This window comes from Vanellus vanellus (genome assembly GCF_965231255.1).
Source record: "Vanellus vanellus genome assembly, chromosome: 16".
Lineage (NCBI taxonomy): Eukaryota > Metazoa > Chordata > Aves > Charadriiformes > Charadriidae > Vanellus > Vanellus vanellus.
In genome coordinates, this window is record NC_138921.1 from 2592977 (window position 1) to 2665065 (window position 72089).

The window sequence follows — 72089 nt, forward strand, 5'->3', positions numbered from 1 at the left end:
AGAAACTTATATCCAGGGATCCTTCCCATAAAGAGAATGGACTCCTCTTTTTTGCTAAGCATCACTGTCATCAACAATAGAAACCAGAAGTCATTCTTGAGGCTCTTCACCCCAAACTACTTCCTCTTTTGATGCCTTCTGATTCTTTAGCTGTTCCCATCCACCCAGCCCCTCTGATGGTCACCAGCCTGGCACATTGTACCATGCTCTCCCAGTGTGAGACTTCACCTTCGGTCTAACCTCTGCCTGGTCAATCCAGAACACTGGTCCAACATGTCCTGACTGCAGCTCCTCAACTCGAACCCCTGCCATCAGCCCTGGGCACCACCCAACACAGAAGAGATGCCCCCTTCTTGAGTGCTAACCTTCAGGCGTCTGCTGAGACCCCTTGTCACCAGACTCATCTGGTGAAACAAGAGTCCACCTTCACCCCTACCACAAATTGGTAGCACTACCAAGTCCTAGGGAGCGCCCAGATGGGAAATCCGAAGGTAGCATCTGTCTGGAGATAGATCGGACGGTGACTCTATTCTTGCTCTTGAAGTTATTAGGGAAGAGGCTCCATTTAAATGGCACCGAACCCCAGCGAAGATGTAAACAGTCACGATCACGTTTGCTACACTCCAGCACCCACTTCAGCACAGCATTAATGACTACCCAGTGAAGTAGGACAACATCCCTTTTCAGAAACAAAAATTAAACTCCCAACATGGATACTCTCCAACAGCCTGAGTGCCCTCATTTGCATTATGAATTAGTTAAATATGTACACAGTCTTCTGCTGTGGTACAACCTTCCTAAACAAATTCCAGGGATAGGAAAAACAGCCCAAAAGGACCATCCTCCAATCCACCCGGAGGAGCTGCATCCAGACCGTGAACCAACAGAACGGTGGCTGTGAGGATGGAGATTTTTTCTCCCCTGGAGGTGATGCAAGTCTTCTCATATCTGGACGGGTTGATGTTCCGTCCCCAATGACCTGATGACTTGTAGGTCTTCTCTGCGTAATGCAGGTGCTGCAAAGCATGTTTTCTAGCAGCTCAGTGACTACCATGGTCAAAGAGCAGTACGGAGGCAGTGCAGAAGGAAGTGTGGAGGTGTACTCCAGAAGAAGGGCTCAACACACTGGCACAAGACAAACTTATCTGCTACTTGCCACAGGGAGATGAAGAAAGAACAAAGCTGCCCTGAGATAACGAGGTAAGATAAGGAGAGTCAAAGTCAGAACAAGCCAAGGGTGTATTGAGCAAGACGGGGCAGAAGGTCACAGCACGGAGGGGAAGAGAACAATGCCGGCGGAAGCTCTCTGTGTTCAGCCACATCAGAAGACACAAGGCTGGAGCAACCCACAAAATCATTCGTGCTACAGAAATTATTATTTGTTTGACAGGTTTCAGCTTGAGCTCTTGTCCAAACAACATATCCGTGACACTTCTTGCTCTTCCAGCAATGAAGGAAGGGAGCCGGCTTCCAGGAAGTACAAAGAAAGAAAGAAAGAAAAAAAAAGAGACACCAAGCCTTTATAAAAAGATGAAATTTATTGGTTGGACAGAATGCCTTTGCCCCTTGCACTTCTTGCATCAGTCCATCACGAGGGAAAAGCTGAACACACACACGACAGACAGCCTGGGGTCACCGCAAACTACCCCAAAGCCAAAGGCAGTGAAGCGCTGTGAAACGCGTCTCTCTCCAGGCAGGAGGGCGGCAGCACGAAGCTCTCCAGGGGCTGCCCCAGTGGCTGGTCACGGGTGGCAGTGACAGTCCAGCCAGCCCCTCTCTGGCAGGTTGGGGCACATTTCCTGCACCCCTCCTCCCCGGCATTGTACTTTTAAATTGATTCCATTAAGCCAGCAAAAAGGGCTTAAGTTAAAACTTAACCTCAATTTAAACTTGATTTACATGGCTTTGACTTGTACCGCTAAGTTTACAAGGGCAAATCACAACCACAAAATAGTTTTGAAACAGTAAAACATCGGACTCGAGCTCTTGTTGGCCACACTGGTTCTACCTATGTCAGTGCCAGTTGGATTTGAGATAAAGCCTTACTCCTCTTTTTCACCTGACGTTCGACATCATCTCTTTCAGCCTGGGCGCTTCCCACACCATTGCTGTGAACTATGCAGAGGGATTGTGGCCGGTTCATCCCTTCTGCTTCATTAAACCAACGTGATCAATTCCCAGCTCGGAAGTGAGGACGGTGTCAGAAACCCAAGTCCCAGACATCTGGGGACAGCCTTCAGCAGCCATGGAGGGGCACGAACCAGCAAAGAACATACGTGACCACTAACCTGACACACGACACCCTTTTGTTTCAGTGCATAGAGCTTAGTTCACCCAAAAAGACTTACGAACAAAAAAACCCCACAAACGCATGCACATAGACACACACAATTAGAAAACATTTAATGCAAATTTTAGAGACTTAAAAAAATAATTTATTTTAAAATAATTTTGATGTGCGTGGCCTGCTGAGTTTGCAAGCATCCTCCCTGGCCAAGGCCAACCTTCTCCTCCCTCTCTCAGTCATAGTCCCCTCTCCCATGTGCACGGTCCTGTTCCTAGACACATTCCGATGCACTCCAAGGAAAAGAAGAATGAGCAGCTCATTACAAGGAAAGAAATTTCAAACATGTGGCTCAGCAAGACGCTTTTTCCAAGTCCTTGGTGTTTTTTCTTTCCCTCTAAGGCCAGTCAAGAACTCCACAACGTGCTCCCAGCCTCCCACCACTTCAGCAATTTGCCACTCGGGGCTCTCGCTTCCTGACCGTGTCCTCTGCCAAGACGGGATCAGCAGCGTCTTTCCCACGAGCATCAAGAAGGAACATTTTTGTTTACACTTAAGTGTACTGTTCCCCTTCGCTCTTCAGTCTCTCCGTTCCACCACAGCGGACCTTTCAACCTTGGCGCTGCAACATATTTTAGCGACACGCTCGAGGGCGGCCACACTCTCTGTTCTGGTTCATACCCCCAAGTCGTGGGCAAACGCTCGGCCGGTTTGACGCACCTGCAGCCAACGCCATCTTTTTGGCGCTTGTCCCTTGTGGATCTCCGTTTTGTCTTTGGCCACGTGGCTGGCAGAGGGCCGGACCCCAGAAGCCAAGTAAAGCGAGGTACCTAAATGTTATCATAGGGAACCGCAAGGCCAATGTTGTAGTTGTAACCAGTCACTTCATCGTAGGAAGAGCGGCAAATAGGAAGGACGCTTTCTACAGCCAACTGGTCCACTGAGAACTCGTAGGCATAAATGATTCCTCGATGCCTGTACAAAACACAACCAGGACACACCACTTTGCCTTAATTATATATTTCAACAGGGGAAACGAGCGAAGTTAGGGATTGCCATAAAGGATGAAAATTCAGTGCTTCAGAAGCTGAATTGAAAACCCCATCCCTTCTGCACTCTGTGCTGTTTTAAGAGCGAAAACTCCCTCCTACCTCCTTCCAGGGACCCCACCAAGCCCTGGAAACGAACGGTGAATCATTCACTTCAGCAATGCAGAGACATGACTGTCATCTGCTGAAACATTTCTAATCTATTCAGGAAGGGGGAAGATAAGTGCATTGTAGTTTGATAGTTCAATTAGATATGCTAACAGCCGCCTGAGATGCAAATACCAAAACCTGCAGTTTAAATACCAGTAGTTTTCCTTTAGGAGAAGGCATCATTACTAATATTTAGAGCAAGGAAAGGGCTGCATTCCCTGTCTGGCTTCAGTGGCCTTTATGTTCCCTTGCTGAAAAAGAAATGCTGTGAACGAAGAAAAAATTCTGTGCTGAGAAGTAAATACAGAGCCAATTCATCAATGGTTTTGAAAGCCTTACCTTTAAACTTTTTTTATTTTATTTTTTTAGATGCTATACCTTCTCTATTACTGCTCTGGATCATGACTCAAGTGCTTGGTGTGCCATTTAAAAATAGATAATGAAGCAGATCTTTGCACAGTGCCAAAAATCCTATCCTTCAGAGCTGGCTTACTCACTTGCGGTGCGCGGTAAGGTCATCGTCGGTGATGCTGGCGCCTCGGGGAGTTTTGTCATCGGGGATGTTTGCAGTGATGAGGCTATGAGAATTAAACCATACGTGGCGGACTGGATGCCTGAAAAATAACCCACAGCACTGCATGAGATGCCACCTGCATTAGACTCCTAAAATCCAAGTGCAGTAAAGGAATCTCTCTGGATTAAAAAAGAATTCATTTAAATCAGCGCCCCCTCTACGGCCAGAGCCTGGGAACCTGCACCTTTGGCTCTTCTCCTCCTCTGGAGCAAATAATCACAGCTTTTATCCCCATCTAGTGGGCTGTTACCAGAACACACGTGGAGGCCAGAAAATATTTGAGACGCTTGGCAGCACATAAGCTGCAAGGGATGCGGGCTGCCTGCTCGCTTTAAAGACTGCAGCAGCACACTCCTGGGAAGAGCAGGATGCTTCCCAAAGCGAAGGGACGAGGACACCCAGGACCCCCCCACTCCCACCCCCCAGCAGCGAGCTGAGCTACGGCTGACTGAGAAACCCACTGTATGGCACAAGCTAAGAGGTCTGGTCTTCTTCCTTTTTCCTCTCGCTGACCCTGAACCACTTTAACAGCATTTACTGTTGAAGCAGGAGTCACTTTTCGTCTCAGATTAAGATGGCTGATCTAATGGGGGCCCTAATGGGCCTCCTGTCACCTCCCTTCGTTTCTGCCCTCGCTTTCCATTCATGACACTGGGCTGCAGGCACGGAGAACACCACGCGCACCTTCTTATCTAGGGAGGCCTTTTCGATTGAAGTGACCCCTTCCGATCACTATATAAACGGTATTTTAAATGTTTAACTTTAATTGGTTTCACTTTTAGTACACCCCCAAAGCTCAGCAGATCTGCACAGCCTGCCCTCCTCCTTGGCACGCTCATTAGCGCTGCTCCAGGAGACAATCAATGCAACATTGTCCTTAATGCATCAGCCGCATCACAACGGGCTTTATAATTCACGGGGTCAAAAGAGAAGGAGATAACTGCTATTAATCAATGACAGCTCCAACTTGAACTTCTCTGACTGTAAATACCTCATCTAGCTCCTTTTTAGGGAAGATGCATAAAAAAAAATAAATCAGGATTTATCTGTTTTATCACGGGTATCACTCAGACTTACAAGGGGCTAAATCCGTGAGGTCTTCATTCAGACAAAACTAATTCCCTGGGACTTGTGCTTTGATCAGGAAATCATCATTTGGCTGTGGCAACTAAGAGTCTTCCATCAACTCCAGGATACTGATCTCTGCTGGTACTTTCAGTACTGTACTTCTTGTGCTTTCAGTACAAACCGGTATTTTAATATCTATGTGAGTTTAAATACCAGCCTGGCTTGGATCGTTCCTGCTAAGGGAATGGGTGATTGAGGTGCACAGAAACACAGGTATTGTAAGGACACAGCAGACAGAGACAGCCAGAACCAATCACTCTGAAGACAACAGCCAGGAGTCCGGCGTTTTAAATCCAAGGCTCAATGAAGTAAATAGGGGTTGGGGATGGGGCAGGGAGAAGACACTAACTGAACTTCACAGAAAATCCAGGGGAAACAATTTCCCTGCTCCCTTATGCCGACCGAAGCGCTCTCTTTAACTAATGAGTAAAAAGCCTCCGACAGCTAAAGGGCACACACAGAAACACGCACAAGACTCCAGGTGGGGAAGCAATCTGTTCCCAAATCACATGAAAACTAACAGAACTCTCAGAAGCTTTAGACATGGGCATGTCATCGTTTTGGGCCTGGATCATCCCATTCCCACATTCCTCCTGTCAGCCAGATCCGATAAACACCCTTGCGATAGGACCCCAGGCAGACAAAATTACCTGGCGTGCATCTCCCAGAGTTTGGTGCCCATCCGTTGGTCCCACACACAGACCAAGCCCTCTTCTCCTCCGCTGACGATCTTCCAGTCATCCATCTGGACCGCAGACACTCCTAACTGGTGGGCATAGAGGGAGCACAAAGATTCACTTTTGCGGAGATCGAATACCCTCACCCTAAACAAAAGCAAATACAGAACAGATAAAACCAGCTGTGGATCTGCAGCCTGCGGGTTCTGAAAGCACAAGTACTTTTGGGGTTATGAGAATATGGTCTAGGACGGCAGCAGTCCCACAGCCACTACAGGGCCAGTAACCCAATACGGTTGACAATTTTCACCATTGAATTTTCCCTCTGACTTCTATTATCACACATTTTCTGAGGCAGACTTCTCCCACCACACAGGACCTCCCTCTCTCTTTACAAGACATAAAATGTAAGTGAAATTTGGAGAAAGCTCCTCTATCTGTGCCTCCCAAAACGTCAGCAATGCCATAAGGCATAAAGTACCATGTTACGGACGTACTGCTAACACATCCGACCCCTTGGTAGCTCACCCGCGTCCACTATGGCCAAGGGGTAGTATGATTATGAGGATCAAGGAAAGAACTGTTATTACAAAGATTGAAGAAGGGACTAAATGTGTGGCAGTTCAAGAGACGAGCCAAGGGAATCATCGGTTTATAGGCTTGAGTTATTCACCAATATCGAAGCAAAGCTATCCACAAGCACCCAACCAGTATCTCTTCTGAAAAGATTTCAAAAACTGTGACTGTGGGCAGCTTTTAGGTACGTCTGATCTTTCAGAAATTACTGAACACCCAGACAAGGCATTTTGATGCGAAACGTATCAAAGACCAGGCTACGCTTAACGAAGCAGAACTGTAGAAAAAGAGCTTAGATTTCAACCACTGCAAAAAGTCCACAAAACCAGCTAAAGCTGGTCTTAAGTTTTAAATCCAGTACATATCACAAAGGAGTATGGGTTTTGATCCTTATATAGCAAGATTAAGAGATAAAGCAAAGTACATAGCGAATAAAAAAAAATAAAAATGCAGCAAGCGAAAACAGAAGTAAAAGGGAAATACTGATCTCAGATTTGAAGAGAAGCCAGAGAAAGTTCCTCCCAGCTGATGGCTATCAAGAATGAAACCATCAGATACGCATTAATTCCAGAAAAGGCCAAAATACACTTGTTCCAACACATTAACTGTACTGTATTCCATGCCCCTGCTACGATCCTAATGGCGTTGCAAGTCGTTCCTTTTCCTTTCTCAAATGGAGATTGCATCATATGATTTTACAAATAACACATTTCAGCAACTGAAATAAAAGGCAACAGAACAGTCCAAAACTCCAACAGAGCAACATCCATCTGACATGTCGAAAACCGTGCTGGAACAGAGCGAGGAGCACGCTTTGTGTGGCTCTGCAGTCACCCTTAGGAAAACCCCATCACAACAGTTGCTTGACGGCGAAAAGGACTTCTTGCTTCCTCCAAACTCCAGCAGAGAGAAGCTTTGGCTACATATTAGAGCTGTGCTTTGGGTGAGGATGGGGTATTTTGGAAGCGTTCACACCCACCGCTCTCCCCGTCTTGCTGCACGTGTTCTGCACGGCAATCAAAGCTTCTTCTGTTTGGTAAGCACAGTTGGAAACGAAGATCTGATTGTGTCCCGGTTATTTCATTAGCAAGGGCCCAGGTTTCAGGCAGGTGTCCATTCTGGCACACCCTTGGAAGAATCAGAGGCACACTTGAGTTGTTTAGACGTGTTTTAAAAAAAAAAGGGGAAAGCATTTCGCAAATCTAATGTGATGCTCTAATGCAGATCTGGCACGGCCTGCCGTCTCCTGCCTCAACAGCCGGGCTCAGTGGGAGCACATCAGACTCAGCCGAGCTCAAGGGAGCCGTCAGGAAGGTGTTCTCATGACGAAGCTTTGTCTCTCCTGTTAGACTATCTTAGAAGCTCACTTGCTTTTAGGAGAGCATGGAATACATGCTTTGATTCACACCTTTCAGTGACGGTATACACTGGGCTTGCCATACATTTGCTTTCCCAATGCCATGCACCATCTCAGGCTGACCAAGAAAAAGGCTGTTGGTGTGCAGCGCGTCAGCACACGCTCCCTCTTATCAGCCCTCTCGCCAGGGTGAAGCACAGCTAAGTAAGAGAATACATCAGCAATGCTTCAGGAGTATTTTTTTTTTTGATGGAAAGAGATTTTATAGGCCCCACCAAAACCATTTCACTTCAACGGGGTGGCCTGTGGTACTTTTCAAAATCACTGCTTTGAATAAAATAAGAGCATATACCAGTGAAAATGTGAAAGTGCTATATTTAATTCCAGCAATACGTTTGCCCGCTGACCACCAGCAGTTTGGACTCCCAGGGCAAGGTCCCTGGTTTAGAACGCTTGCTCCGTAACAGGGCTAGGGAGGTTCAAGCCACATCCCACCGGCGCATGCCCAGCACCTATTAACACCCTTCCCGCAGCACCACGTGAGGAACTGACCTCTGAGATACACCCGGTCTTGTCTCCTGGACGCCAAGCTTACTTGCTGAACTATTGATCGCACACTTCTCGCTGTTTTAGTGACGGCCAACCCCTGAACTCAGTCAATGCTTGAGCTGAAAAACTCAAAAGCTTTCTGGAGGGGGAAGGGCGCAGACATTTAATACGAAGGGAGTAAATGTCAATCTCGCTTAAGGGATATCAATTTCATCTACTCTCCCATCGTTGTGCGAGAGATCAAAATTGGAGGTAGCTCTACTGGGGTGCTTTGGAAAATCAAGTATCTGCTTTTAGAGGGAAAAAAAAAACCCTCCCAAGGATTCGATTACACATTTCAAACTTCTGATATTTCCTTTATTCCTTTTGCTGAGAAAGCACGAGGTTTGCTTGCGCTGCCTATTCACCGAGAGGGCAAAAAAAGCTGTTTGACAAAATAATCATTTTTGCAAGCTGCTGCACTGGCGGGACAGAGGTCTGGGATTTGGCAAAGGGAAGTATCCGCCTTACAATCTGATACCCACCACCACACCAGACCACCACCTGCAGCCCGATGCCCAGTGCAGAAAGGAGGAGGGAAGGAACAGGGAGCCATTAGAGGCTGGCTCCTCGCCATCCCACATCTCCTTTGGTGCACTGGATCAGACCCCACAAATAACTAGCCAAAAAAAGAAAACCTAAAAATTGGACTCAAAGGGTCTTTTTAAGCACTTTAATCCTTTTGCACTGACTGTTCCCAGCGCGTCCATTCCTGGCACCAGATATTGTGCGGGGAAAATCCTACTCCCCAAGCCAAGGAGCTAAAGAGAAAGCTGCTAATCAGCTAAATAGAAGCTGGAATCTGTTCATATGAAAGTCTCTTTTTTTTGTCACCTGAGGGACAACACAGTGTTCCGAAATACACTCTTGACATCATTTGGCAGACGGACCCATCTCATCCTACATGATTCATCCCTTAGGTTATTTTTTTAATATCAGAAAGTGAGCTTTTAAATGCCAAACTAATTTTGCGGGTGGTGGTGGGGAAGTGGAAGATATTCCAAGTGGTCTCGCTGGGCTGTACACCAACTGCGTCCACCAAATGGCTTAAAAAGAAAGTCTTCCCATGGAGCTTTGTGAAACAAAGCAAACTGGCAGCCACATCCAACTATTACCTAATATTTTGTTCCTGAAGTTCACGCAGGCTGCATTTGAAACATTCGCGGAGAAACAAATTCTAGCAGGTCCAGATGTAGGACAGCAGGACAGGAAGTCAGCGAATTTGAGATGGGTTACAGCTCTCGGTAGTACCTACCTTCTGTCTTTGTTGCCTGTAACAAGCATGTTTGGAGGACTGTTCCGGAGGTTGACACACGTAAAGTCACCCATCGAGTTGCCCATCTTCTTCAGACACTGACTTGTTTCCAGATTGTACAGAAGAATCTGGCAGAAAGAGAACAAACACCGGCTAAACGTAGCACGAGCACAACAGCTACATTTTGCTGCAGCATAAAGCAGAGCAGAGTTATTCCCACCAGAGATGGTCTGCAGGACTTGTTTCTCAATATTCTAATGCGTAACCAAGATACAGATCTACCCCTATTAAGGCGGCCAGCAACCCAGCCTCAAAAATCAGGAAACACAGTTCCCGATGGAATCCATCGAGAAGCAGGGACGCCAGGCTCTTGCGACCAGTATGGGTATAGCTCTCGGGCAGGCAATACAAGATTTTCTCCAGGTCAAATTTTTAAGGCTTACACGGAAAAAGCAAATAGTTTCTTCATCATTTTTAATATTTCAAAGACAGAATCAACATTTGGAAGGTTTAGACAGATGGACTGTGCAAGAAAGATTCAACCAAATACAGCAAGAACCGAAGAGCAGAATTGAAGACTGACTCAGCGCTGACAGGCCCTGCCGATAGCTTTTGTACAGATCATGCGGCAGGAACAGATTAAGAGAAATATTACATCTGAAGTGGCAGTTCAGATGGGAAAGCAATGAAAACAACTCTGATTTTAAGCAACATCCAAGACTATTCAACCAGAGACTGGAAGAGAGGTACGAGTTGTTTTCTGTCTATTCACGCTCCTCTCCTCCGCGCAGTAATCAGTTTAATCACGTCCACTGTCTTTCCTGTGGGGCCAGATGAGATTTATCTATTTGGGCCTTTCAATTTAGGAGTGCAGGTATTTTTAGAAGCAGAAAAACATACTGGTCAAAGCCCAGTGGAGCTCAGCGCAGTGCCCGTTTTTACGTAACTTCATAAACATTATTAAATTTCATGGTGATGCTCCTTTAAATTAAAAGAAACCTATGACCATGAAAAGAGTAACAGTAGTTAAAACATCAGAAAAAAAAAAAAAAAAAAAACACCTTACGGCTTCCATGGCAACGTCAGCAAGGCTATGTCAACGTCACATCAATATTCTTAACTTCTACTTTCCCCGATTATAACCACATGCAGGTTAATAAACATTACACTATCAGTACCTATTATTTCAGCATTTCCCAAAACAGCCGTAGTGATGCTGCCTGGCCTTTTCCTTCTTAATCTCTGCAATTTTAGGAAGCATCTGAAAGGTTGGATTAAGAGAGGAGAGGGTCGTTTTGTGATGGATGCCTCCAGGCAACAAAACGAACCTTTAAAAATCTCCAGGAATACTGCAAAGGAGGGCAGGGTTTCTCCACCTGCCGCTTCTCCCAACTAACCAGGTTGGTATTCAGATGTTATCACCAGCTCCCTCTTAGAATCAACACATTCAGACCCAACTGCTTCAGTTGCTTATAATATTTATAATCTCCCAAGCGGTTCCCTTTCCCAGCCTTGTCTCTGTGAAGCTATCTGCCGCAAATCCCAGCATGTAATTTTTCATCCTTAAGGTCCCCAAACCAAAAGCCATTTTACCCAAGCTCTGTAAACCAAGACAGACTCGACCTTTGCAGGGAGATTTAGGACACAGAAGTTGCCAAAAAATTAATCTAAGCTTCCATACCTACCAAAAAGTTGCTACAAACTGCATGACAATGTTAGTCTTCAAGGTTAAGACCAATTTACAGCCTGTTCTCACTTGCAGCACAGCTTCCAACGGCTCACTAACCAAACCCAGAGATAAGGACATTCTGGCAAAGGTAGGTCACGTGGTTTTCAGTGCGAAGGAAATTAATATCTGTGCCTGGCAACCAAATTTCTCCTTGGAAAGTTCTGAACAAAAGACAAAGTCAACAAACCGCTGAATTCAACTTACAAACAATAAACAAATCGGGTCAACAGCGACGTATTCCAGCTCCCAGTCGAGCCTGTGAACCAGCCCTTCCCAGCTGCACCGTAACGCTCCGGAGAGGAGAGGAGAGGGCCAAACGCTGCTTTCTGGGAAGTCCCCTGGGGCTAATACTTAAAGTGAACATCCATAAACTATTAATTTATCTAAATGACCATAGCTCCCATCTATCCTATAAACATACGATACATACTCGAAAATTCAGTTACGGCCACGAAAGACTATAATGAAAAACTGCTTCCACGTAGCATTTGATGATTCTCAGAGCGAATATTACACGTTCTCCTGCTTGCAGTCTCAATTTTAGACCTGTGGCAATCCTCATACATAGGCAGCACCGGCTGAAAAATTACATATTTCTCCTCACATAACTTGTAGGTGCCCACCAATTTCAAGTGTTTGCATCTAAGAACGAGAATCTGTAATAAAAATAAAGGTTCAGATCCACAAAGCTGGAAGACAAGCTTTTGTCTTATCTTCTCCTACCCCCTCCGGTTCCTTCTCTTCTCACCTCATAGAATCAATCACATCAGTCTCCATTCTCTTAAAGATTTTTGGGTTGTTTTTTTTAAAAAAAAAAAAATTTATAATGCACATGTGTATTTCTAGCCAATTAGCCCTATAACTGGAAGAAAGATTCTCTTTGTGATTTTTGGTATCCAGGTTTTACCGATCTTTAAATTCAACTTCTGTCTTGAGCAATTTTATGGTCTGCAAATGAATTTCAAAACCTTATCCTGACAAAGAGACAGGCAAAGAAACAAAAAAACTCAGAATGCTTTTTAAAGTCTGAATGATAATTTCTTGAAGACAGGGGTTTTAAAAGCATACTGATGACAATTTTGAAGTTGCTAGAACACTTCCGATGAGCTCTCCTGTAATATCCCACGGCAACGAGGATTTTCTTTACAAAGGCCAAGGAGAAAGAATGAAAATACCTGGTCAACAGGGACTTGAAATAAGGGCCTGTATGTTAAAGGGCAGATAAAGCATAAGATCTTTAGGAGGTTTATAATCCTATAATGCACACTGCAAAGGGATTACCCTTTTAAAGATATTTATAATCCTATAATGGACACCCAAGACCAGTGACCTAATAGGTACCGAACTGAAGGTAAGTGAACCAAGAGCATTTGGGTGTGAAATGAAGTACCCTGGGATAACACACTAACGAGCATCCCTTCCCCCTGGGGGACCTGGGGGACACAAGGGAGGAAAAGCATTAAATACTCTGTGCAGATGCATCAGGATCTGACGCACAAAATAAAAAGTGTTACCTATTAACATTGTTCAAATGAAAAAGTCTAAGTTATTGGATAAGAGCCAAGCAATCTCCCAGAATGCTTAATAATTCAACAAGCCCGAAATAGCCAGAGTACCTTTACCATTATGTTTAGTTAAAGACCACAGAGATTAGAAAACACATTATCCATCTCAGAGGCGATTCTTTCCATGTTACAAGTCCCTTAACGACCTTTACCATCTCCCCCCCCCTTTTAATAAGGCTGAGCAAATGGGACTTCATTTTATCCGATTGCCACAGACTAGTGGTATTAATTATTCATGCTCGTGCTCTCTCTTTTGTTAAGGCAGTGCATTAGACTAATTTCCCTCTTTACTGGGCGAGTTGGGCAAGTCTCAACCTGTGGCCACCGTTCCGGGCTAGATGCGCCGAAAAGCTGGCAAATTCACCAGCCCAGGCAGGGGAAGAAAGGAAAAGTTACTGTACTTCAGGAAACCGCAGAGCAGCGGGTACGGGGAACTCTTCTTTAAATGCTGTCCAAGAACTCAGGAAAGAAGACTAAATTAATTCACAAAGAATGAAAGTCTCTGTAGCCAGAGCAGCTAAGCTGCGAGCTTTGTTACATCTCGCAGCTAAGTGAGGTCAAGCGTGGTCGATGTACTCTGGTTGAGATACTTCCAAGAAAAACCAAGGAACTGAAGGAAAGGCTGTTGATGGAACTCTTCCATGCACGTCCAATACCCCAGCAGGTGTTTTGGGATCCTGTGTTGTTGGAGATGTCTTTTTTGGACGGAACATTAAAACAACAAATCCCCAAGCACTTGTTATCAAAGAGCCTGTGGTACTTTCAACAAGAGCAGGGGTGTTCAACCCACTGTCCTGGCTGAAAGCCAGCAGACAACTGCTCCGCGAAATAGCTCCTTTCCCTCTGCAATCGCGTTTCTGCTTCTTGTCAGGAGTTACCACATCGCGCGGCCAGTGAAAACTGAGCTGTCTCCCAGAACTGGGCAAAGCACTCGCTACGTACAGAATATTTAATTCTTATTTAGACGAAGCATTGAATGGAGTATCATAAAATAGGAGCAAAAAGTACATCGTAAAACCACACTCAAAACCTACATCCTTTTCCTTACTGAATATCACACAGGATACATTAAAGAATCCCTTTCTCAGAAAGAACCATGTAGGACAGAGGTTTCTAACTGTCATTTTAGAGACAGAAGATCAACCCCCAAAAAATCTGAGTTGCTCCAAGATGCAGAGGAACAAGCAGCAAGATTGGGAACAGAATTTGCATTTATTTTCAGATTATGTTTCTCCACCTTTCCTTCTGCCCATCGCTCTGCCAACTATATAAAAAAAAAACATTGCCTAAATACACACAAATACCGCCAACAATTGTGAAATTTCAAGTCCACCATGGATAAAAGGGGATCTGTTTTTTGCTCAGGTCAAAAGCATTCAATTCAAAGGATATCTATAAAAGCGATAAGGCTATTTCACGTGCATTTGCGGCAGAAGTCATCAAATTAAGTACAGCATATGGTACACAACACTGCAAGTTTGAATTTTATTTCTAAAAGGACGTGGAAAAAAAAAATATTTTCAAAGTTTACAAGCCTCAGGGGCACAGTTTCCCAGTGCAAATGTATTGAATTGCCTACTGTAAATATGGCACGTAACACTGCAACAACAACAAAAAAATTTGACTATTAACAAATGCAAGGTCAGCATATTGATACTTGTACACAGAGATAAGTGTTCTGGCTCCATAAATTTGAAGATGAGCTAAGATTTAAAAGGAGCAGCTGAGGGAGACAGACAGACAATCAGAGAGAAAGAAAAAGAGTAAATCATACACAAAACAGCCAGTAAAAAAAAAAAATAAATAAAAAAAAGCAGTTAATATACATGAATAATGGATGTTTGATTTAAAAGCAGTTTACTCCAATATGATGTAATTTTTGACAATCAGCCAGAGAGACTATTTTGCAAGTTCTTGCCAGATATAAGTCATTGTGTAAAGCTGGTAACACAACAGTTTCTCCGAGCATGTGGAAAATTGACTTTCATGCCATCCGAAAGGTGACTTTACACTGGCAAACGAGAACTCTCATTTCGCATGCGCTGAGCTGCACCAAGCAGCCTCAAGCAATGCTTAAAGACCCACACAGAGGACTGCAAAAATAAAGAGTCTAAATAGCTTGCAGCAAATCCAGCAGCTAAAAAGACCCAGCCATACACGCTAGCCGGTCCTCCAAGCATCTACACCTGCCGTAAAAGTTACGCGTGAAGCTAAAGACGAGCGTCATATGGTTTTTCCTTTCAAGTTTTCATCTGCCCGGAGTTACAAAGGAAGGCTCCAAGCTGGTAGGAAGAAGCAGAGCCAAGCGTTGTGCAGGCAGGCAGGGCGCAAGCTTCGGGAACGTCGTTCTGCCAAGGCACCTGCAGCCCATGGTGTTCCAGCACTGGACACAGCCCGGGGCCGCGCTGCCAGCGGCCGGGGCTCTGCCAGCCTCGGCGGGCTTGTGATGTGGACAGATGTCTGCTAGGAGGTCACCAGGCTCATTTGACTGGTGGCTGAAGACTGATGGAAGAGTTCAGGTACCCGGAGAGGAGAGGATATGATGTTTACCCACTAAAAAAAAAAAACCCCAAGCCCTAGTCCAGAAACATATTTTCCCTAACCTAAGGATAGGGCAGGGAGAAGGAAGGCAAGGTAATTCTTAAAAACGGAACGGATTCTCTTGCTTTCATAGATTATTGCCTTGAATACTCAGGGCTCATCCTAGCAGCTGTATTTTCAAAACCTGAGACTCTTACCTAAGCAGCTAGGCTAATGTGAAAACCTCAAAATTGATGTACAAGTGGAGGCAGGGGGCAGACAGACGGAAAGCAGAATGTCATTAACACGAGCCAATACAAACAGGATTCTTTGATTTATTTTTTTTTTTTAACTTGCAAAATTATTTCTGGTCATTTACAAGTACAGAAAAAACAAGACGGATGAGCGTCACCTTTCAGCAAGAGAGGGGTTAATCGACACATCATGCAAAATTTAGGCAAGGAAAACTTCTGGTCTCTCTGCTGGACTGCATTCCTTGCAGTGCCCGGCTTGTAAGTTCAGCCCCCCAGGAAGAGTTCTCTCTCTCCAACATGGCACGAAAGAGTTTATAAAGAACAAAGTCTTTAAAATACCTTTTACCTTTCAAAGACCTACTGACACTCTGCTGTCCTACAGCTCCCCAGAGAGAAATGTCTGAGCAAGTCGCACACATCCAAGTTCAGTCACCAGTAAGAGCTGCCCTTCTACTGGTATGAAAACAAGAGTTTATAAAGATCAATTTATTGAATATTAGACTATTTACAAGGGTCACAGTAGTTAAAAAAAAATATGAAAAGAACCTCTTTTAAATGAGAAAAGGCAAGATACGAAATTGAAGTCTTTGGAACAAGAAATGGAGATGTTACAACACCAGAAGAGAAAATGCAAGCTTACTAGTCCCCAAAGAGAAGAATTTTGGTTAAAACAAGGTGCAAGAAAGATGTAACAGCTTATACAAAACAACTGTGACCTAAAAACGTCATCCAAGAGAGACTGTACAGTACGAAATTCAATTTAAGAGATTATTTTAAAATCTGTAATTTAATTTTTTTCAGTTAATATTAGTTTATAACATCCATTTCAAGCGGTTAATTCTACTGGATACACTCACATTAGCAAGCAGCTGAAGAACTCTGTGGAAACATTAAATACAGGAGCAAAACTAGGCAGTATTTTAATCGCTGATGAGAAGAGACAGGTGATGTTGAACACCATTCATCCAGTAATCCAGTCCAAGCCAATCACCAGCTCGAAACAGATGAAAGAGCGACAGCAGAACAAACAACTCCCAAGACATCTGATGTCAACCCATCCAGCCTTCTAAGTTGGAGGCTCTAAAATCACGACTGTCCTCCCTTCACTCCACTCTTCCCCATCTACCTGTTCTGAAACAAGGTTCAAGTTTGTGCACAAAGCAACCAAAACCACACGCATATGCTCTGAACTGCGCCTTATAACACACGTAACATAAAAAGAGTTCTTCAGCTGCATGAGTTTAAAATCAAATTCTCTTCCATGCTATATGAAGTTTTATCGGTGGAAAAAGAAAGGCCAGGTTGGACGGGGCTCTGAGCAACCTGATCTAGTTGAAGACGTTCACGGCAGAGGGGCTGGAACTAGATGATCTTTAAAGGTCCCCTCCAACCCAAACCATTCTATGATGTTATGATAAAAAAAACAAACAAATCCTCCCATGTTGATTATCTTCTATCGCTGTTGAGTAAGTTAAAAATTTTCAACTAAATTTTAAATGCAGGAAAAAGTTGGGTTTAGGTTTTTCTCCCCACCCCAAGAGAATAAAGCATCTATAAATTTCACAGGAAGAATCCACAAGCAGAACAGAGCTCACCTGAAGCTGCAGTAGGAGACCAGACGGTCCATTCAGGGAAGCTTATAAATATACCAACTGTGAGAAAAGCTTCAGTCAGATCCCACAATCAGTGAGATAATTGCATCAGAAACCAGATGATGTTCATCCTGACAGTTACAGTGCCACCTGTTTAAGAGGTTTATATCATGACATGAAGAGGGCCAGAGCCAGCTCTAGTTTAAATCTGTGGATTTAGCTTTACATACCATGCTCAAACCCCAAATTCAAACGTGTGAATGCCAAGATTTTGTAATGCTGCTGCCGCGTCGAAATCACGGGTCTCCAAACCGCATGACACAGAGTAATATGTTATTCGCTAGACACCATCCTTCAAGGCATGTCCACTGGATGTCCCGAGCACCGCTTCAGGTTGAAGGGGAAAGCCAGGGTTAGGGTTTTCCCTGCGGTTCATTATCTGGTCTATATTATTACCCGCGTACGAGCCTAGATGGGAACACAGATCTCATTATTTCAAGGATTTGGATTTTTAAAAAAACAGAATGTTCCACGTTGAGTTAATACAGCTGAAGTAACCCTTACCAGATATTTCTCTTAGCTTCACGTAAAACAAAGAGCTCCAGGAGCACTAAACAGACTAAGTTTCAAGAAACAGTACCATACTTGAGTTGTCTGATGCTTAATGAAACGAAAGTTGAACTTCTCACAGTTGAAGTATTTATACTCTCCCCTCCCTCCTGCACGGATGTCTGTCATCTACAGTAGGCAAGTCTATGCCACAGATTTGATGTTTTTCTCTTTTCCGACATAAAAGTTTCTACAAAATTTATGCCTCAGATCTCCACTCTGCTGTCAAATTTGGTTAAAATTAGACAATGATTAAAAAAATAGAGAGAGAAAAAGCCGGTTTCCCTTACTCTATTTTCATCAGAAAGCAGGTTACTTAGTCAGTGGCATTAGGATTGTGAGCTTACACTAAGCAAAAAAAAAAAAAAAAAAAATATATATATATATATATCTCCCTCAGGCAAAACAAAGAAAACCCCAAAGTGAGAAGAAACACAGCTTTCCCACTACAGCAACACAGCCAGCCGCGAGCAGGGCTGGAATTCTTCCTCATTACGTTTCTGAGATCGAAAGCTCTCCTAAAGACAGATTGTCAACTTGTGACCAGTGTAATCAGCCAATGCGAAGTCCCTTCACGTCTGCGCGAGGCAAATAATTATCATAATAGACATTAGTAATTAATTTCCGGCGTGATGTCAGCTGGTGCGGCAATGCCAAGCAAGCGTCCTTGTCAAACACACCCCAGCCGTCTGGACGACTTCAGTCCCATCTCCCTGATTAGGATGCGCGCTGATGCACTGCTTAATACGATCTGCCATCAAATGCCAAATAGTTCAGAACTAAATTAGGAAATATGTCCGGCTTTACAGAGTGATGCTCGGGGGCCTAAGTAGATTTCTCTGTTCCTTTACGAGGCACAAAGGCGATCACCGATGTAATGCCCCCCGAATGAGGCAATCTTACCTTCTAACCTCCCACCTCTGTAGGGAAAAGAATTGGATTAGAACAGCAAAGGAATTAATAAAGACAGCATGGCCTCGCAGCATCTTTCAACCCTAGAGGTATTTATGGTGGCCTCAGCATTTCCCCGGTGAACGTGAATTTTAAGGGGAAATTAGATGCAGCTGGACACATTTATTCCTAACACAGAGGTAGTCCTAAATAAAGCTTTCCTGTTCTAGTCGCTTGCCAAAGAAAACGCTGCATTTTTACCCTGCAAACCACAGCTCCTTTCATCTGGGTGCTCTCCTCCTGCTTCTTTCTCCACCTGCCTGAAGCACTCTCCTTCCCTCTTTGCTGATAGCCTATCACATGCCTGAAGTATAACCACAAGAAATGGAATGAAATTAGGGAGCGTAAAAGTTAGGGAAGGTGCAGGAAAGAGACAGAAACTCTTCTCAAAGCATGTGGAAACAGGTCTTTCTGCAGCTTGGTCCCTGCCCCGGAGTGAGCGGGGCTGTGATCTGTGAGCATCCCAGGCTACCTGGGATCTCTGGTAGGATTCTAAGCCCCCCAAAATACAATTATTTATGCTACCTATTTGGGTTTTCAAGCCCAAAATAGCCCCTTCTGCAAGGAGAGGAGTTCGAGAAGAGCTGCATTAGAAGCACGCCTCCACCATGAGTCTTCAGCAGGGTTACAAAACCAGTCTGGTTCGGATCTACCCTGCTACTGACAAAAGAAGCAGACCGTGACACACGGGGCTTCAAACCTATGATTATCATTCAGCTTCCTTCAATACAACAGTCACACCATCCTCACCAAATCGTACGGAACTTAGTTCAAACACTCAAGTGCACAAAAAATGGAAGCATCCTCCTAAGGCTGCACATCTACATGTACAAGGCTTGATACGCTGCTCAGGATGTCCTTATCAGAAAGGTTAAGGGATGTTTCAGCTTTTTGGGGCAGGGATTGTCTACCGGGTTTTTTAGTTTTTATGTGTTTGTTGTTTTTTTTTTCTTTTTGAGACGAGTTCCCCCTAGAGGACCACTGATGAAGCATCCAGCTGAGAGAGCTGGGACTCGCTGAGGAGCAGAGAACGCAAAGTAACGTGAACCCAGTAGTGAACCCAGTTAGCTGAACAATAATCCCTTACTTCAGCCCACTAGAAGAACACTAATACAATCATCAGATTATTGCCTTAAAAGAATGTCTTTCCTGTCAAAAGCTGACTAGCAGGGAAAGAAATGGCCAGTAGCATGAGATCTTTTTTCCTTTGTTAATTATGAAGGTGTAAAAATCTTACCAAAGCCAAAAATAATTAAATACCTGGTTGGGCTCATTCAATAACCAGCCAAAGGTTTTGACCCCAAAGGCTGCTTCGTGAGCAGACACATCGAGACACGTGACAGGCTGACCATAGACAGAATGGAGAATTTTGCCAGGATCTTCTGCTTTCAGGAGATAGACAATGTCTTCTGCAGCTGCTACTGTCACTGGACTCCCCGTAACATCTGGAACCAGATTAAGGAAGTTGACCTAAAAGAAGCAGACTTTTTATTGTTATTACAGCCAAAAACTCTTTTACATCACTACTGCCACACGCTAAACTGAGCAAACTACTGATAGCTGATAGTTATCAGCTATCTTGAATCATCCCAATTATGGATTAATTTCAGACAAAGACCAAGTATCCATCTTATTTCTGAGCTTTTGCAAGTTTAGCTCCTATGATGAAATCTAGCTCACAGTCTTTAGAACGAGCCCAGTTAAACTAAAGAGAACACATTATAACAGAACACACCAAAATGTGATGTTAAAGAAAGGAGCGAGACTTAATGGACTCATTCAGATGAAGAACAGAAAGCCATATGGTTAAAGAACACAAAGCAAAAAAAGTGTCTAGAATGTGAGTACGGTGCTCCAGAAGAGGCAACACATTCATGCAACTAACATGGAATAGTTGCTGCTGCAATCATGTATATATACCCTAAGTTAACAGAAAAGTCATCGTGTGACTCTAGGACAGCCCAAGTATCAGCTCCCCTACCTTCTGTCACAAGACCAGAATGACATTGCTTTTCCCATTTCATAGAATCATTACAGACTCATAGAATGGTTTAGGTTGGAAGGAACCTTGAAGATCATCTCGTTCCACCCCCCTGCCACGGGCAGGGACACCTCCCACCAGCCCAGCTTGCTCCAAGCCCCGTCCAACCCGGCCTTGAACACCTCCAGGGATGGGGCAGCCACAGCTTCTCGGGGCAACCTGCGCCAGGGGCTCACCGCCCGCACAGGAGAGAATTTCTTCCTCTTATCTCATCCAAATCTCCCCTCTTTCAGTTTGAAGCCATTCCCCCTCGTCCCATCGCTCCCCCCCCAATCAGGAGTCCCTCCCCAGCTCTCCTGGAGCCCCTTTAGGGACTGGAAGGGGCTCTAAGGTCTCCCCGGAGCCTTCTCTTCTCAAGGCTGAACAACCCCAAGACGCTGTTGTAAAGTCTCACCACGGGAAGGGTTTAAACCTGTTAACAGCACAGCTGATTTCTAACCCAGCCTTAGAAGAGAACGTGGTGTCCTGAGTGTCTGTCACATGTGGCAAAGCGACATTTCACAGCAAGCAAGACGCAAGAGTAAAATGGATCCACATAGAACAGAGCAGGTGGTGGCGTTTTAACATTTTTATCGAGAAACCTCTTAAAAATAAACAAAATCCCCAAACATTTAAATATTGTAAGACTGACTTAGCTTTGAAAAAGGGGATTAATCAGGAGCGGTTTAAATCACAACTTCATACCCATTAGCTGCGCAGCAGCTTCCTGCTATAGGAGCGAAGCTGCAACACTCAATTTATTCCTACGCACTTCCTTACCCTTTCAACAACAACAAAAAAAAGCTCATATTCTGAGACATAATAAAACTTCAGAGAATGGAACAGCTTTTGATTTTTAATTAAAATAGTCTCAAAACTTCAGTGACAGAAGGTGCAACCCAAAGAAGCTGCACAACTAGTTACAGCTTCGCAAGTGATACTATTAGCTCGTCTGCAATATCCTGCCTCAGAATTAATCAGATAGCGTTGATCTGGAATGAGACCTTGAGTTTTAGCTCCAATTCTACGCGAGAAAACTGATTTACAGAATGAGCCAACTTAGTTTAATGTTGACAAAAAATAATTAAAAACAGCCAACCTCCTGCACCATATGGACTTCTATTAATTTTCACTTGTAGCTAAAGCCAGCATTTCACCCTTGCTCTTCAGCGCTGAAAGGCTCATCCATTAACCTGCTCCAAAATCATAGCCTCTAGCTCGTAATGCTGTTACCTAGTTCAGGCAACACTCTCGTAAGATTTTTACAAGATCCCTCTTAACTGTACCAAAGCTAATTAGTGGATCGGGAGCTCCCGGAATAAAGCTGAGTAGCCTGGAGACTCACCAATTTCTGGATTTCAAATGTTTCCGTAGTTTGCCAGAATCCTCTGTCATTAGGGCTTTCCACTTTGACCTCGAAGCCGGATGCTGTTGCTACCGTTGCACCCTCTGAACCAAGAGCTAAAGCCTGTATCCTCTGGTTGTGCTGGTAACGATGGATCGGCTCCCGCCCGAACATCAGGCTCCACACACTGACGGTTCCTGTGCACAAAAAACCACATAAACGCCATGCTTTACCTTAGAATTTAACAAGACTTTAAAAGATCGGTTTAGGTGTAAGCTTAAAAGCATTCTAACGGAAAAAGTTAATATCCAGAAAAGAGACGGTAGGGCAGGAAACCAGACCTTCAGGACGCAGCATAGCACCACGTAACAGGTTCAGAGGACACTTTCCAAAAATGCTGTGCTCTGGCATTAGAGGCTCCGATGCCCTCTGTAAGTAATTCCTAATTTTTGACTTTCAGATAACATTGGTACCTCCCTTGAGGAAGACTGCTTGACTTCTCTCACATTTCCACGTCTGGAGAGGATCAGACTTCAACAGATAGGGAAATTCTTGTTCTACTACATACTTGCCCTCAATTACCACAAAAAAAAAAAAAAAGCGAGGAGGAACCCCCACTCAAATTTAAGTCGCTCTGCTGCACACAGAAAAGTTTTAAAGCGAAGAATCTGAAGCTCTACACAAACAGCAATCGGGTCATGGATTTTAATACCACTCTGAACAGTTTGCAACCAGCAGCGAAGCTCCTAATCCCGACACTCGGGGAAAAAAAAAAAAAACAGAAAATGAAGCAGAGTTCAAAATGCTGAAGAACACAAATCCCATAGAATACAGGAGTGTAAGTCAAAAGACAATACGTTTGCAATTGCATTTTTTCCCGGCATAGATCACCGATACTCTAGTTAAAAGCATGGTACATTAAAGCAATAATCTGAAGAAGAGCAACCTGAAGCCATCAGGAGTGTATTACAGAACAGAAGGGCCAGACGGGATTGGAGACTTCTGGGCCACCTTTGCACTGAATTAAGGGAGAAGCAATCTTCAGACGTGACAGACAGGGCTGGAGAAGCCTTCCTTCTGCTTGAGCACGGCCATTAATGATGAAATGATTAATGGTAGCTATTCCTTCAAAAGGAGACATAAAAGCTCTGACAGACAGCTGTGGACGGGCACCAATGCCAGTTTGCAAACACTCCTCCCGCGTCCCAAAGGAGGTGAAGCAAGAGTGTGGTAATGAAACTGCACATAGTGAAATGGTATCTAAATGAGTTTAAATTGATTTATGTTCGCTTTTGTAAAGATTATTTGGTATCTGGAAAGTGCTAGCAATGTGAAATAATGCAGATAATCCTTAAGATCCCTGTCTAATGGCACTCCCACTGAATATTTATATTCCTTGCCATGGGAATGAGTACCATAATGGGGACCATTTTTGTTTTATTAGGGATGCATATTTAAATTAATCTGCTATTTGCCTAAACAATTAGCCGCCTCTGTTTGTTTACACAAAGCCAAAACTGCAATTAGGCTTCCATCAAAAAGATAAGTCCCGACTAAAACTGTCCCGATGGAGTCATAAGGGCTCAGAGCAGAACTTCCCAAAATTACTTCTTAGCATAATGGTAATTATGTTAATTGCTTAAAAGGTAAATAACTGCTGAACTGGTTTTGAAAAACAGAACGCTAGCTCACATCACACACACTTACGCTTAAAACCAGTTAACAAATACAAATGGACGGCACAGGCTACAATTCCCTCCGCAGCCGGGTCTGCCCCACGCCAAGGCGCAGCAGCAGCGGCATTGCTGTGCCTGCACAGCGAGCCCTCGGCTCCAAACTAAAACAAAGGGAAGGGGTGAAGTCCCACCTCCAGGACGGCTCATTTAAACAAGCAAGCAAACAAACAAACAAGCAACGATAAAAGATCGTAGCGATATCGGATCGCGGATGTCAGAACTGGACTTTTTCATCAGACGATGAATATTGCTGCCAAGCTCCTGCGGGCAGGAGTATTTTCAACTTTTTTTTTTTTTCCCCCCAGAACGTTTATCCCAATTAAAGACCACTTTTATGAAGGGGAATAGGAAGCTGATTTGCTTTCAGTGAAGTCTTTTGTTTACACATCTTTGTGATGAGCATTTCACTGTTTTTAACACTGTGTATTTAATGCAATAAAGTTCTTCCAAATAATAAAAAAAATATTCAAGTCAAACAACCTTCTTCTGACCACACGAGCAAACTGGGGAACCCAGAATTCACAGTTCTGCTTCCAAACTTGGGCAACAAAGCCAGTATTATAATTACTGCATCTCAAACATCACAAAAAGAGAAGACGGCGAAAACGGCCCATGCAATAGTACAATCAGCTTGAGACGGGTACTTTTTTTTTTTCTTAACCAGATGTTCAGTAGCAAAATCTGTTCAAAATAACTAAAAATTTTATCAGGCAAATACGGAGTGTGCAACACCTGATGCACAATATGGTGGTGAAAACATCCCTGGCAGTATCAAAACCACAAGTGACTTGTAAGGTCACAAGTTAACATCTGTTTAATGAAGCACAACATCAGGAGTAAAAAGGAGTTGAAAAGGAGCGTAAAGAGCAAGAGAAATACTATTTTCTTTCATTAGGACAAACCACAATTTGCTCGCAAAAGGACTGCTCATCCCCCTTGCTTCTCCCTTCCTCCAAAAGAGTGTATGATTCCGTGTGTACGTACTCCATCATCGGAAACTTCAATCGCTGCGTGCACGGACCTTCTGTGAAAATGCCCTATCGTCAAAAGAGGTCCATGCATTCATGTGTGACAGCAGGAAAACGTTATCAAGTTTTACATCGAAAAAGCAAACACTCCGCTGTATTTATCAAGAGGTAAAGCTACTACTAGGTCTGAAAGCGCTAGTCAGAATATTCTGTATTCTATTGCAGAAACAGCAAAATGTATTTATTAGCGTGCAAGCCTTTGCAACAGTCAATCATGTTTGTGTAAGAGAAAAAAAAAAAAAAAGCCACCATTAAAGTTAAAGTTATTAGTATGGCAACATAAAAAAAAAAAAATTAGGCGTAAGATTTACCAGTGCAGATGAGATCACTACTTTACACAGTCTATCTTCCTGTCTCCAGCAGTGACCAGTACTTCATTTCCAAAGCGGTATCTTCGGTAAGGTCAAGTTAAGGTTGGAAGCATACAGTATCTTTTTTTCTTTTTTTAATACTGTAATCTTAAAAGTGTTAGAAAGTCATTAAATCAAAATTATCGGCAATACTTTCACAGCATGCCAAAATCTGCACCACAATTGTGATTATTCCAATTGAACTCTAACAATAACTCCTCAAATCAATTTAGACTTTAGAGCTTGCTTGTGTTTGATCTTGGCTCGAGGAGACAAGTTAAGCGCAAGAAGTTGATGAAGACGGTATAACTGCAGACACTTGACATTACAGTCATTGTACCAGTCTTCTTGTTTATCACTTCGGCCCAGATTGTACAAAGAATTTCAGTTTTTAACTTCTAACCCAATATATTTCTGAAACGCGGCCTGGTGACAGGTCCGTTTATTGCGATTCCCTCGGGACCGTAAGGGATTTGGATAAAACATTTAACTACGAGACTATTGTGCCTTACACAGTGCACTGCTGATCCTGACCGCACTCCGATTTTCGTAAGCATCAGCCGGTCTGACGCATCTCTTGCTATATCGAAGGTGAATGGCTGGAAGCTGCTCTCTATTAAGAGTGCCCGTCTCTAGTACATCCCCCTCTTTGCAGCTGGGAGCACAAAAGACATCCTATAAAAGCAAGAAGTCATTTTTACATCTGCTTTCACATAGGTTTCTCTCTGGTATAGAGGGCAACACTTTTGTCGGGGGGGGGGGGGGGGGGGGGGGGGGAGGGGAAGTATCTCTTTTCCTATACTGTCACCCTGTAAGAGAGAAAGGCAGCATAAACACAGGGCAAAAATTGTTAAATCACATTTGTAAATGTTATACTGGCTGCGTTCGCCAGCGTAATACCGCATGTCAGAGCTCCTTCTAAGAGCTGGCCGCAGCAGAGGGCAGCTGCCCGCCAGTGCTCCCTGCTAAGGGCGAACCCGTGGGCTACGCCGAGGGAGGGCTGTGTTTTGGTGCAGAAGATCCTGCGCTCAGATCCTAATGACCCATTACATCAGCTCTTCCATGTTTAAGACGGTACGGCTAGCAGTTGCTGCCAGCTTTAGAGAAGATGTAGAGCAATCTATGTGTGCATTATCCGCAAAAAAAAAAAAAAAAAAAAGCAAAGACAGAATTTTGTATATTGCTAGAGCAGGGAATCATAGAATGGTTTGGGTTGGAAGGGACCTTGAAGATCATCTCGTTCCACCCCCCAGCCACGGGCAGGGACATCTCCCACCAGCCCAGGTTGCTCCAAGCCCTGTCCAACCTGGCCTTGAACACCTCCAGGGATGGGGCAGCCACAGCTGCTCTGGGCAATCTGCGCCAGGGGCTCACCACCCTCACAGGAGAGAATTTCTTCCTCTTATCTCATCCAAATCTCCCCTCTTTCAGTTTGAAGCCATTCCCCCTCGTCCCATCGCTCCCGTGCCTGATCAAGAGTCCCTCCCCAGCTCTCCTGGAGCCCCTTTAGGCACTGGAAGGGGCTCTAAGGTCTCCCCGGAGCCTTCTCTTCTCCAGGCTGAACCCCCCCACCTCTCCCAGCCTCTCCGCTCCAGCCCTCCCAGCATCTCCGGGGCCTCCTCTGGCCCCGCTCCAACAGCTCCGTGTCCTTCTGCTGGGGGGACCCCCCGAGCCGGAGGCAGCACTGCGGGGGGGTCTCCCCAGAGCAGAGCGCAGCAGAGGGGCACAATCCCCCCCTGGCCCTGCTGGCCACGCTGCGGGGGATGCAGCCCGGGGTGCTGGGGGCTCTCTGGGCTGCCAGCGCGCATTGCCGGCTCCTGGTGAGCTTCTCACCCACCACCACCCCCAGGTCCTTCTCCTCAGGGCTGCTCTCCAGCCGTTCTCCACCCAGCCTGGGTTTGTGCTGGGGATTGCCCCAACCCAAGTGCAGGATCTTGCATGAATATGGACATGCTCGTGGTTTTCATGCTCGCTCACTTCAGCCTCTAAACACAGCTGGGTGGGAAGCCAGAAGCTGCTCAATTCACATCATCCACGTGACATTTTTCCTGTTTGTGGGTCACAGTCCTGCCGCTCCCTATCTTGATTTAAACAAAAAATTCTGTTTCACCTTTTGAAAACACTTCTTACATGTAACCTTTTCTTCTAAGCTGGGAACATGAATTTATTTCTTTATAATTTTCAGGTAACATCATACTTCTACAAAGTACAGAGTTAACTAAACACACAGGTGGAAATGAGTGCCAGTCTGAAGTCTCAAAGCTGCTCATCTTGAATTTTGAGTTTCTCCCAAAAACATTTCTAGTTGGAGAAACACCACACAGCCAACTTGACCCTAGTAGATGCTTGGTGTTTATTAACTAAAATTTTACATTTTGTCACTGCAATGCTGTCTCTCAACTTTCAGCAGGTATAGCAAGCTACTTACCGAACTAAACAGCGAGAGGCTAGACCTCAGTGACGAGAGTCATGCCTTTACCTTACCATTACCACATCGGTTTCCACCAAACTTTGTCAGGTTTTATCTCCACCGCTCTTCTCATAGAGATTTCCGAATGACGCCATCCCTGTACAGTCCCCTCAGAAAAGGCCAGACACGAAGGTCTGTATTTCGTTCCCAGCTGAGGACTCAAGACGACGACTTCCCTGACCGTGATGTGAAATAACACACCATTTACCCAAACCAAGAGTTTTGCACCCACAGCCACCTGTACATATCTGATGGAAATAAATATACTGCTGCCTCCCACACGCAGTTCTCTTCAAAAGCTTTTTCCTTTATTCGAGCCAGCCTGTTTCCCTGCTCTTGCTATCTTACGGCATGTCCTGGCACTTAGGGGAAGGCACCAAACGCGTTACTCCATGTCCGTCTTTGCAAAGAGGGTACAGAAGGGACAATACCCACAAGCAGCTTTACGGGCACCAGAACGGACAAGACAGCAGATTTCCAGTCCCAGAAAGTCATGCTGCCAAAATTCCCTTCCTGGAGCCTGCCAACAAGCAAGAGCACTTCTGATCCCTGCAGAAACCACCTTTCTTTGCTCCAAGTTGCTACTCTGCAACTTGTGAAGCACCACTAAGTCTTCCCAACAGGTCTCACCGCACTACCATGAACAGGGACAGCACGGCATCTCCCCGCCATGCCTACATGAGTATGAAGTACAGCATTTAAAAAAAAAAAAAAGAAAAGAAAACAAAAAAAAACACCACACAAACCACAAGTATGTTCTCTTGTTGCAGGACATTGTTTTCAAGTCAAACTATGAGACTCTGGAGGGCTGGGGGGGAAGCAATGGCTAAAGTAGACTGCTGTTTCCCAAAAGCTGTGGCTCACAGCCAAAGTCAGGCAAGCATGGAGCAGATGGAGTCCTGGCAAGGCCTCTCCTGTCCCTGCATTAGCAGCATCTGCTCATTACCCAGAACCCTCGCCTGCTTTATCTAATGCTCCAGGAAAAGCATTTTGATTTGATTCATTTCAGTTCGGTAACGTGCAACACAATTAGTGGTAAAATCAAACTGGAGGACTGCCAGTGCTGACAATAGGAAACAAGGCAGAAGAAATATGAGGCCAGTGGGTTGGAATTCAAAAATCACAACTGTGGATCAAGTTGCCAAGTCCCGTTGCCCCAGGTGTACATACAGTGCCCCCACTGAGCACTGGCATGGGCGGAGGGAACTTCATTTTCTCCCCATACATTTTTCTCTCATTTCCCTCTCCTTGCAGCTTGTTTCTCAGAGGCTGACACCGTCGGAAACATTCACCAGAAGTCACAATTCAATTTTTCTTCAGTGCCGTCACAGAGTTACAATTCACTTCGGATGCAGGCATCCCAGTAAGACAAATCTTTCTCCTTGCTATATTTCATACGCCTTGGGAAGCGTTCGCTACTACGGAACCAGCAAAACAGCGCTGCGAGGCAGGCACGGCGCGAGCAGAATCCGCCTGTTAGCTCTTCCCTGTGATCGGATGCCAAGGACATCGCTGCGTGAGCTCTGTTGAACTGGGAGAAACTGATGTTATCTGAACGAGTCTGCTAGCCAGGGATTCGACAGAGAAGTCTAGACTCTTTGCCTGACAGCACCACCTCCAACACTAGCAGATGGTTTCTCTGTGTTAGTCAAACTTACAAACAAAGAGAAAAGGGAGCTGGAAAAGTACAACAAAGAACAATCAAAGACATAATCTTCAAAGTCGTCCTCTCCCTTCCCAAGTTTAAAATAATTCTCTCCACCAAACTGTAAATATACACTTTCAGATTCCAGTTAGTAAACATTTCTAAAGTCAGTCTTTAGAATTCCCTACTCACATAGGAACTAATCTATTCTGACCAGGCTTCTCAAATCAGAGTAACTGCCATATCACAGAGCCCATTAAAATTTCTACCCCAAAGAATAAAAGACACCGAGCTTTATGCAAACTAGTTTAGTCACAGCACACACAGGACTGACAACAAGGAATACGACAGCATAAAAAAAACCCTACACAAATTATTAGATTAGTCAGTGGGAGACTAGAAAACAAACAAAGACCCTCTGCTAGTCATTGTTTGGCACACTGGACAAGAAGCCAACACTTAAAACTATCACCGTGTTATAATTTCCTATGACTCGAGGAAATACTATTAATGAGTATTCTGTAATACCAAACTTGCTGTATTCAGAAAACGTTGCCTATCAACAATTTTTAGCCACAGAAAACCGCTCTAGTATGATCCACGCTAAAAAAACAGCTAAGAATGTTGATTGTCTTAAAACAGTTGTTTTCACATATAAAGCATTTAATTTATTTCTAGAATAAAATATATGGATTAGAGATTTTGTTTGGATTACCCATCTTCGGTTCTGTTTTCACATGCAGAAATGCCAGGATCAAAGACTGTATGCGTACAGAGCGCTCTAACTTTAAAAACACTCTTTATTCATACCCGAGGAGAGGTTTAAGTGTCAAATCATACATTTTAAAGAAAGACGATAGGAGCAGAGTTCTGCCTGAGCAACTCGGCTTAGGATCCCAATTGACTAGCACTGTCCAAACCTCACTTTTTTAATTGCTGTTCCCACGTCCAGTAGATGTACGGTTGGTTTCTGGCTCTTGTTGCCCATTACATAAACATGTAAGTACATTTAAAACAATGCATATAACCAGGATTTTATTAGTGTTTCATTAAATATTAGGTCACAGTTATTATTTCTTTATATCAAAGTACATAATAACCCACTGTTGCAAATCAATACTTCAGTTAAGGAAATGTGCACCCATACACCATGCCAAGAGCAAGAGAGGACGCAGATTAATCAGACATGCAAGTTTACCAGTATTCCCATAACAAAGCTTCCCAGCACCCCGAGGGAGTTTTGGACAGAGGCAAAGGCTGGTGGAAGAATATTTAATATTTTTATAGCAAAACAAGTTATTTGCTTAAGATAGTTTGGCTGGACTACAGCCTGGCACTCAAGCTTTGTGTAGCAGTTCCAGTAGGAATTAAACATCAGTTTTAATGGGTGCTACGTTCCAATGCCTCCTAATGCATTTAGGGTTATTGGCCAACTTTCTCACATAAAAGCAAGTGTGTGTGCGCGTGTGTGTGTATATACGGGATTACAGACACACAAAAAGCTGAGCACAGCTGCTTCATTTTTGTAAAGCCTTTTTTTTTTTTTTTTTTAATAGGGAGGAGAGTTGTGGTTACTTACCGTCCTCATAAGCTGCTACAGCCAGAGAGCTGTTTATCCTCACAAAGGAGACACGTGGCTGAGGTCCAGCATCACCAGGACCGTGCACTGGTTCCAGGATGGGGGCTGTGTAGTCCCAGGTGCGAGTGTCCCACAACCTCACTTCTCCCGATGTATATCTGGAAAAGAAGGCTATTATTCATCCCAAAACATCTGAAAAGAGGTAGCTGCAGGAGAAGGGAGGAAGAAACAAAAAGCGTCTTAAAACCTAACACCATTTAGAGCTCCTAGACGGATTTTCCTCCTGCTTACACACTGTGTACAAGCACATCAACTTTGCTCATTTTATTCCCATTTACTTATTGTAGCATCAAATCTGCTAAGACAGGCAGGTAAATTGGAGCTACAAGAACACCACGGCTGAGCTACCACAGGTTACCATCTATCGATATTAGCTTTACGACTAGAATGCAAGCAGAGCCGGGCTCAAGGGGAAAAGGTAATCAGTAATGAGTCTAAATTACATCATGGCAAAACTTCAAACTGTTTCCTTTCGGTCCTTAAAAATTTGTGATTGCGGTTGTGCCAAAGACAGACTGTTTAACGAGAGCATTTATGTACATACATACAAGCACTCACACGCATACATTCATCCAACCTAGTGCTCTTTTTAGAAAGAAACTTCTTAATTCCTCATCAATGGATCAAATTTGCCTACATCTCCGAAGACTTAACACAATTAATTAATACAATTAAGTGTCATTTTTAGAACTAAGGCAGTGCTGCCTTCTTTGCAGAAGGCGCTCTCACTGAAACACCAGAAAACCTATAGTTTAACATCAAACTCTAGCTTGCCAATGAGATCATAAAAAAATAGAACTAAACTTCTCAGATAATACTGAATATATCCAACCGAACGAAGGTTGTAACACAGCAAGCAACACAGAAACTGTTCTGTGCCATCTATGCTGGGGCACACAACATTCTACTAAAGACAAAAAAACACTGCATGCAAAGTAGAGGAGAAGGTCCCTCTACGACTGGTCAGAGAATACAATTCAATAGTGATTTGGAACAGTTCAACAATTATTTAAGACACGTTTTGACAGAACTGTGACAATTAACGCCATCAAGCCGTCTCAGATATCTTTCTCTGCCATACCCAAGACTTGGATTCCGTTGGAAAATGAAGGGTGCTTCCTACTCTGTCAGCTTTGTTGTTATATGCTGACTTTGAGGGGAAAAGTATTTCAAAAGAATGATTCTTATAAGCCGCAAAGGTCTCAAAGTTAGAAATCTGGCTGTCCTGTTTATGAGGAAAATAAGAAAATTATCTGCAAAGGAGGTGAAGGAAAGTGCTTAATAAAGGTTTAGAAGATCATAGAATCATAGAATGATTTAGGTTGGAAAGGACCCTGAAGATCATCGAGTTCCAACCCCCTTGCCATGGACAGGGACACCTCCCACTAGACCAGGTTGCCCAAGGCCACGTCCAGCCTGGCCTTGAACACCTCCACGGATGGGGCCTCAACAACCTCTCTGGGCAACCTGTTCCAGTGCCTCACCACCCTCACAGTGAAAAACTTCTTCCTAGTGTTTAACTGAACCTGCCCTCTTCCAGTTTGAAGCCATTGCCCCTCGTCCTATCGCTACATGCCCCAGTAAAAAGTCCTTCCCCAGCTCTCCTGTAGGCCCCCTTTAGGGACTGGAAGGCCGCAATAAGATCTCCCTGGAGCCTTCTCTTCTCCAGGCTGAACAGCCCCAACTCTTTCAGCCTCTCCTCATAGGAGAGGTGCTCCAGCCCTCGGATCATCCTCGTGGCTCTCCTCAACTGAGGTCACCCAGGTCTCTGGGGAGTACCATGCAACCGAGCTACACGTACTCTCGAGCAGATTACTTCCAACGTCTCTGAGTGAAAATGCTCCACTTTATACAACTAATTAAAGTGCCTGAGGGGGCGGTGAAATCTGTCAAGCAGAAAGAGATGCACATTAATTCTCTGCATTGAATCGAGAAGAAAGGAAAACCGTGTCCTTGTCACCTGGCTTCCTCTTTGGTACTTTACATGGTAAGACAGAAGAAAAAGAGAGAATAGGGTGGGACAGCTCTTCTTTTTCCTCCTTCTGCAAATCCCTCTATGAATCCTGCTTTAATTTCCAATTTACAGCAGCACTATTTAAAAAGAACAGAGCAAGAAAGAAGCTTCCTCAAAGCAAAGCAAAATGTTTTGTGTTGGACCAAACAAGCGGTCCAGATTAATCCACAACAAACATCTTCAGTCTACAAAACTGAAAAGTGCTCATTTCGGCTGCATTTTAAAACTTAGAGATAAAACACAACAGGACAGGTAATTGCACGGATCTGTTGCAGTACCATTCAACAAAACACACACATAATGTTTTGGAAGCATTTTAATTTTGAGCTGCTTTTTGTTTCCCCGTATGTCTGGGTTGGTCGGGGTCATGTTTTGAGACTTCTCCAAACTGCAAAACGTAGCAGATTATTCTCAAGGGGGAAGCCAAGATTCTCTTGTCACTACGCGACCCTGAAAAGTGAGTTTCAAGGGAGACATAAAATACTGGTAGAGCTGACAGAACTAAGTGATAGAATATTCATTTTCATCCCCAAATAAGTAAGGAAGAACAGCATCTCCTCCTAGTGCATATACATACTCGCTCTCACATAGTCCAGTCCAAGAATGTAAAACCAAAGAGTAATGGATGGAGAAAACAGAATGATGGGAATAGAGAAGAGACGCGGGGCTGGCTAATTCTGAGTGCACCGCTTCTGGTTTTTCTACACAGCACACAACACAAGCGATCCAGGGCTCAAGATACACTACCATCCATAAAAAAATAACATGGACCGCCATCTTGGAATTAAAGATCTAACATCACAGTAAAACAGTAAATGCTTCAGTTTTATCTGAGAATTCAACCGACTCAAAATTTAGTTTGAACTGTTCTTTGTTCCTGAAGAAGAACCTGAACCACCTCTACGTATAAGCTCAAACTGGAACAGAACCACCAAACGTTTCTGATCATCAGCTGGAAGTAAATTTGACTCAAGTGCCAATGTGTATGTGGTGGGACGTGTTAAACGCAGGAACTGTCTTGTCTCTGCTTGGTAGGCTCTGCGTCAGACCACCCTGTAGCCTCCTCATCCTCACACCCTTCCTTTCCAGTGACAGACAGGTACGTGCTGAAGAGCTTTCGCTTCCCTACCATAAAGCTGTGTTGCTCTCTGACCCTTAGCAAGGACCTGCTGGAACACAAGAGCTTGTTACGTGTACATCAGGTACGCTCTAGTGGGTTCAGGCGGACACCACACAACAATCCATAAGAGGATCCTGGCCATACTGCTCATTCCAGTGCAGCCATGAGACAGAGCACTACTACTACAGAGAACCCTGCAAGCATCCACCAAACCCTACTTTCATTCGTGTCCGTCCAGAAAACTCACCAGTGCACTGCAAGATAGGACAAGTACTTTACGTTCATCAGGAAGAAGAGGGAGTAGGGCAGGAAGGCATCGTTGCCCCCAGTCCCTCCATCATCTCTCCTACCCCCACTTCTCACTCAGCAACATCACTCGCATCCCTCCCACAGCAGCACGACAGCATCTCCGTCCCCTGCGGCAAACCTAAAGGGTTTGGAGAGATGTTATAGGACCATGCTGGAAACATAAGTGGAGGTCCAGGTTTGGGCAGGGAACCAGCATGGGAAATGGGAAATATAAACCATCTCTTCAGCTGACACCACACTCCGTTGGCCATCACCACCGCATGCCCATTTCCAGCATACACAGGGACTGCACCAGAACTGAACTGGAAGAATTTCAAACACAGATGAAGCCAATTCAGAACTAAAAAATTTAATGGTTCAACTCCCTGCTTTTAATGGTGTTGTAAAGAGCAGCACACTTTCAATTTGTAACCACAACAAAAGGCTTTTAAACTATTAAAGCATTGCCTTGCTATAAAAATATAAAAAGGCTGCTTTATTGCAGATAATTGGCAAATCTGCCGTATCAATATAGATGGCTGATGAGAAGAACACGCTGCACTGTACGGAACATGTTTCTAGATAATTTCAGTATTTCTATTCATTTCCTACAACAGCCTCTATACTTCGCCAAGAAAACGCATTTGGATGACCAGCTCCTGAACGAAAGAACCCAAGATTTAAGTCTTCTGCCCCAGAATAGGCACAGTCCTCCAACCTCATTCATTTACTGAGTTTTCTATCAAGATGGCTATGAAAACCCCACACAGCTTTCTGCTGGAGTGAAAGAAAAACAACTGTTTAATACAACAACAAATACACTCTATTTATTATAATACCAACAGCATTCAGCAGCTGCTTTTTTCTCCCCGATGGGTGTATTGAGATGATTATTGCAGTGGCAGGTAAATACTCCAACATCTAATATAGACCACTTGCGCAAAAAAAAAAAAAACCCAAACAAAACCAATCAATCCAACCCCAAAACCTACAAATTCTGAGTTCTCAAGTTCAAAGAAAATAAATGAAGTAAACTAGATATGGTCTCTATTTACAGAAGCTGTTCAACATCTTGCTTTCCTGAGCACAACAGGGAGCAATAAGAAAAAATCTGTTGCTATCAACCCCAAGTTTCCCCTCTCTCCAGACACCCCCTGCCCTGATGCCTTCCAAGGTGTTTTGGACATGCAGTACCTGGCCTTCAGCTCGGGGTCTGCGTTCTTCTCTCCCTGTCCACCAGACACAGCCATCCTCCTCTTGGCGGTCAACAGAGACTCTCCACCCAAGTTACTCTGCTTCTTTGAGCGACCTAAATTTCACTTTTCTCTTGTTCTTCTGAACATTTCACTGTGTACACGCAAGAAGTAGCAGCAGGAGAGAGACAAGAGCTATATTTTTTCTAACTATACTTCTCCTCGACAAGCCAGTTCTGTAATTCTGGGCAGACATGTACACATCTGTAAAAATTAGTCTGCAAATTCAGCTTAAGCTTTACAGATATGCATAAAAAAACCTCGCTGAAATGGAGCAACAATAGGCGGAATGCATCGGGTAGAGAGGAGCTAAAAAAAGAATTAAATTCACATGGTATCAACAAACGTACTACAATAAAAATACCTACTCACTAATCAAAAGCATTTCAACTATTTTTTATTGGCAGTAATGTCATAATGAGATGAACAATTTCCTCGTGCCCTCTCACATGAGTGAAAGCAGAAGAGGGAAGGAGAAGGAGCTGGGGGTTAAAAGCTGCTGCTGTCCCACGATGGCTGGGAAGCAGGTGGTGAAGTGCAGAGCACATGTGGGAGGAAGCAGAGATGGAGGCTGGGCAGCGCTCTAATGAAGTGGTGCTGAAGAGGCAGACGATTTCATAAGGAGAAAAACATCAGGAAACTGGTCAAAACACAGAATCTCATCTGAAAAAGCTCAACTGTGTTGGATAGCAATAGCCAGAACAAATTTGGGGAAGAGGAGGAGGGGGAGGCTGATCTCTCTCCAGAGCCCCAGATGTCTTTATCGTTGCCTAATGACAATTATACTCAACCAATTAAGACACTGCTATCACAGTTGCATTGTTAGTAAGCCTTTGGCCCTGAGTGTTGATGGCTGTCTAATTAGTGTTTGTGCAAAGTACAACTGCAACTAATATATAAACTGACAAATACACAAAAGAAAAACTGTTAACAGGAACATTTTCAAAACAGTCGAGACTCTACTCGTTCAGTCCATGGCAGCAGCAAAGACAAACTGCTTTCCTTCATGGCTTACTTACTGCTGGCACTGCAAAATTTCACTGCAAACAAGCGGGTCAACTAGACCGTCGCTGGGTTTCTGCTGAAACAGGATGCCGGCGTCAGTCCATTTTGTCGGCTGCCTCAAGAACACCACTCCAGGGCAAGTCTTACCACACTAAGCTGGTCTGAACACCAAAGACACTTGATAAGATACTTCAGAAATCAGTCTACGCTTTCTGTATTTTCTCTAAAGAATCCGTAGCAAGAAAATAAAAAGGAAGGAGAAAGAAAACCCTTTGTTTCACAGTCAGGTTTGATTTCCAGAAGGCAAAGCCTGTTCAGTTTCCAGATACCTGCGGTGATCAACAAAACAAAAAAATCCCAACAACTTTGTTTCAGGCAGTCAGTGACCATCTGTTAATACTCAAAAGATCTTATTATGAAGTCCTTACAATGTCAGTGCATTTTATTGAAGTCAGTAGGAATTTTGCTCAAGTAACAATCTCTAGCTATAGCTCCGTTTAAACGGACGCCTGTTGATAAGCAAGTAAAATAATGAGTATTTCGCATTGTCTTGCTGCAACAAGCATCTCGGACCTTTCATCCTTATTTCACCAAAAGCAACTAACCAGTCCTTCATGTGGTTAATTAAGGTACCTAGTCAGAGACCCCCTCAGTAGGCTGAAGAATAAGATCCAATTAAACATGCAAACCCAAGTGCAAACGCCTTTGTAAGTTGGTTCAAATTGCTCGCTCCTGAGCTTCATCTTCTCGATAAGGCTCACGTAAGACAGTGGTAATTCATAATGTTCAATTTCAAAAAACTTCTTCATCAAAACCACCGCAAGCTGGATTGCAACACACAATACTGAAATTAAATGGATTCTATTACCATCTTCATAGTCAACATTAAGACCCACAACTTTTCTCTTATGAGAGGGATAACGGAGAGCTCCGATACATTTACCATAGTGTTAGATGCCTCACCGAGTAAGGCTGGGTGAAAGAGGTAGAAGTTCCCTAGCCTTCCTGTGTTCCCATTTACCGTTATTTAGAGACATTGATTTTGCCATTACATATATAACTGACAAGTAGCTTGGCTAAGGGAATCCTTAAGGGAATTAATCAAGAAAAACAGTCCAGTAGCAACGATGGAGTAAAGAACTACTTTATATGGCAGAAAGGAATAAAACACAATGACAAAAAAAATAAATGCAAATGGAACAGAACACAAAAAATTTCCTGCTATTACACAGACTGGCAGAAAGCTACACCATAAAATACAAGAAAAAACAGATGAGGGTAAACCAAAAACCAGCTTTTGAAGAAATCCTAACACTGACAGAAGAACATGAAGTAGGAAAGTAATATCCCCGATTCCATCCAAACATTATTTTGGGTTGCTTGCTGTATGAGTGCAGCTGTGAAAAAAGTGACTAACTTGTACCAAAATGGACCTGGAAACACTTAAAAGATTTAACATGTAGGAGACACATTCCGAGCATCCCTATGATCGGTTCCCAAACTCTGCTGCCGGGAACTTGACTTTCCAATTCATCGACCCACGTCCATCTGTGGACCACACTCACAGGAAGCGAGCCGTGGAAAGCTCACACCTTCGTTTTTAAGACCTCATTTAGGAAATCGTAGCTCTAGAAAGTGGGTTAAGCTGCTGGAGATAGCGTGCGGTTCTCCTGCGGCTTATCACTGTTCTCCGTAACGAAATTAACATTTCGCCATCCTAAGTACTTCTGCGTGCCTCACCTTCGTATTAATTTTAAGTGCATGCAAATGTCATACCAAGGGAACAGAAACAAGCCAAAGGGTTATATGGTAGGCAAAACATTTTAATGAACACTTAGAAAAGCACAAGTTAGAGAAAGCCAAACTGTCTCTAGTAATTTCTTTTTTAATGCCAAGAATCTTTTAGGTCAAGGTTCCAGTGGCTTGCATCAGCCCAGGCCCATCAATTAAGCCAGTTTCTCTGACCAAGGAAACATACTACTGTGGGCATTGCCCAAGACTACAGCCACGGCAGGAGGGAAAAAAAAAAAAAAAAAAAAATCTCTTTTCAAAAGAGTTCAAGACGCATTATGATGCGATTTGGGAAGGACCTTGTCCATCGACCCTATTATTTCCCAAAGGACAAACACATAATGCAGCAAATAAAACAATGGCTCCAGTTTCAGATACAGGCAAGCAAATACCATGTGAAGATGACGTAAATGGATATGTTTACATGTTGGAAGGAACACAAACTGTAACACACTGCAAAGAGCAGAGAGGAAAAGTATCACCTGAACTCTACAAGCACTGATGCCAACAGCCCAGAGGCTGGTAAGTTGTGAAAACAGTAAAAATGAAGTGTTCGAGAGAAGTTTGCCAGAAAGAAAGATGGGTTTGTCTGGCCTCAGGAAAAAAAAACAAACCAAACCAAAACAAAAAAAAACCCACACCCACCAAACAGGTTTTACAAGCTCAAAAATAACTACCGTGACTTCAGAATACTGGGCATCACCACGCACCCAGCGCACCTCCCTGCAGCACCTTCTTCCACACCTCCCTGCAGCGCCTTCCTCTGCATCCAGCAAAACCTACAGGTAAACCAATAGCTTAATGGTCGGGCAGGCTGGAAAAGCAGCTTTCACAAAGAGCCAGTATCAAGCTTCTACTATTGGTTTCACCTGAAAGGCTCTTTTTCGCAAGATGACAGAGAAGCCAACGCGTTTGTCACTTAACACAACCTTACCTAACTCCCGTAGTTTGTCATCCGACCCCTCTGAACTCATGATGTCATCCTGTTTTCAACCCTCCTAAAGGTGACTCGCTTGAAAAAAAAGAAGGTCTGACACTTATTACTTCTTAACAATGATGAGAATGAGTGAAGAGAACACAAAGGGTTTGGGGAAGGTTGAAGGAAAAAGCCACCTTCTGCCTTACTGCTTTGTTTCACATCCAGGCGCTCAGCCACCGGGAGGGGAGGGAGAAACCTAGCAAAGTTGTGCTGTTATACAAGTGAAATTTAAGCAATTAAATAAGGCAGGGGTTTATTCAGGCTGTTTAAGACTTCAGTTTGTTAACTTTTGTTCATTTTCATTACTAATTAATATTTTGGTTTCCTCAGGTCTGCACAGTGAATTAAGATGCAAGAGCTAATAATAAATACCTTGAGAATAGCCCACGAGCCCTATAGCAAAAAGAAACCAAATTAGATGAGAGTTGACACGAAGTTTTAAAAAGCACAGAAAACTGTTTTCAAGCCTTTCGGGCTAGTTTCACACATCATTATGAAGCTAAAAAGAGCGGCAAGCCCAATTTTTTTTTAAAAGTCATTTGCAGGTCACCTTTGAGCAAGAGGAAAGCAGTGTGGGAGGTGATTTTAGAGAACAAAGAAATCTACGGTATAGTAGCAGCTACTTTTAAGTCTCTCCATTGCTCATAATGACTTAAACTGAAAGGCCCAAATCGTTCGAAAGTGCTGCAGCGTTTAATCTATAACTCCCATAAGACTCCTTCAGAACGAAGACAACTGTATGAAAATTATTTCGGTGCATTTAGTTTCTCAGTATGAGAGAATTAAAACATATCACTACCTCCAAACCAGATGATTCCCCTAACCACACGGGGTATTTAGAAAGTTCTTTTGTTTCTCGTTGCCTTTATCAAGCATCAGGTGGAGACATACCATCTGTGCCAGGTGTGCTCCACCCTGAAGGGCGAGAAGAAGTGTTAATCTGCAGATTTATCGAGGCACTCAGAGCAGATGAATCTCACTAGCCCTAACTCAAGAAAATAAAATCTCTAGGAAAGAGGACGGTACTTACTGGGGGAGGGAGGAAACCTCTGAAGTCAAAATGTGAAGAGAAGAACCAAGGGCTGACTCCCAGCTGAGCCTGTAAGGGGTGCGGGACTCCATGCAGCGTCTGCTAGACCGGTCTCTGCGTCACAGCAGAGGCATGCCCTTAAATCTCCATTTATGCAAGCTCTTAACCAGCAGTCTACCACTCTTTTTTTCAGTCAAAGAAAACTGAAGGAAGAAAAAGTAGACACCTTTATATTTCTGGGCCTTTGGGAGGGTGGTCTGACTCTGGATCTCTTCTGTTTATTTTCATTTGGGAAGCTTTCAGAGCTACAAACAGCAGCAGTAAAACCACAGTGCCCTTTCCACAAGCAGAAAAAAAAGTTAACACAATGCACAAGGAAACATCACCCTGACTCAGAGCAGAGCTGGTGTGGTTTTACGGGGCAAGTTGCGAGGCGAGGTGATCACCACTGACACAAGTTTACCGCGCACTCTCAAGGACAGCCACGCGTTCGGTATTTGACACAGAGCAGCAAAACAGCCTCACGACACATTACGGACATGTCATTATACAGTGGATCCCGTGGTGTGACACCACAGTGCAAACAAGTACCAGATGCGTGCTCCGAAATCGGTATCTCCAGCAGGACCTAACCTCTGACTACAAGTGCCCATCAGTGTGGCCATCAATGCTGCCAAGAAAAAAAAAAAAAAGTAGCAATTTTACTGTCTGAACATGCACTTGCTTTACAGGGGAAAAAAAAAAATAATAAAAATATTTAAGATTTTATTAACAGAAGGTGAAGAAATCCAGGCAGTCTGTCCTGAAACCAAACATACGACAGCATTAGGTACAGTGGAACCTAATCATCAGTAGTAATTTCTAAAAGCCAAGCGAGCAGATGTATAATTGCTTTAAGTAAACCCTGACTTAAAAAAGAAACTACATTTGAATTGAATATGGAGCAGGGGGGGGAGGACAACATCCCTTTAAAGAAGATCCTTCGAGACACGTAACTGTAGAAAGGCTGGCGAATACGACATCGATTGGGAGTGAGGTAACCACAAACACCGCTGTCTCAAATGAAAAGGGATTCAAGGTCTGACCCAGAAAACAAGCATCGTAACCGCTGGGATGAAATTTTAATGATAAACACAAGATGCTCTGCACACAGGCCAGACTGAATTATCTGATGTCAGCCAGTAAAAGCAAGGCGCTCGGAGAAAGAGGAGCCGCAAGCAGCCACCTTCAACGCACAGCTCAGGTTGCACTTAATCAATCCTTGATATTCTGCCATCTTCTGGCTTGAGCTTTGGCAGCATCGTGGAGAAAAAGAGAGGAGAGTGCATGAAATAGGTACATTTGTCTAAGGGAGAGCTAGCCCTTTATAGTTTATCTTTGCTCCCTTACACAAAGGTAAGGGAGCGATCCTCTCCCAAACCAGTTCAGGCAAATTATGTGTCTACGTGTTATACTTCTCGCTGCTGTTTTAAGTCACCCTGTCCACAGCCTGTACAAATTCCTTTTCAGAAAGATTAAAAAAAAAAAAAAAAAAAAAAAAAAAAGGCTCTACAGCAGCCAAAATAAAAATTATTCCACTTCCCAGCAGAGTTTGAAGCAGTACAGTGAAGAACACAGGATCAGGTCTATCACAGCACAGGTTTAAATCAAGTAGGATTGTTCCCAGGCTTGCTCCAAGACCCCAGATACACAACAGCCCCAGCATTTCTGCTGGAGAACCTCTCTCGCCACCCCTTTTTTAATCTTTCTAACCATTCTCTGATCTCCCAAGATCCCGAGTTGAACCTCCTGAAAGCAGGGAGCAGCTGCTACACACTGCCACAGTTTCCAGCTCTACAGACAGAGCGTAATGCCTGGCTGGGCTGCCCGAGCCCGGCCAGAGTGCTGCAGCTGCTCCCCAAAGTCAGACAGAAAAAAAAACCTGCTGAAAACCGAGTGGCCCTATTTTTCTCCAGTGCAGCAACCTGGAGAAGAAAGAAAAGGTAAATGATGCCACAAGCTACTGCTTAGAAAGCCCCGGGAAACGCCACGCACGAAAATCAGCTTTAAGATCATCACCAACTTCTCAAGTCTTGCAAAGTCACACATCAGTTTAGCTTTACACACACGGCAAGTCTCGCTGTAATCTATGATTATTCACATGTAAAGCTAAGCACATAAGTGTTTGCAAAACTGGAGATATAATCATTAAATGTAACAGATAATTGATATTTATACTGAGAAGAAAATTGACTTCTGTTAACCTCAGCTATTAAATTACTTCTTCAGTACTGAAAGAATGCAACAGCTATTGATCACCAGATTCATTACACTTTTATGACAAATTTGAAAGCACAACGCCATTAAGTACAATACTATAAGCTGGGAGAGAAAGGGGGGGTTTATGTTTGGATTTAAAAAAAAAAAAAAAACAAACAACAAAAGCCCAGCAAATTCCTCAGTCTACCTATCCTAAATACTTACCCAATGCACATAATAAACAAAGTATTTCCCTGCACAATTTGCTAATGTCCTTGGAAGTTTTAGTTATAACTTTAAGTCTGTCCTGTTTGATATTTACCATGAGATATTATTGGCAGAGGCAACAGTGCGCTACTGTCTTGCAGACTTCGATCATCACTGGCAGAACAACCAATTCTTCTTCTTTTGGGCAAGATTCACAGAATAGTTTTCTACTTGCAGCAATTTAAGAGATGCTTTCAGAGATCTCGAGCTACCAAAGCAGAGTGAAGGGCAAGTAGTAAATAGCACAGGAAACAATATAACTTTCGTGTTATATCCTGTGTCATATTCTAAACATTTCATTTACTAACCAGGTAAAGTCAAACAGCTGCATTCTGATTTCCCCATGTTGTTTTATCAAATATACGCTCATAGCTTCATAAAAAGATACTTCATTACTAAAATTCATTTTCTCAGAGAAGGGAAAATTACTGCAAAGTAATGTGAGTGAAGCCCATAACATCGCTTTTCCTAATGGATACGCATGTGCACCTTTCCTTTCAGTGGTTTCTTACCTGCCCACCTATTTTCATGAACATTTCAGGAATCTAAATTATTTAATGGCACCACCTGCCTTCACCATGCCAGCTGATGCAAACTCACCAGAAGAATCAAGAGATACTGGAAAAACTGGGGAACCAATATCAAAACAGTGTGAAACTGTATAAACCCGACTCCCATAATACACCAAGATGAAATACGGACTATTTGAGTTTAATATGCAGGATTAATATACTTTATTAATTCTTTAGAAATTTAATTTATTCTGCCTACCGTCTATATATTGCATGTTTGCATATGAACACAATGGAGAAAATGAAGAAAAAGAAGAGCTGGAGGTTTTGGCAGCAGCGTGGAGACAACTGGGGTTTCTGGCTCCCAAAAAAGTCCAGGAGGTTTCATTAGAGACAGTGGAACAGATACAGTAGTGCAGATCCCCAGCCAAGGCCAGGAAACACACTGCCCAAGCTGAAGGGCACAAAAGAAGTCAGGCTGCTATCCGCAGAGCCGCATCCCAGCTGCGGACCACAGCAGGCTGGGAGCTGCGGTGTCTTACCGGTGGCCTGAGGAAGCCTCAACATCAGGCAGGAGTCCAGGTAAGACCTGGAGTGCTCCAGCCACACGAATTCTTCAAGCCTCTTCCCATGGCCACTGTTTAGGTTAACCACTGTGTGGCACTGCCCCGCTAGAGGTCACAGACTACACAGCAGCAAAAACGTGGCATGAAAAGCAGAGAACGAGAAGCAATAGGCAATGAACAGGATGGAAGAGAACAGAAAGGGAGACCTCCAAACGCAGAAGTAAAACAAGCAGAATATCATCTAGTAAAAAAGACAAACAACAAACCAAACCAATCAAAGATGAAAATCCCCCTTTCACTCATGCCGTCTGCTGGTTTAGATTTCTGCTCTCAGTTGCCCAAGAGCATTCAAAAGCGTTTCAACGTGTATGGAGTTATCTACGTGCAATGTATTTCAAAGCACCTTTCTGTGTGAATTTTATAGTATTTTATTAGTAGTTTTTTCTAATCCCACAATGCATAAGCATACCATTAACGTGAAGTGCTACCATAAAATACCGAACTCTGGTATGTTAGAGGACAACGTCCTCTGACTGCCCGCAGCATGGTATCATCTGTATTTACTCATGTGACTTCTTCTGGAGGGCTACTAATTCCTGAACCTGTAAAATTCAAGTAGAGTACAGTAAAGCCTTACACCTACCAGTGGTATTCATGGTATCCTCTTCCAAGAGTTTGGGAAGTTCTCAAAATTGAATTTAAGAGTGTAAACCAAATGAATAGCTAGCGATAAATGAAGGTCCTGACAAAGCTTTATATTAGGAAAAGAGAAATTTGAGTATTCTCTGGGTTTGGGGTGTTTTTTTTTTTCCTCAGATTGTCTTTTAAATAATAATGAGACAAGTAACAGTCCTTCTAAAGTTTTCTTGCCACAGCATGCAAAAATATCCTGGTGATTAAGAGATTTTTATTAAAAAAAAAGAGCATTTTTCAGTAGATGTGTACAATATTTAATAGACTCTGGATGCTTCCACAGCAAATCAATAGATACAGTTCATCAGAAAATACTACAGTCTTTAACAGGGACTACATGCACGTGAGACAGCTTTTTGAATAGTACAACAAAAATTTGTACTTCTGAAGTCACCCGTAGATAACCATCATTATCAGTCACTTAAAGGACTATCTACCTCACCCACAAGGGAACTGCAGTCAGAAGAATTCACTCTTGTTGCCTCAAACGGCTCTTCCTTTTGAATTTGTTAGAAGGCAGCACATGAGATCTCAAACAGTGAAGATTAAACGAGCATTACGCAACCTCATACTCACCCAGCAACAACAACTCCGTCGCAAGAATGTACATCGCAAAGAATTTTTCCCAGCTCGTACTGCAGCTGGCTCACACCACCGATGCGGTTCTGCACAGAAAGACGAGACACGGTGTTGGGATTGCAATACAGTCATCGAACAAGTCAATTTGCTGCTTTGTGGAAAATTCTGCTATTGCTACTGACAAGTCGCAGTGCAGCTGAGAGAAAAGACCCACCTATTTTATGTTTGCCTCCTGGAATTTTTACAGACAGAAATGGAGGAGAAAGAAGCTATCACTCTTCATTATCATTCATAATCTTTAGGTAGAAAAACAACTATCACCAAAAAAAAACCAAACTACCCACGATAGGTTTCTTTTAGCCAGGGTATGTGATAAGCAGGGGAAGGAGCCTTCATCTTTAAGGCTGATTCTCATTATCAAGGGATACTCGAAGTAGAAACATCCCTCTCTCACCAAAGTCAAGGAGTAGCACAGCAAACAGAAACACACACTCCCAAAAGCAATCAGTCATTGGGAAAAAACAGTATTACAGCTAGGGCAAAGTCTCATAAATCCTTCAGCAGCTTTCCCCTTTTAACTGGCAAAAAGAAGTTGCAACACAGAAGACCAGCATTTCATTACCACTTGCTTGAACCAGGTTCCCATTTTCCTACAGCATCTGGATCACATTAAAGAAATTCCCTTTTACCTTCCAGTTGGTTTTCAAAGTGCGCTCTCTGGCATGGCAGTTCTTGAGGGCGAGCTTCCAGCAGGAACGATCGGAGATGCTCGTATCTAATAGGTATCCTTCCTGTTGGCACAACCGGTACCACAACACTTCATCTTCCGCAAGTATTTTCCACGTTCTGCTGACCTAGAAATTAAATGTGTATATATATATCACTAAGTTATAAGTAAAAATTAGATTTCTTCTAAAATTATTTAAATAACTTCTGAAATATACACATACAAAACAATATAAGCCTGCACTGAGACTAAATTCTTCTCTAAACATATATACTACTAACAGTGTGAAAAAAAAAAAAAAACCTTTAACAAAATGCTCATTTTCTGTGGATTCTTTTGAAAAGAACTGAGTTTCTACTCCACTAAAACACCACGCAACATGGATACCAGTGTTTAGTGGCCACAGGGCCAACCTGAAATATCAGTGCATTAGAAATTTTTGAAGGGAAAAGCAGCAAGAAAACAATTAAGACAGCCTTGTAAGTTTAGAGCAAGAATATGAATTTATTTTCATATTTGTAGCTAAGAAAACCTCTCAGATCACCCCAGAGTATCTCTAAAGTCCGACTGACAATGTGTGATTAGGTGTATGACATTAGTGATTTATAACCTATTGTATTACAGTATGCATAAATAGGAATGAATTATTAAGTTTTTCAAGTAGCCTCTAGTTGCTGTCCATTTCGGAGAGAACAGCTTCATCATAATCAATTGTGGGCTTAGAATTAAAGATTCAAGAGGTAAGAGCCAATTTAAGTAGCGTTTGTTCTCTGTAATTCTTAATTTAAGAAAACAGATGCAACCAATGAAAACTGCTACTGGTGAAAGCGGCAATCAACAGTAAGCTGTTTTCAAAAGATAAAAAAAACCTTCTCAGACTGACATCACTTTTAGCAACTTACAATTAAGCATCTAACGTCCGTTTCAGTCCTGAGATTACACCAAGAATCTAGGTCTCCCATCGACACAAACTCTCACAGGACCGTCTCTTCGCGTTTACTTGCCATTCGTTCCACGTTTACACACAGATACAACACGGCACAGTGGGGTGAAAGACGAATATTACTTGTTCACTAATTTATAGGATTAATCTCCATTATATCTCCATTGCCATGCACATCCTGCTTCAGACTTCTTAATACCACAGCTTTCAAATACAAAGTATACCTTCAGAAAATTATGTGTCATGAGGTATACTGAAAGTACAAGGTCCTTTTGGCTAGTACAGATCTGCAAGAAGTCCCTGCAGAACACAAGCCATTAGAGCGACAAAGCACGCAGTGAAGCTTATGGAGAGGTTAGGGGGAAAAAAAAACCAACCAAAAAAAAAAAACACAACCAACCAAACAAACCACGCTCCCTTAAGTAAATCAAGCAATCTCAGAGTTTTTAACGTGATCTGTAAAATTTTACATGTGATGACTTGGAAGAGTGTGCCTTAGTCTGCTGTATTAACTGTAGCATCAGGCCAAGACCAACTAGTCAGAAAGACCCCCAACACTGCAGGGAGAGAGCAGCTAAGGTCCAGGGAGCAGGTCAGTCCCACCGACACGGCCCTGTGCCTTACAGGTCTCCCTGGGTCACAGTAAGTGCAAAACCATCTTACACGCGTGGTCCCAAACCTCCTTGCATAGTATACAGTCCCCAGACAGTGGGATGGTATCTTCTGCAAAAACCAGCACAGACCTCCCCTTGGAAGCTTTATGAAGCTTCTGGTCATCCTGTGCGCGTTGTGTGGCCGGTTGGTCTTGCTGCAAGGACATACGTGTATCCGTACTGCTCTCAAAAACCAACAGCCCACTAGGAATCAAGAACTGCATCATAAGACATCTCTCGTGACCTGTTTCTTCCAGGGAAACAGGGGAAAAAAAAGCTTAATGTGAAAAAAGGGGGGTGGACTGAGTAACCTGCATATATGTTTGTAAGATTTGATACCTACATACAAGAGCAGGAATATCCAAGACCAGCAGAACTAATATTCTCGTTACCAAGAGACCTCAATTCTAACTAGCAGACACACACGCAATCCCCCCTCCATCATCAGACAAAGAAAACAACCTGGATAGGGCAATCGCAATGCCTTAAAAATGACAGGAACAGCACCGAGTCTTCTCTGGAAGACAGAAGAATATACATCATGCTGTAATATAAATGCAGTGCTTAATGCTCCTGTCCCTACAGGGACACGCTCAGGAAGTTCGAAAGAAAAAAAAAAAAAAAGTCAATCCAAATTTCAAAACATTACAGTTTAGTGAAGAATTTGCTCTCAACTTGACTGTAGAGTAATAGAAAACCAGGGAAGGAAAAAAAAAAAACCACACACACACAAAAAACCCAAAACACACACACAAAAAAAACCCACACAACCCCCCCGCAGGTTTTTGCTGACACACAGAAAAAGCGGCTGTTCTGCAGGAGTTGAGCATCCCGGCCAAGCCCGGGAACCTCTGCCCCCCTCCCGTAACAGCAGCACGGTTCTGCTGACACTGAGGGCACAGGGTAACACACACAAGCACAAGTAAACAAAGCCAAACTACGCCAACTTTTGCCTTTCTTTCAAAAAGAACAGAAAACAAAATTAAAAAAAAAAAAAAAACAAAACACAAAACAACACACACACACCTTTGGAGTTTGCCAAAATAGACAATGTTGCACAGACCTTTCTAGATTCAAGGTCTTAAAAGCGTTTTATAGACAGTAAAAAAAAAAAAAAAAGGAGGGGGTGGGCACTACATAAAATTCAGACTGCCTTTTCAACTTTCAGGAACAAACATTCAAGTGGAATAAAGATCCTATCCTATTATGATTTTTTTTTTTTTTAAAATCAAATTACATCGACTCCTGCTGCTTTACAAGCATGAATTTCCAAAGGGTCCCTCACGCAGCCTTTTCTTAATGCACCAAAACTGGCATGACAATCCCTTGTAAAAGCCCCACTGAGTGAGCCTCAGCTGCAAGAAATCTCTAATAAAAGTGTCTCAAGCATTTCACTTTACAGCACCACTGTGAGCTGCCGCATTAAAACCAGCCATTGGCTTGAAGTCAGCTTTATTAGATCTGCTTGACTTGGAGTTTCAGGTGAGGCCCCGAAAACCAGAGCATTACGGCTTTATTTATACGCACCCATACGTTCTGCTTGTTGGAGAGTAGCTGAGACACGCAAAGCTCTTATTAAACTATGAACATAATTATTTCCAAATCTGCACTACGTAGGAACTCCAACAACGATCAATGACAACATCTTACAGAGCTGTTTATAAATTTGGAGTCCCCGATTTAATTTTGTCTTTAGTGTTCCTATTATCGTTTTACTACAGTTCTCAACTGTTCTCGGCAAAGAAACTTTGGTTTCCCCTGAGCTCCACACAGGAACAGTTTTATATCTTATAGTTCAGCAAGTAATAACGTTCTGAAGGGCTTCAAACGCTTTCGCTGACATAGGTTTTGCTATTTGGTTTTGCCTTTCGGGGATTTTATTTGCCCCCCTGCCCGCCCCCCAGAAAAAAAATCCTAGAAAACTCCACCTCTTCCATCAAATCCTAAATTTCTTCTAATCCTGTCTAAATCAACTGGCTCATATCCTAATGAAGGTTTATTCATCCCTCTCCATCTGATAACTGTGTCTTTGTTTCATTAGGTTTATTTTCTTCCCTAGTCACACAAAGACATATTCAAGGTTCAGTCGCCGAAGCCAGGGGCTTCAATTAGAAATATCTGGACTTTCAGTTCAGTACAATACGTAGCGCCAAACAGTATTTAATCCAAAGCCATTCAGATGCACATTTACCAGGTGGAAGCCGCTCATCTTTTCAATTCACAGCCATAATGTTATTTTAAGTCTCATCCTGAGCCCAGGATATCCTTATCCATCCGTTTCTCTGCTCTCTCTCTAAACTATGAGGCGGATGGATAATTACTTTTACTTATATACAACCTTGATGCAAAAGCATCCTCAAAAAAATACATGAGGTTTTCTTTTTTAAAATGTATAAACACTAAAAGCCCAACACTTTGACAATTTCAGAAGCTCTAGAGGAAAGCATCCAAAATTCTTGATCTATGCAAGACAATTAATTCTTAAATTCCTAGAAACAGACTCCCTTGTCCTAGATACATACACAATTGTTGTGTTGGTAAACATTTCCAAACCATCTCTCAGACAAAAACGCTAACAGTTCAAGGCAATTTCCCACTGATGCGTTCAGAAATAAAACTGCCTTAGCATTGCCGAAGCTCAGTACATACTGTTGAGAGTTATTTCACACCACAAAATACAATTTATGCAGTCTCTGCTAACAACTGTAACTATATGGAGAAGTTAATAGATTAGACCTTAGCACAAAGCGAAGCGTTTAAAGGATTGCAGATCTCTGTAGTATCAGCCCCAAATAACACAGGAACTTCTGATGCGTTTCAATCTGTCATACTTGTGGCGTCCAAGCGATTGTTTTTCTTCTCCCTCTACATCACGACCAAGAGGAAGGGCTGACTGTTCTCAGACATCACAGTAGTCACAAGAGAGTTGCTCATAGCATAGATACTTCTTTCAATGGTCAGAACAGAATCAAAAGCTGCTCACGGGGCTGGCACAAAGCAGAGGGAAAATTCTGCCATTACTCTGGACTGTTCTGCTGACACATTAAGGGCTGGATACCTTTCTCCTTGAATTACAAACATGAGATATCAAAAGGGACTGGTCTGCTGGATGCTACTGAATATCGCACAACTACGGCGAACCCACCAGCGCTCAGGAACTGATGACACCATTAATTTACAGGCTGCACATGGCTTTTGTATTTCAAGCACCATACGGATAGTTTGTGTTTTATAGTACTAATTCCAAAAATCAAAGAAAAGCTGTGGGGAAGAGGGGGAGGGGAAAATATCAGGGTGAAATTAAAGTTCTCCAGAGCAGTCTGTGGTGTGATTAAATCTCAAAGAGGCTCCGCAGTCAGGCTACTTTACTGTTAGTCGGTTACCAATTTGGCATAAAGAACTAAGCAAACAGGTTTTCTCCAAAGGCACTCACATAGTTCACGATGCCAATTCCACTAACTGGCCCAATTTCACTAAAATCCCAAGGCGCCTTAATAAAAAAACCTTTCTACGATAACACCGTAAAGCAGCAGGGCTTTCCATTTAACAGAGGAGGGCTTCCCCCCCCCCCCCCGAAAACCAAAATCACCAAGAGAAAAATGAAAATGGTATTTATTTTTATTGCTTTGCTTTTTATTTGAACGCTTAAAAAGAAGCCAGTTCTGCACTAAAAGCACTGGATATTCATCTCATTCGGAAAGCCTTGTAAAACCCTGGGCATTTGCTCAGCTACCTGTCAGCTGCCACATAGGATCAATAGACTCAGTCTTAGAAGGCGAATGAGGAAAGCAGAAGATTTTCTCAGTGTTAAACACATCTTATGAGAACAGGTTCAAGTTAAAAACCAAAGTGAGCGAGAGAGAAATCAAGTGCAGCCCAAGCCCAGAGAAAAGAAGCTGCCCTTTATCAGCCAACCTTTTTACTGTGCCATGAGGTAAATTGATCACGCCTAAAACAAAAACAAAACAAAAAACCCAAACCAGAAAGAGAAAGAATAACCTTAAAGTAATCCACTTCAAAAATGCAATCCTGTTCCATTTCACGGGATGCGGCCTTTGCTGATCGTATATCTCTACCTCAAACGACAGAAACTTGAGCATGTCTGAAAGCTTTCGTCTCCTGGACGGCACCAAAAAATAGCCCTAGAGAATTTTTTTCCCTCTGCAGCAGAAGCCCTGCAAGAGGAATTATTTTTCTTCTAACAGTCCTTGTTCCTAAAAGGCATTAGGAAGTCAAAGATTTAAGCAATGCCCACCTGTAGCTATTTAACACTACCACATGCTCATACTGAACATTAAAAGCCCAACTTCGTTCCAATGCACATGCCATTTGGGTAATACTTGTGTCTCATTTACCATCCACTATACAGCCATACCCTGGCTGTCACTTTTCAGTTTTTAAATGTTAACATTTCTTTCTCTGACAGACAACCCAGGGCACGGTTCGAGTGTAACACAAAGAATGGTTTTGGTTGGATTTTTGTGAAGTTGCAAGATGTGTTTTGTACATAAAAGTTCAATGAACACCAGCCTGAAACACTAAATAGTGGCCGTGGGAGAAGCTGGCAATGAACATCCACAGTAATCTACTCGGCCCCACAGGGTAATCCGCACTTGCCAATTACGTTTGCTTTGGAGACTCATTCAGAGAGGAGGTTCATCATTCAATGTGTGAACAAAGGAGATAAAGAGGCTCAACAGTGTGGGATGAACAGTCCTAAGTATAGTCAGGTGTGCATCTTTAAGTTGGTAAAGCTTCTTGAAGAGACAGGCAGTTTACAACTATACATCAATTACAGACCATGTCCAAGTACAGATGGCTTACCAAAGAAAAATATAAACCCCTTGCCAGGGCAGGGAGGTGGGGAGGAAACCAGTGCCATTTAAGAACTTAGCCTCACATGAAATTACTACAGACAAAAAGTTACTACTCCAATTTTTGTGGTTCAAGTCACACACTGAGAAGTTGGGGGAACAGCTTTTGCCATGCCCTTAGCACTGCAAGGTGTTATGTTCTAAATACTGCAGCAAGACACTCACTTGTTTCTAAATCCATTCATTTGAATCAAAAGATCTTTGCAAGTATTTATTTTAAATTTTAAGGCTGCACTTTTGTCCAAGCCACGAATGTTTTATTTAACTCTACTCAACTGCAAGCTATAAATCCAGCTCATTTACTATTATTTTTCAATTCAGCTTTGGAAGTATTTCCAATAAGCAAAAGCACTATCAGCTGAGCCACGAGGGTTCCCACACACCTTCCCTGCATCAGGGTGACTGTTTCTTGAATTTTTCTGCCAATTTTACGTGGTATCTGAGAAGCAAACTGTCAGCAGCACTTACCTGAGCACACCTTCCCAATTCACTCTTGCCCAGGTACTGAAATATCTTCAGTGCCAGTTCATAGGGCAGCTGGATATCAAAGAAAGGAACCTCATTTATTTCATTCTGAAAAGAAAAAAAGAGAAAATAGTTTGTTAGGCTTCTTTAATGCACAGCTAGATAGTAGCAAAAGCTACCACAGTGTGAAGAAAGGATGTTGCATCCTCAGTACTATCCCAGTTCTGCCTCTCCATCCTGTAACAGCACATCATCAGACAGACCACCCTGGCATGAAGGTACCCGAGCTATTCCTTGTTCTTCCTGGGTCATATCAGGTAAGGAATATTACACAGCTAAGTGGAGCTAAAAAGCAAATTGAGGAGAACTGTAAGGCTTATTTATAGTCAGATGGCACAGAAAGGCAAGACACAAGCCCCAGTAGAAAAGTTTCTCTAAGGTTTCAGCATCAAAAAGACCAAACGAGTAAGCACTTCGAAGACATACACCCATTATTAATTTCACTTCCAAGATTTCAAACACAGATGGTGGAAAATGAATGACTATTTTGATATAAAACTGAATGGAGAAGACATTACAGTTCGTTCACCTTTCATTAGTAAAAGTGTCTTTTCCATAAGAGATGTGCTGAAAGAGTTAGTGCTTTAACTGATTAAGTATTGAAAAAAAAAAAAACAACAAAAAAACCCAAAGAATCCACCACTTATCTAACAGCTAAATGCTGCATGTATGTTTTTCCTAGAGGGTTTTTTGTTTGTTTTAATGACATTATTAAATCTCCCTGCATTTATCGCATCAAGACTTGTCCTTTCCCTCCTTTCTCTCTGGATATCCCAAATTTTTATACCATAGAGCACAAAATAGCCCATTCCGACCACTTCTATGTCACCCATTCTGAAGCTTTGCTCTCTAGTGTTTTCTCCTGGTTTCTGTACGCCCCCCCACACAGGTGCTCCAAAAACACCTGATCACTCTCCATCACTCCCCAGGCACAAAATCAGCTGCTTGGCTAAAATCGCCATTGTTTGCTGTCCGAAAGTCAGGATCATTCCCTGCCTCTTAGCACTTCTCCAGCCCCCACGCCTTTGTTTCTCTGTAGGTCTCTTCTACAATTAAAGACAGCAAAAATTAAACCTGCAGTGCCAATGAAGTGGCAAATCAGGCAGTGCTGGGTTTATTTCAAGTACAGTTACATGACAAAACTATTGCATAATACAGTTGCGTGGAAGTTTTTAATGCAAACAGTAATCCACGTGAGATAAAAATGTTCAGACAGCACAAAGATGGGCAACGTTCCCATTAGGCCTTTTTAGCAAGTTGGCACCAGTCTATAAAAACTGGAACCTCGCGCTTATTCTAAAGTTACTTAAACTAGGACCTGCGGCCAACCCTCCTGCTCCCCTCCCTTCTTGCCCACAGTTCCCCTGCACCAACAGCCTCTTTTTGCCTCCTTTCCCTCTCCACAAGGACCACTGGCTCCACTCCCTGCCGTGGATTTGCAAGAAGATTGTTTGCTTTCATGCAATTTAAATCGTGTCTATTTCCAAAAGAGACAGCAAAAAATAAAATAAAATAAAAGGGACTCTGACAGTACATCTCCATGGCCACACGCAGACAGACCTCAAGCTGGCCAGATGTGAACCAGCTTGGATCCAGGAGCCACATAACCATTTCAGAGCAACGCGCTGCCCAAACAAATAAGATGAGCCATTCGGCAAGGCTTATTAGCTCGAGGCTTATGAGCTCAGGCACAGCACCACGATGAATACATTGCTTCCAAATTGGAGTTGACTCACGTCCAACCAGGAGAACCTGGTCTGTCTGCGTGTACCCAAAGGTATCATCGGAAGGACAGGCTGCCTACAGATAGACTGATGCAGACACAACAGTGAAGACAGTTCTCTCACCAAAAAGGGAGGAAAAAAAGAAAAAACATCTACAGAGATTTTATTTTAAACTAATCTGTGAGAGCATGTGTAGTCAAACTGTAAGCACAAGCTCGCAACAAAGCACAATCAATGGCTCGTACTAATTCCATCCTTATGCAACCTTAACATTAGAGGCAGATCAAGGTCTTCCCTTTCTCCATTCCAAAAATTCACACAGCTTGTCTTCAGCACAGCACTCGCCACTGCAAATGAAGCGGTAATGTTAAGTCAGCACCAGCCTGTCTAAAAGTCTACTGGAATGAATCCAAAACTCAACTACTACCATCCCCTCTGAGACAGATTTGGGCTCCTGTGTGCTAATGGAGCACTAATTCTGTAAATGGATTAATTTGTGCCTTGCAGACAGAAATTTAATCTGGTCCTTTTAATTTTTTTAAGCAAAGAGTAATTAGTCACAGTTAGGTTAGTGAGAAGCAAGAAAATGGGTTTCCCCCCTAGTTTTTCTACACTGTAAATAAAGTCTCTATTGCATTTAGAGGAGTTATGAAAATAACTTTTATCTGGTTCAGAACTGTATTTAAAACAAATTCCAAATTAACTCCTTTATTTAAAGAATTAATACTTGTTTTCTTACTACACTGCAGAATACCCTTAATTACTGCACCTGCATCAGATAGCCTGAAAAAGCAACAAAGTCTTTTTTTAAGAGGAAAAAAAAAAAAAAAAAAGGAAGACAGGTAGATTTGGAAGGGTTAAACCCTTGTAAGGCAGAATATATTCAGAAGCTTTTTGGCAGCCCAGAGCAGCTGTGGCTGCCCCATCCCTGGAGGTGTTCAAGGCCAGGTTGGACGGGGCTTGGAGCAACCTGGGCTGGGGGGAGGTGTCCCTGCCCAGGGACCAGATGGTCTTTAAAGTCCCTTCCAAACCAAACCATTCTATGGTTCTAGGCCGAGGTTCTAAACAACCTCACAGGAGCCCCAAACTCAGCACCCCATTTCTCGCCTCACCCCAGGGCCGGGCCCTACTCTGCTCCCCTCAGAGCGGCCCCACCGAGCAGCCGCCATCCGACCGCAGCCCTACCAGGTCCCGGATGAGCTGCCCCAGCAAGTCGTCGCCGTCGCCGCCGCCTCCGTCCCCCGCGGGCTCCTCGGCGGGGCGGGCGGGCGACGGGGTGCGGCAGGCCGGGGCGCCGCCGTCCAGCAGGCCGCGGGCCAGCGCCAGGTAGCCCGGCTCGCTCGGCTCCGCGCTGCGGCGGCCCTCGGGCTGCTCCGCCGCCGCCACCACCGCCGCCGCCGCCTCCTCCCGCCGCCGCCGCTTCGCGCCCCCCGCCAGCTCCTCCCGCCAGCGGCGGCGGAACAGCTCCAGCTCCGCCGAGCTCTCGGCCATGGCGGCGGGGCCGGGCCCGGCCCAGCTTCCCTCCGGCCCGGCCCGGAAACCGCCCCCCGCGCCCGCGCGTTCCGCCGCGCGAAGGTTCCTACCGCTGGCGGGGCGGGCCGGGGCCCGGCTGACAGAGCCCGCCCGTCGCCATCTTGTGTGCCCGGGCGGGTGTGAGGGCTGGGGCTGCTCGCGGCCGTCGAGCGCACGAGGGGCGGGCTAAGGGGCCTGCTGAGCCAGTGGCCACAGCTTAGCCTTGGAAAGCTGCTGGCGGCAGCGGCAAGGGTGGTGGCACAGAATCATGGAATCATAGAATGGTTTGCGTTGGAAAGGACCTTAAAGATCACCTCATTCCACCCCCCCCACCACGGGCAGGGACACCTCCCCCCAGCCCAGGTTGCTCCAAGCCCCGTCCAACCTGGCCTTGAACACCTCCAGGGATGGGGCCTCAACAACCTCTCTGGGCAACCTGTTCCAGTGCCTCACCACCCTCAAAGTGAAAAATTTCTTCCTAATATCTAATCTAAATCTCCCTTCTTCCAGTTTGAAGCCATTCCCCCTCGTCCTATCACTACATGCCCTTGGATAAAGTCCCTCCCCAGCTCTCCTGGAGCCCCTTTAGGGACTGGAAGGGGCTCTAAGGTCTCCCTGGAGCCTTCTCTTCTCCAGGCTGAACCCCCCCAACTCTCCCAGCCTCTCCTCCCAGCAGAGGGGCTCCAGCCCTCCCAGCATCTTCATGGCCTCCTCTGGCCCTGCTCCCACAGGTCCATGTCCTTCTGCTGTTGGGGGCACATGCGGTGTCCTGTGTGGGCGCACTGGGCTGTGCTGGGAAGCCCTCAGCTGTCGGCAGCCAGGGCTGCCCGTCTGGCCCCACAGGAGGAAAGCCGCTCCCAGGAGAGCAGAAGAGAGACCACCACGCAGGCCGTGGACCACAGAGAAGGCACAGCACTGTGTTGCTCTGCCACCGCCTGACGGTCCCGGGTCAGAACCATCTCTTCCACCCATTTTGTTGGCCAAGCCTGAAGCTCAGCCTGTGGGCAGAGCTGGTCCTGCCCCGCACCGTGTCCATCCCGCCTTCCCGGGGAAGATGTGCTGCGCTCCTCAGTGCGCCCTGAATCACAACCGCCTCCTTCTGCAGCCATCCCCAAACCTGCTGCTTTCACGGCGCTTCGGGGAGGAGACGACGTTTGCTCCGTGCCTCGCCAGTTATCGACCCACCTCATTGCTGAAAGGCGGCGTTTCAAACGATGGCTAAACCCAACTGCTGCAACACAGCCATGGAGCTACTATTGCTTCAGCCGGTCCAGCCGCCCAGAGGAGCGGAAAGGCCATGAGTATTCCAGTCTTCAGCACAACTTCTGTGGAGCGCTTGGGAAAATAAAACAGGTAAGTGACGCTTGTCCATGTAAGTCAAACAGCTGGTTCTCGCTGCGCACGTGTGAACATGCTAAAACATGTGTCCTCTCGGCAGCAGCTTGTGCCAGCATACCTCCACCCCATCGTACCCCTCCAGCTGCTGCCATTCGGCATCCTCAGCCACCACTTGCTGGGTTTTCCTCTTCGCAGCGCGTTGCTGCCCAGTGCAGTTTACAAAACCCAACTTAACGAACACAAACAGGCACTTTGGATTCCAGGAAAAACCTGAACGACCTCATTTTGAGGAGGGATTCCTGTATGTAGAAACCCCAGGAAAGATTTTTTTTTTCCCTACAAAGCAACCATTTGAACTCGGGGGAGGATCTCCCCGGGGTGCGTACCCTGCAAGCAGAGGGGCTGCAGAGCAGGAGCTGCCCCTGCAGGGGGATGCAGGGCGGCCCCAGGGAGGGAAGGCGGGTTGGGAAGAAGGCGAGCCCCAGAAGGGTCTCCTTAGACCTCTTTGCCATACCAGGGTGATCTGCTAAGGAGGCAGCAGCAGTCCCTCTGCCAGGTGGAAAAGAAATGGGACGGTTTGGGGTGATTCCTGCCCCACAGGGAGCTGCAGGGGGACCCGCTGCCATCCCAGGGCTGACGTGTGATGGGGGGTCCTGCCTGGGGGTCCCAGCCCTCCTCCTGCACGCTGATGGCTGCACGGGCTCCACACCCCCCTGGTGGGGACACTGTGCATTCCTTCTTTGGCCACCTGAAATGTGATCAGAATCAATAACGGTTTGGGTGATGAAATCCCCTCCAGCTCTACGTAATCCCCTCAGTGCCCCCCTGCATCTCTGCACTGTCCCCTCATCCCCACACTGTCCCCTGCATCCCACACTGTCTCCTCCATCCTGCACTGTCCCCCTCATCCCCATGCTGTCCCCCCATCTCACTGTCCCCTCCATCCCACACTGTCCCCTCCATCCCACACTGTCCCCTCCATCTCACACTGTCCCCTCATACCACAGTCCCCTTATCCCCACGCTGTCTCCCATCTCACTGTCCCCTCCATCTCACACTGTCCCCTTATCCCACACTGTCACCTCCATCCCCACACTGCCCCCCATCCCCACACTGTCCCCTTATCCCCACACTGTCCCCTTATACCACAGTCCCCCCATCCCCACACTGTCCCCTCCATCTCACACTGTCCCTTTATCCCACACTCTCACCTCCATCCCCATGTTGTCCCCCCATCCCGCACTGTCCCCCTCATCCCCACTGTCCCCTCCATATCACACTGTCCCCTCATCCCACACAGACCCCCATCCCACCCCATCCCCTCCATCTCACGCTCTCCCCTCCATCCCCACAGTCTCCTCCATCTCACGCTGTCCCCTTATCCCACACTGTCCCCCTATCCCACACTGCCCCCCCATCCCCAGTGTCCCCTCCAACCCCGCACTGTCCCCCCATCCCACACTGTCCCCTCTATCCCAGTCCCCCCATCCCACACTGTCCCCTCATCCCCACCCTGTCCCCCATCCCCACACTCTCCCCCCATCCCGCACTGCCTACTCCCACCCCCCCACGGTCCCCCCTCCCCACACCCCCCCCCTCCCCTCTCCCCGCTGTCCCCGTCCCCCCCCCCCCCCCCGCCCGCTCCCCGCGGCCGAGCGCCGCCCCGCGGGGGATGATGTAACCCCCCCCGTCCCCCGCCCGCCGCCGCCGCCGCGGCCCTCCCGCCCGCCCGCCCGCACACGCCGCGGCACTCGGCGGCGAGCGGCGGCGCAGCCATGTGCCCCTGCGCGCTGCACGGCGGCCCCCCCGCGCCCTGCCCCTGCAGCCCCGGCCGCGCCGCACGGCCCTCGGCCGCCGCCCGCCTGGTCGCCGCCCGCCTGCGCCGCCTGGGCGATGAGCTGGAGCAGCGGGCGGCGCGGCGCAAGGCGCGGGGCCGCGGCCCCTGGGCCGGCCGCCGCCTGGCCGCCGTGGTGTGCCTGCTGTGCGCCCTCCCGCCCGCGGCCGCGCTGGCCTGGCTGATCCGCAGGAGGAGCCTCTAGGCGAGAGGGGCGCTGGCCGGAGCGGGGAGCAGGCGGGACGCGCAACAGGTCGGCACCGCCACGGGGGACGCGGACGCGGACGGGGACGGGGACGGGCGGCCGGCGGGACTCGGCGCGGAGCGGGGCGGCACGGCGGGGCTGTGGCCCGGAGAGGCAGGACCCGGCGCGGGGGCCCGGCTCGGGGCGGCCCGGGGCCGGCGGGGGAAGGGGGGGCGCCCGGCCCGGCGGAGCGCGCTGTCCGCGGTACCCGCCGGGGGCGGCGGCTGAACGCGGCCGCGGCAGCGCACGGAGCACCGGGCTGACGGTACCGGCACTGCCAGACCGCACCGACCTCCCCTCACCCCTCTCCCTTCCCTCTCTCCTCTCCTCTCCTCTCCTCTCCTCTCCTCTCCTCTCCTCTCCTCTCCTCTCCTCTCCTCTCCTCTCCTCTCCTCTCCTCTCCTCTCCTCTCCTCTCCTCTCCTCTCCTCTCCTCTCCTCTCCTCTCCTCTCCTCTCCTCTCCTCTCCTCTCCTCTCCCTCCCCAAGCACCCCCTTTCTCCTTCCTGAAACTTTAACGGCTTCCAGCACTGTGCTTCCCCCTGCCCGGGTCATCCATGCTCTCACAGGCCAGTTTCGGCTCCGAGCCCGTGGCCCCAGCGGGCCAGCAGCACCCCGACTGCCGGCCCTTGGGCAGTGGAGGATGCTCGCAGGCTCCTGGCCCAGCCGCACACTGGTGCCTGCAAACCTCCAGCCCTCTTGTGAGTGGAGAAACTCCCCTCGGGTCCTGCCATCCCCCAATGGGCTTTAGACCCGAGGGTACTGCAGGACACCCCTTGCTAAGGTCCCTGGGTGGTGGGATGTCACCACAGGACCATCCAGTGGGACAGCCTGGGATTCTGACTGGCTGTGCCTGGCTTTGTATTTTGGATAATGCATTGCCCAGTGCCGGAGGCTTTCCCCAGGGGGAGTCCCAAGTCACCGGCCAGGGAAAAGTGTCCAAGCCCAGTTCCTGCTGGTTCCTAGAGCCCCCACTGTGCTCTGGAGCCACCAAGCAAACCAGCAGCAGGGAAATGGGATATACCTGGTCTTGTAACCCTTGTTGTCATCCCCGTGACACCTCCTGGGCTGGTGGGGACAGCTCTGCACCCTCTGCCCTGGGAGCACCAGGGATCTCACAGGGATCAAGACTTGGGGAGGAAAACTGCTCACAGCCCTTGTAAGGGGGGACTGGTAATTGTCCCGAGTACCATAAAATGTAAGGCTTCAGCCTGGGGCAATATCTGAGCATATGTGGGGTCACCTCAGGGATTTCAGGAGCTCTGAAGTGCTCTTTGGGACTTGGATTTCTCCCCACAGACATGAGGAGCAAGGGCTCCTATTTTGGCTGCTTTAAATTATACCCATGAATGTCCCCAATGTTTGTCTGTGTTCAGATAGGACTTTCAGTGTATGCTCGTGTCCCACCAGCTGAGATGGGGTTCAGGCAAGAGCTTGAAATCAGTTGAAAAGTGCCACCAATGCTGCGGCTGACTTCGTACTATTTTAGCTTAACTGGGCTGCTTGCAACTCTTGGGCCAGAGCTTGGCTGTCAGGAATCACATCTTACATTGCAAAATGTCTTGGATGCTTTTTAGGTGCGTGAAATACTATTAAATACATATGTATAGTGTGGAGAGAAAGTATTGAGGGAGTTTAAAAATGAGGTTTCCCAGCAGCGCTCTGTGTGTGTATGTGCATTGGTGTGTGGGGACACATTGTTGTCCTCTGTCTGTCTGAGCCACAACTGCTCCGTCTGTCAGCAGGTTCTGCCGGTTACCTTTGGAAAGCTTTATTTGAAAACAAAATCAGAACAAACCTTTTTTTTTTTTGATTAATCAAAGGCTCAATTTCTATAAAATCATCAGCACAGAGGTTATGAGGTTCCAGGATGGTGTCTGCAGAGCTGTGGCCAGCAGAGCCCTTCGAGAGGTCGTGTCAGTGGTGTGGGGCAGGGGTTAGAGAGCTGGGGTTGTGCTCAGGACCAGAGCTCTTCTTTCCCATCCTGCCTCTTTGGGGCAAGTTTGGTTCTAGTGTTTGGAAGCAAAGCCACCTGTCTGACTTGCTTGCCTCTCTGAGCTCAAAAAACATCAAAATCCTGCAGTGATCTCTGTGATCTAGTGTCTCAAGGGTCCTTTTCTTTGTAATGAGCCTGGGGAAATTCTTCCCCGCCCAGTCTGGGACTTCATCCCGCATAGAGAAGGTGGCAGGTGAGAAAGGCTGGAAGAGAAAGCCTGGGCCCTGGTGCTGTGGATCCGTGCACACACTCAACCCATACTCCCTGGCAATCCCACGAGGCCAAGGCTGGTTGGATTTTTAGTTTTTTGTGGAGGTTTGCGTAGCTTTGGTTTGGCAGGTATTATTTTTTTTCCCAATCTCTTCCGCTGTTGACTCTGTGGAGCCCTCACCTCCATTTGGCTTTCTGCACTTCAGGCCCAACAATAACCAGTTGCTTATAAATTGCTTTGATAAAGACACTATAGAAAAGCAAAGCGTTATCCTCAACACAACGGAGGCGAGCTCCTTCAGCATGCACAGTCCTTCCTCGCAGCTTCAAAGGCTGCCGCAGACAGGACGTGCTGAGCTGCCTCCAAATGCTCTGGGGCTTCGTGGACACAAATACAAATGTAAGTCTCTGAAAAGAAGATCCTCGTGTGTGATGTGAAGCAGTTTCAGGGATAAAGAGGCCAGATGTGGGAGAATAAGAAGGTAAGAACAGTCTCCTGGTTGCCCCTATGCGCAGCAGACCATCCCGTCCCGACTCCTGGCAAGCTTACGAGGCACAAGTTACCAAGCTGCAGATGTAAATGCAATGCAACTCTAGAATAATTAAACATAGCATCTACACCTCACTTTCTGGGTTATTTTTGCCATTAAGAATCTTTTCTATTCATTCTGCACTGTAATTTGCTCACACCAGTGGAGCTATCTGATTATCTGCAGTGTCTCAGAGCCCAAGTGACAGTGCAGTGAGCTGGGTTAGACTTAGAGATGTGGCAAGAGGGCAGTGTTTTTTTGACTCAGCAGAGTATTCCTGAACAAAGTATGTATTTTTCTGCCGCCCTCAGAGACATTCTGCAGTGATAATAACATTGTTCTGCAACAAGATGGGAAGTCCAGGCTCTGAGCACTTGTGTCTTGGGATTTCATGGAACGGCTCATAAGAGGAGAGTAACTTGTACGCTTAATAAATGCGCTGCAAAGTCAGCATTTGTCTTGTGATCTGGTGGCTGCAGAAGGAATAGAGAAGTTGGAGGAAAAGGACAGTTTCAGCTTGGCTTACTTGAGTTCCCCTCCTGCTTTTTCAAGTGGTAGTGGCGTTTTGCATTGGCTGCTGTGAGCGTATGCCGTGTTTCTGAGGAAGAAGGTTGGTAGTTGTTCCCTCAGGTCCTTGTGGCTTTACACAACAGCACAGCTCAGGGAATAATCCTGTGTACCAGGGGACTTCTCCTCCTCTCACAGCCCCCAGGTGATGCCAGTGAAAGCAGGATTAGGGCCGCTGCGTGTGACCGACTTGTGTCTGTGGACCATGCTTGGGATTTGGGGATGAATGCTTTGCAAATGGCAGTTTTATAATATATAATCTGACATCACCTTGAAATACCCAGCCAGGGCATGAAGTATAGTTGTCATGTGCCAGTTTGGCATACAATGTCACTTGTATTTCGCTCTATTAGTTCAGAAGTGGCTGTGTATTAAAATCAAACCCTACTTGTCCCTGCCAGCTTCACCAGCCTGGTTCTGTGCCCACTGTGTTGCCAGTAATTCCCCCCACTGTTTGCTGCGAGGTTCATGCGGAGCCACTCTGTCCAAAGTCTCAGTGCAGTTAATTATCTGTATTAAAATTGGGTTGATAAGATTTCTGGAGATGTCACACTGAGCTGTGCAGGAGTGCAAAGAAAATTAAGGACCAGAGGCAGTGCAGCGAGTGCAGGACTAAGCCAACGAGCTCAGCAGTGAGCTGCAGTTTTGCACGAGGACAAACATTCAGTGTGTTGCACCCTGTATGCATCCCTGACACAAAGAGGCAAGCGCTGTTGTTTATCCTCCTGGATAAATAAGGAAGAAGGAGCCTGCTCTTCCCGGTGGCAAGCATCCTACTCAAAAACGCCAAAGGTCCCCACTGCCCTTGCCCCAACCTCCCAGTTAAATTGTACACGGAAAACCTTCAACATTAACTTTCACGAGAAAGAAGCAGCAGAGTTTTCAAAAATAAACAGCAGTCCAGAAATGCCTCTTTCCGCAGGTGGACTATGGCCAAGCAGGCCGCTTCTTTGTGGAAAGATTGGAGCCCCAACATATTTCTTTACCCTGTTTGGGTTCCTTGATTTTCCCGTGCTGAGATCTCTCGGACACACCATTCTTCCGAGTTCTTCCCTGGTAGTTCTACTCTTCTTTCGTCTTACCTCTTGAACCCCCTCCTAATTGTTTCTTGGTCTTCCAAGTTACCCTTCCGTCTCCTGCAGAGATGCTAATGAAGTGTGAGCATACATGGAAGCAGGCTGCTTGGGAATTTGACAGGGCTCTCGCCCAGCCCTTGTTTTCTCATTAACCTGCTGCTGGGTGAGGAAGGAAGCGAAAGTGCCTCGTTTTGTCCCTGTCTCAAGCTTTCCCTTAGCAATCCAAGCCCTCGAATATTTTTTGTTGTTGTTTAAATATATCAATAACTGTTATTTGTTTATTCGGAGTGGAACGTGTGCCAACTGAATTGCCTGCGTAATCCATTTAAATCAAGAAGTTACACGCTGACACATTAGCCATGAGCAGAACTCCTTTTGCCAACTGCTTTAGGGGACATGAGCTCAGATTCTCCTACGGCTTTAATGCAGGTGGTACCCAAGCATGGCTTTGCGTCCTGTCTCTGAATAAAGATTAGCCAAAGAAATGCCGAGATGAGACTAGAGACCCCCTACCTGCGTCATTTCATGCCCATCCGACTCAGCGTCCCAGAGAAAAGCAGCTTGCTTTTTTTTTTTTTGGTAAACACCAGCTTAGCAAGCTGCGTGATAAAACTGTAGGATTTAAGGCTGGAGAGTTCAAATTAATTGAGAAGTCGAGATGCCCGTATCTATTAAAAGCAATGGGATGTGTCGAGGCTGGCTGAGGTGGTCTTGCAAATATCGGCCACTGTGATTTGTCATCTCACAACCTTAATTGCTTAATAGGTGCAATGTATAAGAGCAACTTTCTGAGCAGAATCTGTATCTGCCTAAAGGACCAGAAAGAGAGGGATCTGGCACCAAAGGGAATGTTGGTTCCCATGAAAAATTTCAAAATGAGTGATTTTTTTTTTTTTCTTTTTCACTTCAATCCATGTTTTCAGTAGACGCTGCATTTTTCATATAGGAAGTCAGCTAGAATTCCTTTTTTTTTTATGAGTAAATGAAAAATTTCAATAGTAGCAGACAATCCCCCCGCAAAGTTTCAACACTGTACAAATGACACATTAAACAATTTTTCAGCAGCTTTGCAGAGGGGCTATGCTGGCACTCTCTCCAGCTTACTATCCACCTCAGTATTACAAATGGGATGTAGTTTGGCTTTCCTCAGCCTTTTTCAAACCCAAAGTACCAAATTTTGATCTGTCTGCTGAGTGCCTATTGTGGGAAATTTGGAGTAACTCCACTGAAGTCAATTGGGTTGCCCTGGATTTACAGTGCTGTAAATGAGATCAGAATTTGGCTCAAAGTATATTCCATTAATGAGTCAGATACTGGCAATGTAGCCAATATGCACCCAGAAATGGCTTTAACACAGCCTAGGATATTCAAAATTGTTTTATTGAAAGATGGGCTGAAGGCCAGGATTCTGGGGTTCTCTTTTATTCTTTCCATGAAATTCACCTTTATGCAGAAGGCCAGCACGAGGCTGCTGCAAAACTTAAGAGCCATTTAAGCTCTTAGAATGGGACTTGTGAGATGCATAAACATTGTGCCGAGCTCTTTGCCTGCCCCAGAGCAGATTTATCACTCGGAGTTCAAGACGTCCTAGGATTTATCAACTTTTACAGGGTTTTATAGATTTTTCTATATGTTAAGTGACACTGAGAGACAGTTTGTAAAATATAATGACACCAAGGATGATGTGTTGCCGGCTGCGGATGGCACAATAGCACAAGGGTTCATAGCTGGCATTTGGAAGTGCTACTACGGGAGAAATAATAAATAAGGATTACATGGTTTTGCTTTGGAGGAAATCCTTTAATCAACTCCTGAAGTCTTTATTGCAGTGTAACTTCAGTCAACATCTCACCTCTTTGAGCGTAAGCAACCGCATCACAGGCTTCCTCTGTAGCGTCAGCCCCATTTCTCGGGACCCTGCGGTCAGCTCAGGCTGTGCGCTGCTCTCCCACCTAGCAGTGCCGGCGCGGTTACTGAAGAAGACCTCTCTATAGAGACACCTTGGTGAGAAGTGCAGGTGCCCACAATCTCCTTGTGACGTTTCACAGGTCTAGAGGAACCCGTGGCGCTGTCTGTCTGTCTGAGCTCTGCATTGCCCTGTGCTTGTGTGTGGGGCTCTCCAAGGGCAGGCTGAGACCCCGGGGCCTGCATGGGAGCGTGGGGCTGCAGGGAGGGCTCTCTCCCATGCGTGCTGGCCAGGAGACCCAGTGGGGACACATTCTAACCTCTGGGCTATGTACTACCAGCTGTTTATTGAGGGTCTGTGCTCTGTTGGCTGTTTTTGTGTAGCCGGTAGTATCACATTCATACTTGCTCAAGCGGTGAACACCTTTCCTATTTGCGTTCTGCCAAAAAAAGCTAAGTAGCTCTGCAAAAACCCTTTTAAAATACCTCCAGTAGTTCCAGAGAGCGGGTGTGTATGTGGCAGTCTGTGTGCATGCGGATACAGAAGCCTTAGAAAGCGCGTGGCTAGCTGGTAGCCTTGATCACAGCCAGACAAATGAAAATGTGCTTCAAGTCCGGATGATTCATTCTGGCTTTACTCCTTCAAGCTATTTTCACTGTCGCTTCAGATTCCTCCAAACTAGAAAGCAAGACTGTAGACTGAGGGAGGGAGAGGTTGTAATTGCCCCATCCCGTAAGCAGCAGCAGCTGGATAAAGCAGATCTGGCTGAATCTTTGGAGGCCGAACCAGAGACGTTCTAGGTTACTCAGAGTCCGCTGCAGCACCAGAATTTCCCCACTCTCCTCACAGCAGAGGATTCAGTTCAGCTCAGAGGCGGTGCCACTGGATTGTGATAACAGAAGGAAGGGAAGCGACTCTGGGCTTACATCGGAGTAACGCCGATGAGAGTCTGCCCCAAAGCTGTTTGCCAGCCCTAATTACACTCTGACTTCATGGCTGATGCAGTTGCATAGTCAGCTACTCCCCCCTCCTTTCTCCCACCCGGGTGAAATCACCTCATCCAGAAGGCCAGCAGAGATTTCTCCGCCGAGGTTTTTCTAAGATCGCTCATTGTCACAGTCTCTGTGAGCTAGACAGCACAGTCTGGGAGAGGGCATCCACCCCAGCGAGAGCCTGTATCCACAAACCTAGGTATAAATGCGGGAAATGGGAATTTCAGAGTAGATGCCCCTTGGGCATCTCTCCTGCTAATTTGCACTTAGATGGGTGCCTTTCTCTGAGCATTTTATTAATTAAGGCTTGCAGCCCACCTATGAGGCAAATAAGTTATTACTGCCCTCATTTTACAGCAGCAACTGAAAGAAGTGGTTTCCCCAAGGCCACAAATCTAATCAGTGGCAGAACCAGGAACGAGTGAGTTCTTCCAGTCTCCTGTCGTACTCAGTGCACCCCATCGCCTACCTGTAACAAAATTAATGGCTTCCCTAAAAGTGAACATTTTTGTTAACGTGATGTAAATGAAGACGGAGGACCCAAAAGAATGAGCCTTGCAAAAGAGAGCGCACCAGAAATCCTGCAGTAGCACGGGGATAAAGGCATCATCTCTTGTGTTGAACCACAAAACCATCCTCCCCATAAATTATATACCTCTTCTCGTCAGTAAATTTAGCAGAAAGGTTCAAGCATAAATTTAAAAGAAGCTTTTATTGTAACCAATGCATCAATATAATTAAAACCAAACACAATTCTTTTGCTTTCTTAGGCTGGAGAAAACCCTGTGCCCTTGGAGAAAATTGTTTCCCTTTTTCCGACAGGGAATCCAGAGCCTGAGCAGCAGCTGTGAAGAGTGGAGATGAAGAAAGAAGTGGAAGATGTTGGAAGTGCTTTGGGCAACGTGAAGAAGGATTTGCACGGAAGGAGCTGTTCAAGGGCCCAGCAGCAAAACAGAGACACATACATGCTTATATATAGAAGAATGTAAACCCTCCTGTATGCATACGTTAAAACGTGCATGCCTTGTTGAGAACGTAAGCAACATTCCTTGTAGATGATGGTGGTCTGAGCGTTCATGCTCCTGCAGTCTGAGTCAAAAGATTAGTGATGTCCTTGCTGTGACGCTAGCATTTTCTTCACTGCACCTCGTTTATGGCAACATAAACGTTCCTTTCGATGCAGCAGGATGAAAAGTAATCTGTACATCCAGAGTTAAACCCTATCTTGAGAGACCAAACTTGCTGCAAAACGGGCACATCCTAGCCGTGGTGGTGGGGGAGCAGGTGCTTAGCAGCTTGGACAACAGACAGTTTGTGTGTGTATATATTAAGCGCTATAGCACCAGGTGAGATAAGCTTTTCTTATGACTTTAGTTTCTCTGGTGCTACATTTAATATTTGTCTGGGGCTAAACTGCCTCTCTGTGGTGCTACAGTTTCCCCAAGAGGATGTTCTGAAACATGGGACAAGGAGAAATCTATTTTGGTTATTAATATTTATACACAAGATAGCAAAAAATAATACTTGTTGAGAAGGTGCTATTTTTTTTTTTTCTTTCTTTCAATCTCTGCATAAATTAAGACAGAACAAATAATCTAGCCCAGAACTTTATAAAGCCGATTTACTTTGGGGCAGCTTTTTTTCTTTTGACAGTTCGGAGCTTGGGAAGCAGCATCCACGGAGGTGGCAAAGACACCCCAGCGCTTTTCACTGCACTGTAACATGTCAAAGCCTGCTAGTGCCGAATCTCCCACGGCTCCGGCACTGGGTATTCTCCTGGATGGTGATTTAAGCAGTCTCAAAATCCTGTGAACCAGGGCAGAGAACTGTATCTAGAGTAATCTCTAGGCTAGGGGTTAACAGGAGAACTTGTCTTTAGTAGTCAAAGGGCTTTTTTCAGTCTAGTACTGAGCGCTTTTTTTCTTGCAGCCAAAACTACCTGTTGGATCAGGATACCTTCCAGATGCTATTTACAGTAATTATTCTGCACAGTTTTTTAGAAACATTTTTCCCAACTTCAGAGATTTGCACCAGAAAATTGTCCCTCTCGTGGCAAGGGAGACTTTTCAAAGGCATAAAGGAATGTTAAGAACCCAATTTCCAAAGGAGGTTTGGCTCCTTATCTTTTAAAAATACTTCCAAACCCTCGCCCAGTCAAGGAAATAGCCGAGTGGCCACTGTGTCCCAGTCAAACCTTGCATTTTTCACTACCGCAGGAGAAATGTTTCTAAGCAATCTAAAAGCTAAATTCTCCCTTTATCAAATATGCACCGATGCGTTTTGGGCCCCTGCACACATATTCAAGGGTATTATTGATCCAAGTCAATTCACAAACAGCAGAAAGGGCTGTGCTGAAAGAGCAAATTGTTTCTAATGAATAACCTTGCCCTACTTTATAGTCTGCACAGTGTTGGGAGGGATCATGTAGCTAAGTGTAGTTTGTCTATTGATAGAATTTGGATGGTCTCAGAACCACAGGGACCGATAAAACATTTTCCTACCATTTTTGGCCCGATGCTCAGTAATACTCGGCATCTTGTTCTCCTTTCCAGCTCAGTCTCCTACTGAAATAACTAAGAATTCTTCTAGCAAAAGGGAGAGCCTCAGCTGATTTCAGCAGTGTGGCAAGTGCTGGGTTAGCGACTGCTGGATCCAGGCATAGTCTTAAAAATAAAACTTTCTGCAAATCACTGAAACAAGGAAGTGAAATTGGGTGTACGGTATTGCACCAGTCAAATTTGAGCAGAAAACAATTGATGGGGAGGACTGGATGCATCACTTTGCCGTAGAGGACAGGCAGCCCGCAGGAGCTCTCCCCTTGCCCTGTGCGTCTACCCCACGGACACAGACGCAGCCTTGCCCCAACCCCTGCAGTGCTGGAGCTGGCTTCCATTCCTCACTGCCAGAGAGAGGGCTCTCCCACGTATTCCTCCCCTGTAACAGTTATTAGCTCCCGAGTTCTGAATGTTTAATAAACCCGGAATATGCATTATTCCATTTTCCCCTGCATCTGCTGCGCGTGCAGTGGGCCCTGCCCTTGGTTCGACTGCCACACTGGCTATTTGGGTCTGCAGCCTGGAGACTTCTTGTAGCGTTTTTCCCAAAGAGGCAATTCCCCTGGAAGGTTACAGCACAGCCAAGGAGAGGGAAAGTTCTGTTCTTACGGTAGAGGGCCCACCTTGGGAAAGCCCCTTAAGTGAGTGATCAGCCCCAGCAGCAAAGCGAGCGGCTAATCGCTCCGCAGACAGGCTTTTCTGTAAAAAAACCAAAAACCCAGGACTCCCAGGGGAGCAATCTCCTCCTTGGTGGTTCCCAACATTCAGCAACAATGTCCGAAGACACGTGCTGCCTGTTGTTATTCTTGTGAAACAACAACCAAATCTACGGTGCTTCCCAAGTGCAAACAAGAGCAGGTCCAATACCCCAAATCCTGCTTTAATCCTGATTTGCTTCACTTTTGTAGTTCTAAATTGGATGCTTAGTGTGAACCAATGGTTAAGTTTTGGAGACTTTCATCTATTAGTTGCTGGGTCAAGCAAGCTTTGCTAGAGAAACAGCTTACCAGCACTTTATAGCCAGCATTCACTGTACATAAATCGAATTACTTCCTAGAGGGTATGTATTTGTCAAAGCCTTACATTTTCTGGTATAATTGTTATTCTTGAATGCCTCCATTTTTTGACAAGGGGTGTTTTTATCCTTTTTAAAATACCTGCTTTAACCCTGGTTGATGTTTGTATTGGAAAAGAAAGCATGCTGTATACTCCCCTAGTGCTGTTCTTACTGTATTGCAACAGCTGTGTGAGATGGTGGGGGGTTTCTGTACCGCACTCACGGGTCGGAAACCGGCACAGTTCCTCTCTCCCGCTCCTCTTATTTTTGTTGTTGTTGTTTGTTTTTTTTTTTCCCAGCAGCCACGAAGCCATTGATTTTGATTAGCTTCGCAGTTGCGCCTCCGTGAAGACTGGGGAGTGCTCTCTAAATGAAAAAAAAAAGAAAAAAGACCTCATCTTAGGTTTCAGCAGACGGTGCGTGTGCAAGCCAGAGGAGGAGGTTATGAGATCATAGTCTATATAGAACGCTGCATAATGTGGCTGTGAGGAAAGTCTTTATTAATTTTTAAAGCAGCACTCCACCGAGAGAGCTCCCATCACATATTGAAACTTCATATTTCAAGTTAAAAAAGCAGTCCAGTGTCGACTACTAATCAGCTGCTCCCCCCCTGCCTGTTAAAATAAGTCCTTTGGCCAAATTAATTCTAGGATAGCACCGCTGTCTGCTTGCAGACAGCTGGGTTACACCCAGGACAGAATTTAGCCTATTAATTCCAGATTCCTTCCTCTTCTTTTTTACAATTATTTTCAGTAGGTAAAAAAACACAGAATGGCACCAGTTCTACCTCCTAGATTGTACAGCAATGCCTCCTGTGTCATACCCTTTCATGTGCCCAGGAGAGGCATCGCCCCATAAAAACATACAGCAAATCACCAAAATCGGTGAGTTGCCAGCGATGAGAAGTGAGAAAGCCATCACGCTTTTGTTTTAGAGCATGTAGACATGCAGAAATTACCCTAATTTAGCTAAGGCCATTACTAAAGTAATTTACTTAAATCAGAAACACTTCTTAAATCAGTTTAATCTGATTTGTGAATTTCCTTTGTTTTTATATCATCCTAAAATGATAAGGGTCTTCCCTCCACTGCAGAAGCAGAAGCAGTACCTTTTAACAACACTGAGTACAAACAGATTCGGTTAAACTTGTGCAGTTTCTATGTACACGTGCACCTTGGAATCGGACACTTTTCCCTGCTGCCTCAGGAGACCAGACAATTTGGTTAAATCCTGCTATGGCTGTAGTCCACCAAGGTTCAGCAGGCAGAGGAGAATCTCTCTTTGGTGAGGCGCCCTGGAGAATGGGGAAGTAAAACCGAAGGAGATCTTTCCCGTCTGAAAACTGCACTACCATGTACAAAATGGTAGGAGCCTATAAATGTAGGCTCTGGGGAGACCTCAG

The 72089-nt window shown here is 45.1% G+C and overlaps 2 protein-coding genes across 2 annotated transcripts; one reads left to right on the forward strand and one right to left on the reverse strand.

The window, feature by feature from the left end:
- Positions 1-2378: 2378 nt before the first annotated feature.
- FBXW8 (F-box and WD repeat domain containing 8) lies at positions 2379-56363 on the reverse strand (the record flags this gene model as incomplete). Its single annotated transcript, XM_082491665.1, has 11 exons — positions 2379-3259; positions 3981-4097; positions 5836-6009; positions 9639-9766; positions 20119-20328; positions 22224-22420; positions 31032-31189; positions 45424-45512; positions 46116-46280; positions 53092-53196; positions 56058-56363. 11 exons carry the CDS (start codon positions 56361-56363, stop codon positions 3115-3117), a joined length of 1794 nt encoding a protein of 597 aa, XP_082347791.1. The 3' UTR covers positions 2379-3114.
- A 3134-nt stretch (positions 56364-59497) lies between these two features.
- HRK (harakiri, BCL2 interacting protein) lies at positions 59498-59761 on the forward strand (the record flags this gene model as incomplete). Its single annotated transcript, XM_082491717.1, has 1 exon — positions 59498-59761. The coding sequence occupies one exon, from the start codon at positions 59498-59500 to the stop codon at positions 59759-59761; it is 264 nt and encodes an 87-aa protein (XP_082347843.1).
- Positions 59762-72089: the final 12328 nt, after the last annotated feature.